Source organism: Vicia villosa, linkage group LG6 (genome assembly GCF_029867415.1).
Source record: "Vicia villosa cultivar HV-30 ecotype Madison, WI linkage group LG6, Vvil1.0, whole genome shotgun sequence".
Taxonomy (NCBI): domain Eukaryota; kingdom Viridiplantae; phylum Streptophyta; class Magnoliopsida; order Fabales; family Fabaceae; genus Vicia; species Vicia villosa.
Window position 1 is genome coordinate 18,362,777 of NC_081185.1, and position 60,114 is coordinate 18,422,890.

The 60,114-nt window shown below is 33.9% G+C and overlaps 3 protein-coding genes across 3 annotated transcripts; 2 read left to right on the top strand and 1 right to left on the bottom strand.

Moving 5' to 3' along the window:
* Positions 1 to 17,520: 17,520 nt before the first annotated feature.
* Positions 17,521 to 18,462, top strand: LOC131613283 (uncharacterized). The gene has a single exon (XM_058884966.1). It carries the CDS (start codon positions 17,521 to 17,523, stop codon positions 18,460 to 18,462), a length of 942 nt encoding a protein of 313 aa, XP_058740949.1.
* Positions 18,463 to 25,268: 6,806 nt separating this feature from the next.
* On the top strand, positions 25,269 to 26,744 carry LOC131608946 (S-adenosylmethionine decarboxylase proenzyme-like). The gene has a single exon (XM_058880540.1). It carries the CDS (start codon positions 25,426 to 25,428, stop codon positions 26,512 to 26,514), a length of 1,089 nt encoding a protein of 362 aa, XP_058736523.1. The 5' UTR covers positions 25,269 to 25,425; the 3' UTR covers positions 26,515 to 26,744.
* Positions 26,745 to 34,568: 7,824 nt separating this feature from the next.
* On the bottom strand, positions 34,569 to 35,916 carry LOC131608947 (S-adenosylmethionine decarboxylase proenzyme-like). The gene has a single exon (XM_058880541.1). It carries the CDS (start codon positions 35,776 to 35,778, stop codon positions 34,690 to 34,692), a length of 1,089 nt encoding a protein of 362 aa, XP_058736524.1. The 5' UTR covers positions 35,779 to 35,916; the 3' UTR covers positions 34,569 to 34,689.
* Between the last annotated feature and the right edge of the window lie 24,198 nt (positions 35,917 to 60,114).

Sequence of the window (60,114 nt, forward strand, 5' to 3'; positions counted from 1 at the left end):
AATAGAGTGGGGGGATGAGAAAAGAAGGTTTTGAAAGTGAGCTTGATAAGATATCGCATCTTAGGCCTACATACCCCTTAAGTGAAATAGGGAAGTCAGAGCTTTTGTAGTTCCTCTTAAAAGGAAAATAAAATAGCCAAGATGGTAAAAATATTTTTGGGTGTTGATCTTTAACAATACTCAACAGGTTTTTAAAATGTTAAGTTTTAACAATACTTAACAAGTTTAAAATGAGCCAAGCTTTAACAATATAAGGCCCAATGGTCTAAGAGCAGTTTCACTGGGAATAATGCTCCTCTTAGTACCAAGGTTTGAAAAGGGTTGGTTGAGCTTTAACAATACAAAACCAAGGGTTGATTTTAAAAAGGTTGAGCTTTAACAATACAACACCATTTTCAAAACAAGTGGGGTGGAAAGCTTTAACAATACTAAGCACAAAAATAAAAAGAGATTGGAAAAGAGATTTAGCGCCTTAACAGTTTTAGTCAATACCATTCTTATTCCCTTGGATATTTAGACAACAACTTAAGCAATCAATCATGGTGAACAAATCAAGTGTGGATGTGTGCATCATGGACACAAGCGAGAGTGAGTTTCAATAATACAACAAGATAGGAACTCAAAAGTCTTGGTAAACAAAAGGATGACATAGCTCAACATCATTTCATGTATGAATGAATATGATGTTATGATGGATGAATAAATATCTCACGCCTGTGGGTTAGTTCACGATGTATGTATACAATAAATAATAACATAACCAAAGCACAAATATATAAATCAACAAGTATGTACAAGTATATAAACAAGAGGAGATTATATCAACATGGCATTGCTAAAATCAAAGGATCAAGATATCACAAGATTAGGGTTTTAGGTTTTTTTTTATGTACACCTAAATCTAATGGATTAAAATTGATTAAAACAAAACCATAAGTGAATTGACTAAGGGAACATGTTAATATTTTCAAGGGGAGCTTATTCTAACCCTAATTGATTCTTAAAAATATATACAATTTACTTGGTGAAAATATAAAAAAAGAGTTAATTTGAAAGCCTTTAAAAGAAAATGTTTTTTTAATTAATTTTAAAATAATTAAATAATAAATATTTTTGAGTTTTTTAATTGAAAATATTTTAAAGATGGAAGTAAAAATCTAAATGAAATTCTAAAGAAAATATTTTAATTTTTTACATTTTTATGAAGAAAAAAAATGATTAACATAACAATCAAAAGAGAAATTAATTAAAATTTAACAATCAATTAAAGACACAACATATGAGAAAACTCCATTCAATGCCTAAATTGCATGTTGTAAACATAAGAAGATTTTTTTTTTTTGAATAACCAATTTTTTTTAAAAATTCCAAAAATAACAAGTATTTCAAATTAATTACCAAAATAGCAACTTTTTTTTAAAAAAAACACGTTGTCGCCAGGGGGGTGGCGACAACATCTAAAGCCCAATGATGTCGCCAGGCCCAGTGACGACTATGTACAAATACTTAGTGTTGTCGCCACCCCCTGGCGACAACACCTCCCCTTTATTTTTTTTCAATTATTTTTTTTACCTGCATCCAGTGGTCCCGGTCGCCTTCTTGGGTGGCGACTGTAACACCCCCAATTCTATACTAAACAAATAAGGCATACATTTGCATAAATCAGAGTAAAGAAGCATGCATCTCACGAGGGCGTTACACATATTTCAAAATAGAACAAATAATTTATCTTTAAACATGCAATGGTCATTTCCAAATAACACGGGAATTTAAAACAACATGCAAACCACAGCGGAATAATCATCTCATCAAATAAATGGTAAAATAGGATGATTCCCATACATCATCCACCATGTCTCAACATCTTGGCTCAAGGCCACACATTAACCAGAATAACATATTCAAATACGAATACAATATGAGTAAACAAATATCTCATAACATCGAGTCATAAAAACATAAAACCCAACTCCCATGTGTTACATATGACCAGAGCACAAGTGACTACTTAGTCACGACACCCTACTAGAGATCTAAATCTCGACGCTAAGCCTCCTTCGAAGCATCACTATCCATGAAACCTGCACGTTACCAACAAAGGATAACATTCAAACAGAAGGGTGAGAATTCAACTTCTTATAGAAAACATGATAATGGGAAATGTAAAACACAATAAGAATACATTTCAAGAATTCATCACTCTTCACATAAACATGCATCATATGCCATTAATCAAGATTCACATGTTCATGTCATACAACATAGCTCATTCAATTCTAAGTGATCAAACATGATTCACATATTCACATATATATACATATATCATTAATACATATAAATTCACATCTATATCACATATGTTTCAATCACATATATCCCAATTATAACACAACAATCATTCATATCAAATGAATCACCAAATTCACTTATCACATCTCATACACACATAACAATCACATAATTGCATACATTCAAACATCACATAACACCAATGTGACTCAATGCAAGACATGTGACTCTATGCATGTGGTACCCAATGTGAATCCAATGTTTCACCGCTTTCCGATTCAATGTTTAGAATCCAAGCCACGCTCCCGATCCGGACAAGATCAAAGCCAACACGCCTATTTCCAATTAAGGATCACGTCTGCTACGCCTGTTTCCATTCAAGGATCAACGTCTCTTACCATGAGAACCCCAGTTTCACCGCTTCCACCATAAAGCCGACCATGCTATGAATGTATGTACAATTACCAACAATTTATGCAATTAAGATTATCTCATCAATCTTAACTTACCGCATACCACAATAATCCAACTCTATGAATTATCCGCCAATTGTACACAACATTCACAACACAATTAACAATTACAACAAGGCATAACAACCATCATATATCCAATCACAATCATCATGCATATATTACCACACATCTTACCAATAGTTGTTATTCATTACATACCAAAACGTAACACACATAAAAGCATTTACAAGTATACAATCCATATCTCAATACATACACCTTTAAATGCTCATTATCAACAAGACACATTCAAATAGTACATATAAATGTATATTTATATTCATTATCACATATCATGGATATCACATCACTTAACACATATATGAATATTAACCACAAGTCTTATTTCATAATACACACATAAGTAATCACATGTTATCCATATATTAACATCCAATTTAAACTATTCCACATCAACTAGCATTTGGAATTCAATCACATAAATCGCGGTTATCATATCACATAATACATCCATGAACATTGATCATGCACAATTCATCCATAACATACACATATAGGTAAATGTTATTCTCAATTATCATCATAATTTATAAAACAAGTATCAATCCATTCTATCCTATCATATAGACAATCTCATTATCTTCCCAACGCTTCGAACGGCGCATAAAACGGAGTTACGGATCAAAAGTTATGGCCTGTCAAAGTTTGGAAGAAGTTCTGTAAAACAGGGTTCGCGGCGCGAACTGAGCGAATTCAAAAATTCCAAACTTTCTGCCAAGCAGTTCGCGGCGCCAACAAGGGGTCGCGGCGCGAACTGAGCAGATCCAGTTTTTCCCAAGTTTCTGCCAACAGGTTCGCGGCGCCAACAGTGGTTCGCGGCGCGAACTGGCGATTTTCAGAAAACCCCGAACACAGAAAACAGCATACGAAACCCATTCAAAAACCCCTAAACTCAACCCAATCAAGTTGGAAAATACCAAGCATCACGAATATCAGTAGAATACATGTTATAGACTCAATTATAACACCTATTATGGGTCTTCTAACATCATAACATCTTCAATCATCAATTAAAACACATTCCAAATCATCAATTCATGCATTTGTTCATAAACCCTAACTTTTCTATGTTTCCATGAAATTGCAAAGATGAAGAGATAATCACAACAACACACATTACCCAATCATATAGTCTATAAGAACTTGTATTCAAACCCTTACCTCTTGAATTTCTCCTTCTAACTTCAAGAAATCTACAATCCTCTTCTCTTCTCTCTTCTACTCTTTTGCCTCTTTTCTCTTCTCTACTTTCTCTCTAGCCTCTTTCTCCAAAATGAATGTTATAAGAACTAACCTAATTTCTCTCTTACTATCTTTCTCACATAAATGGGCTTAACCCACAATCTATTCTTTCTAACTAAATTAGGCCCATCAACTAATATCTCATAATATTACTAATAATTCAATTAATCCAATTAGCACAAATCTCAAATTAAATAATATCATACTAAATAATTGAATAACATGAATAATTAGTAAAACACCAAATAAAATTAATTAAATAAATAGCTAATAAAATCGGGATGTTACAACTCTCCCCCACTTAAAAGATTTTCGTCCTCGAAAATTCTCTTCAAGCAACTAACCCCAAGTACAAATCCTTTATTCCACCTTCAAGTACTCTCTCTTCTAATCTCAAATCACTCCGCAAACTTCTTCAAAATCCAAAAGAAAACCTCGGAGTTTATCCAAAACAATACTTGACGGAATACCATGCAAACACACAATTCTCTCGATGTACAACTTAGCAAGTCTTTCCATCAAATAATCCATCCTTATCGGAATAAAATGAGCACATTTGTTCGTCTATCCATAATAATCCAAATCGCTTCACAATTACTCGACGTTCTCGGCAAACCTGAAACAAAATCCGTAGAAATACGATCCCACTTCCACTCGGGAATAGATAACTGTTGTACCAACTAAACGGTTTTTGATGCTCAATCTTTGACTTTTGACAAGTCAAACATGAATAAACAAATTCCGCTATATCTTTCTTCATACTTTACCACTAAACAGTTCCTCAAATCTTGTTACATTTTAGTAGCATTATGATGTATGCTCAAACCATTACGATGTCCTTCATTTCAAAATTCTCTTATCCAACTTTGAAGTATCAGAAATGCAAACTCGATCACGACCTTTCATGACTCTAATCTCGTCAATCCGAAAGTGATTACCTTTACCTTGATTAATCAATGTCATCTCGTTAACCAATTGCAATCCAATTTCAGACTCTCCCTAATCTCGTCAAGAACACCAGACGTAGGGTTCAACATACTAAGCTTAACACAAGAAGACGTCGCTTCACAACCAAACTCCAATCTCGAAAACTGTTCCAACCATTTTCAACTCTTGAATCCTCAACATAGAAATATGCAATGATTCCCTACTCAATGCATCGGCTACAATGTTTTCTTTTCCAAGATGGTAATTCAAACCAAAATCCTAATCTCTCAAGAATCTAACCATCTTCTTTACCTCATTCTCGACTCTTGTAGTCACTATGCGCCTCAATTTTGATCCAAACAATAATGCCTCCAAAGTTTTAACACAAACACAACGGCGGCCAACTCTAAATCATGTGTCGGATAAATCCTCTCATGAACTTTAAGTTGCCTTGGAGCATAAGCTACCACTTGCCCTTTTTGCATCAAAACGCCTCCCAAACCCAACAATGAAGCATCATAATACACAACAAACGGTTCAAATGGATCTGGTAAAATCAAAATAGGAGCAGAAGTCAACCTTCTCTTAAGCTCTTGAAAATTCGATTCACATTGCGAAGTCCATATAAAAGCTTGTCCTTTCCTAGTCAACAATGTCAACGGAAAAGATGACTTAGAAAATCCTTCAATGAACTTTCTGTAATAACCAGCCAAACCAAGAAAACTTCTAATCTCAGAAACAGACTTAGGAGCTTCTCATTGAGATATAGCTTCAATCTTCGACGGTCAACATAAATACCTCCACTAGAGATCACATGGCTAAGAAAACTCACCTCCTTTAACCAAAATTCACACTTCGAAAGCTTAGCAAACAACCTCTTCTCTTTCAACACTGACAACACAATTCTCGAGTGCTCAGCATGATCATCTTCACTCTTAGGATCAAAACATCCTTAAAACATTACCTCATTAGGATATTCCTTCTTCTTACTCGACAAAACAAGTGCAACTCTATGACCATACACTTAGACAAATGAACCTCTTCTCAACAACTCCTCAATTCGACTCTTCAACTTCTCCTTAGTCGCTTTACACAATACTAAGTTAGTAAGAGAAGTTTATCTCGTCCAATACGATCTCGTTTTCTATCAACACTAGATTAAGGGTGATCAAGTCCTCAATTTGTCAATAGACAGTCGAAAATCATAATGAAACATAAACCATCGTTACTAAACCATAATAGTGTTCCTTCAGAACTCACACTCGAAATTACTTAACACACTAAGATCCAAAATCCTCTTAAGATTACAATTACTTTCTTCAACTCCAAACAATTTATACCAAAATTCTCATCAACTTGCTCTAACAAAATGAACTAAATCAATTCTCAAAATCTCTACCAAAGATACTCAACAGTCAATTCAAACACACATAAGAAGTAGAAACAAAACTCTTAGTAGGCGTATCAATAACAATACTTCCACGCATATCAGATAACACAAGATTCAACCTCTTAGCACAATCCAAAGAAATAAATGAATACGTTGCACCATTATCAATAATAAAGCATGTACCTCAGATTAGCTTATCCTTAGTACTGGTCTTAGCACCAGAAAACGCAAGTACTCTCCCACTCACTTGTTCCTTCTTCGGTTTGTCACACTTGGTACTAATGTGACCTATCTCTCCACAATTAGCAGCTATATGGCCTGGCCTGCCACACTTGAAACAAGTAGTAACCTCTTTCTTACACTCAGCAGCACGGTGACCTTTAACACCATATCTGAAACACTTAAGTGGAGTAGGAGTCCCTCCCCCACTTAGCTTCTTGCCAAAACCACCTTGTTCCCTCTTGACATCATAAGGTCTCCCACTGGATTGTTCTCTTTCTCGTTTCAACTCTAGAAACTCCACTTCTTTCTTCCCACGCACATCTTCTGGAAAATAGTTTTCCAAAAATGTATCACGAAAAAGATTCCAAGTGACTTCAATACCTTCTCTTTCAAATCTCCGCACAGTATTACTCCACCAATCGTCAGCTCCTTTCGTCAACATGTGAGTACCCAACTGCACCTTCTGTACATCCGTACAAATCATGATTTGAAAAATCCTTTCCATTTCTCTCATCCATGCATGTGCTTTGTCTGGTCCATACTTTCCTTCAAAAGTCGGCGGATTGCACCTTAGGAAGTCTCCAAAAGCACAGAGCTCATCCTTTCCTCCATAACCGGAATTCTCTTGCGGTACTTGTCCAATCGTACCAGTCCACCTCATCACCGCCTCAACATTAATGTCAACATTCCTTCTTGCAGCCATTGTCCTAGGACATCCAGCGACCGACAAACAAGCAGTATCGATCGTGTCAGATACACAAATCCAATACAAAAAGGGATAGAAAAACATAAATGACCTGGTCAACTGACCGACCGTGCTCTGATACCACTATGTAACACCCCCAATTCTATACTAAACAAATAAGGCATACATTTGCATAAATCAGAGTAAAGAAGCATGCATCTCACGAGGGCGTTACACATATTTCAAAATAGAACAAATAATTTATCTTTAAACATGCAATGGTCATTTCCAAATAACACGGGAATTTAAAACAACATGCAAACCACAGCGGAATAATCATCTCATCAAATAAATGGTAAAATAGGATGATTCCCATACATCATCCACCATGTCTCAACATCTTAGCTCAAGGCCACACATTAACCAGAATAACATATTCAAATACGAATACAATATGAGTAAACAAATATCTCATAACATCGAGTCATAAAAACATAAAACCCAACTCCCATGTGTTACATATGACCAGAGCACAAGTGACTACTTAGTCACGACACCCTACTAGAGATCTAAATCTCGACGCTAAGCCTCCTTCGAAGCATCACTATCCATGAAACCTGCACGTTACCAACAAAGGATAACATTCAAACAGAAGGGTGAGAATTCAACTTCTTATAGAAAACATGATAATGGGAAATGTAAAACACAATAAGAATACATTTCAAGAATTCATCACTCTTCACATAAACATGCATCATATGCCATTAATCAAGATTCACATGTTCATGTCATACAACATAGCTCATTCAATTCTAAGTGATCAAACATGATTCACATATTCACATATATATACATATATCATTAATACATATAAATTCACATCTATATCACATATGTTTCAATCACATATATCCCAATTATAACACAACAATCATTCATATCAAATGAATCACCAAATTCACTTATCACATCTCATACACACATAACAATCACATAATTGCATACATTCAAACATCACATAACACCAATGTGACTCAATGCAAGACATGTGACTCTATGCATGTGGTACCCAATGTGAATCCAATGTTTCACCGCTTTCCGATTCAATGTTTAGAATCCAAGCCACGCTCCCGATCCGGACAAGATCAAAGCCAACACGCCTATTTCCAATTAAGGATCACGTCTGCTACGCCTGTTTCCATTCAAGGATCAACGTCTCTTACCATGTGAACCCGAGTTTCACCGCTTCCACCATAAAGCCGACCATGCTATGAATGTATGTACAATTACCAACAATTTATGCAATTAAGATTATCTCATCAATCTTAACTTACCGCATACCACAATAATCCAACTCTATGAATTATCCGCCAATTGTACACAACATTCACAACACAATTAACAATTACAACAAGGCATAACAACCATCATATATCCAATCACAATCATCATGCATATATTACCACACATCTTACCAATAGTTGTTATTCATTACATACCAAAACGTAACACACATAAAAGCATTTACAAGTATACAATCCATATCTCAATACATACACCTTTAAATGCTCATTATCAACAAGACACATTCAAATAGTACATATAAATGTATATTTATATTCATTATCACATATCATGGATATCACATCACTTAACACATATATGAATATTAACCACAAGTCTTATTTCATAATACACACATAAGTAATCACATGTTATCCATATATTAACATCCAATTTAAACTATTCCACATCAACTAGCATTTGGAATTCAATCACATAAATCGCGGTTATCATATCACATAATACATCCATGAACATTGATCATGCACAATTCATCCATAACATACACATATAGGTAAATGTTATTCTCAATTATCATCATAATTTATAAAACAAGTATCAATCCATTCTATCCTATCATATAGACAATCTCATTAGCTTCCCAACGCTTCGAACGGCGCATAAAACGGAGTTACGGATCAAAAGTTATGGCCTGTCAAAGTTTGGAAGAAGTTCTGTAAAACAGGGTTCGCGGCGCGAACTGAGCGAATTCAAAAATTCCAAACTTTCTGCCAAGCAGTTCGCGGCGCCAACAAGGGGTCGCGGCGCGAACTGAGCAGATCCAGTTTTTCCCAAGTTTCTGCCAACAGGTTCGCGGCGCCAACAGTGGTTCGCGGCGCGAACTGGCGATTTTCAGAAAACCCCAAACACAGAAAACAGCATACGAAACCCATTCAAAAACCCCTAAACTCAACCCAATCAAGTTGGAAAATACCAAGCATCACGAATATCAGTAGAATACATGTTATAGACTCAATTATAACACCTATTATGGGTCTTCTAACATCATAACATCTTCAATCATCAATTAAAACACATTCCAAATCATCAATTCATGCATTTGTTCATAAACCCTAACTTTTCTATGTTTCCATGAAATTGCAAAGATGAAGAGATAATCACAACAACACACATTACCCAATCATATAGTCTATAAGAACTTGTATTCAAACCCTTACCTCTTGAATTTCTCCTTCTAACTTCAAGAAATCTACAATCCTCTTCTCTTCTCTCTTCTACTCTTTTGCCTCTTTTCTCTTCTCTACTTTCTCTCTAGCCTCTTTCTCCAAAATGAATGTTATGAGAACTAACCTAATTTCTCTCTTACTATCTTTCTCACATAAATGGGCTTAACCCACAATCTATTCTTTCTAACTAAATTAGGCCCATCAACTAATATCTCATAATATTACTAATAATTCAATTAATCCAATTAGAACAAATCTCAAATTAAATAATATCATACTAAATAATTGAATAACATGAATAATTAGTAAAACACCAAATAAAATTAATTAAATAAATAGCTAATAAAATCGGGATGTTACAGCGACAACACCTAATTTTTTGCCTATATATAGCAGCCCATCATATAATCAAGAATCATTATTTTCTCCTCCAATTTTTCCATTTTTACTTCACATTATTGATCATGTCTCGCATAAGGCCGAATCCATGGCAACGGACATCATCCAGCCGTCCGGTTCCGACACCGGAATATAAAAGATGTTATGGGCATGTTATTTTTTCTTCGGTCAAACCCCCTATGGCGGTTATATTTTGGAACATCCGCGACTTCAACAACCTGAAACGGACTCTAATGTCACAATTAGAAGGGGAGTACAGTCCCGGGGAAGAAATAAAAAGGATCTAGAGGCTTAGAACAAGGGTTTCGCTTATGACCGGAGAGACGATCCGTTGGTGGGTTGATGTGAAAACCGACCTTGATACTGAACAAATAATGGATGGAACAGATGACATTGTTTTAACCGCTAAAATTTCCTAGATTTTAATTGTTTGTTGTGTTGTTTGTTGTGTTGTTGTGTTTGTTGTGTTGTCTTTTCAAATGTTGCCTTTAGGTAAAAATTTATTTCTAGTCCTAGTTATGCTTGTTTGTCATGTGTGTTGTAACTCATCTAATTAATGAAAAAAAAAAGTCCATTTCATTGATAAAATAAATTACAAATATCCTACCTCATCTAATTAACTATGTTGTGGAGCTAGATCCACGATTGGGACATTTGTTCCTAATATGTCCTACCTCACGACATATACTACACTTCCTCTGCATTTTTCAGTGGCGTCCATTTCGGTTCTAATACGCTTATTGTTTAGTCGACTGATTTTATTCCGACGCATTAAATCATTATGCCAAACTGTTTCCCCCTCGTACACAGGCCAATATGCCTCCATCGCTACCACCAGAAAGTAATTGTTGTATACGTTGAGCAACGTTAATACCTTATAAATTTCTGATACCAATGATAATGCATCAAAGTGAGTATGTGAACATGCAGCAATGACATGGGAGCAAGGCATGCAATAGGCTTGAAATTGGCCACAGTCGCACCAACGATTTGGGATTGAGACGCGATACTGTTGTCGTGGCAGCCCCTGGTTGTGGTCAATTATTTCTTTGACACTGAAGGTGTGGCCATGACGGTCGAACTTTGTCACTCAATGAGTGTTCCCCTTGGTAGATTCTTGTTGTATATATTTCATGCAGACATCGTTGTATACCTGTTGTGTTTGTAACACTGAATTCCACCGCTTATCTCTTGTGGCGAATAAAGTTGCCATCCGAAAATACGTTGCACTAACCAAAGCAGCTACAGAGAGTTTTCGTATGCCTTTAAAAACCCCGTTCATTGATTCCACAATATTTGTAGTCACGTGGCCCTACCTAGCCCCATCGTCGTATGACCTAATCCATCAATTTGAATAATCGGCTTGCAAAAACCAAATCCGATGATGCATGGTCGAAACGCCCAGAAAAGTCTATGGAAGATTCCATTACCTTCGAGAGGGGTTCCGTCTTGGGATTGTGCCGGCAGTGTCTCCAATATAGTAACAGTCCCCGGTGAATACAATTGAAGTGCAGCCAGGTAGCGAGGAAGTTGTTGGTAGGATTCCTCCCAGTTGCCGTAGACTTTTTCAATTGCTTTCTACTTCGCTAACCAAGCCTTTCTGTATGAAGGTCTGTATTTGAACACAGAAACGCAATGGGAAATAATCGTCTTCACCTTCAGTGATGGGTCAGCTTCGACGAGAGGTATGATGGTATGACATATCATGTCATGACTTAGTTTCCGATGATCTTGCGCCCTATTTGTGTTGACGCAAGTGTGGCCTTGAGAAATCGAACGTATCACCCACGCATTAAATTTCTTCCTAAATGATGCCTTCAACATGTATCCACACTCCGGGTTTCTGCACAAAATAGTGACTCTTTCTGGATTTGAGCGATCAGCTTTGAAATCAACACAGTTTGCTAAGTGCCAGTTTTTTATAGCTAGCATACAATCATCCTTCGAACGAAACGTGTCACCCTCTTTTAACTCCTCGTCTGACCTTATATATGGATTGTAGAACATATCAGACGATGGCTCATCCCCCCCCCCCAAATTAAGTGTTGTGAAGTGAGCTGGAGGTGAATATGCATGCGCATCAGGTACTGGAACTTGTTCTTCATCTTCAGAATCACGGTTCACCAACTCATCAACGAGATCTTCTACTTCAGTTTCTTCGTCGACGATATCTTCGGGTTGTTGTTCGTCATCAACAACAGGATCAATAACCTGTGACTGCATATTTTGCGACGCAACAATTTGTTCAACCACTATGTACAACTCCAGATAATCATAACCATAATACTCATGGTTAAGGAACATGTTTTGAACCTCTATGTCAGTTTGTATCTGTGATTGATAAAACTTGACCGAGTTGTTAGGTTCGACTAAGGGTTGTTGGTAAAATATTTGAGAGACTGGTTCTCTAATTTTGGATTCGATTTTCTTTTTTAGATACGAGAAATCCGCTTTTCTATTTAGAGCAAAACGTGTGGAGTTAGTGTTTCTAAATAGAAAATCGTTTGTGTCGCAGTGGTAAGTCTCACCATTCATGTGAACACGAACTTAATTTTGATAGGTATTTGTGATAACTATTTGTGAGAAATGTTTGTGAAGTGTATTTGTGAACGAAGAAATAGTTGTGTCAAAATATTTGTTAAGTGGTTCATATATTTGTAATACATGCAAGGCCTTCTTTTTAGTTGCAATAATACATGCAAGAATCAAACATGACAAGACTAATGTATGCCAATATGGAATCTCGTGCTCACCTCTTACACAAGCATGCATGCAGACTAGGGAATCTCTTACACACCTATGCATGGAGAAAGTCGTCAATAAGGGTGACGACAACATTGATTTTTAGGAGTTGTCGCCATCATTGATTTTTAAGAAAAGGTATCTCATTAACATAAAATAAATGTGATAGAAATAGAATAGTAAAAGAAACCTTTTCAAATGCAAAAAAAAACAACACAGTGGGAACTCAAATTTCAAATTCATTAAACTCTCTTTTTTTGTTTAAAAAAAACTAAATCAAATATTAATTACTAAAAAAAAACTAAATAAAATGCTGCATAAAATAATAATAACAAAGTTGAATTTCCTACATCAGTGAAAAGAAGCTTCTCTCAATTTTTTTTCTCTTTCTCACTAACGAGCAATTGTTGCACGGACACGACCTTAAATCCACATTCTTAAGAACAACTAATAAGAAAGAATATTTTTTAAATTTATTTTAATTTTAATTTTGTTTTTAATTGGATTCATGGGGTGGTTGAGATTATGAAAGAGAGAAAAGAAATCAATATTTATTTTTTAGTTAATTAAAATTTTATGATTGGTTGTATGTAAAACAATTTCTTAAATATGTGTCCACCTAAAAATTTTCCTCATACTTCTAATAAAAATAAAAAAGAAGATAGTACCAAAAACTTTCATGAAAACCAAACTCCTCTCCTTTTTTCCAAATTTAGACAAATATTTTCTCATGGTTACACAAAGATATGATTGAAAAGCAAAACAACAAACCCAAAACAACAATCACAGTGGAGGTCACGATATGGCTATTATAGTGATGTAAACCGGAAAGTGGGAGTTGTCACGGTGTCGATGCTATAGCTTGTCACAGTTGTGCAAAGGTGATGATGTTGTTGCGAAGGTTTTATGAAGATGATGAAAGGGTACTTCGGTTTGTATGTGAGTTATGAAGGTGGTGGTGTTAAAGTGGTTGACTTGTAGTGTAGTTTGTGTAGAACAGTGGCAAGAGGAAGAAGAAGGGCGGACTTGGTTTTTGTACGTGGAGGAAGAGATTTTTCTTTGAAATTTTTCTGAGAGTGATTATTGGATGATTTGAGAGAAAGATATGTGTGGGTGGAGTGTTTTTGGTGTGTTTGTTTGTGAAAAATGGTATGAAATAAGGCTCTATTTATAGTGAAATGGTTGGAGAAGAAATGAAGAATGCAATGGATAAAAGCTTTGCTTGATGAATTTTGGAGGAAAACTATAAAAATGGTTAAGACAAAAGTTTGTACACTTTAGTAGCTTCTAAAGTGCTATTGTCTCACAAAGTTTCTTAGCAAATCCAAATTAGTTTGCTTCTTTGAATCATGGAAAAAGTTTTGGTAATCTTAAATAATTTTTCTTGCAATACACAAAAGAGTCTTGAATGGCATGTTAGACCAAAGTTTTACATGGTGAATGAAGATCAATTCTTGCATGATTTGAGATCAATGTGAAGATCTTGTGGCATGGAACAAGTTTCTAGTTGATAATAAGTTAAGAAAATGCTTGGACAAAGCTTTGATCACTTGAATAATGCATGGAATGTTGGAGTAAATCACTCAATCACTCATTTTGTTGAGATTTAGAAGCAAACAAGGACATTTAGAGACTTGTAACAAGGATTTGCATATTTTTTGTTTATCATGAAGCATAAAAAGCTCAGGTGAAAACTTAAGAAAAACAAAGCAACATGAATTCATGGAATAGTATATATATATATATATATATATATATATATATATATATATATATATATATATATATATATATATATATATATATATATATATATATATATATATATATATATATATATATATATATATATATATATATATATATATATATATATATATAATAGAGACCGAAACGAATAACAGTCGAACGCGCGCTTGATTAGAAAAATAAAATAAACATATCATAGTGATCTATGCAAGACCAAGTTTAATAAAAACATCCGGAAAAATTTAAAATCATAAATAAAAATACTCGGTTAAACAGGGTATGACAAGTAAAAATGCGACCGTAAACATTGTCGAAAAAATAAAACGAGCACACCAACACAACCTACGCGCAACGTAGATTCACAAAATAGTTAGTTGAAGATCAACACTCAAAATAACTCGCCCACCAATTTTCCATACTTTGTCGGATCACTTTTACCGATCTTCCTATAGAACCAAAATTTAATTCTAAAGACAGTAGAATGATTCAAAAAGACGCCCGAGACGCTGAAAATGCATGAAATACAATTTTCAATTATTTTTTACTTTAAAATGACACAAAGGCAAATTTGTAAATGAGGTGGGATCTTAGGGTCAAAAATTGGGGTACAACACTCATCACCCGGGGACACGTCACCAATTGAACCCGCACACCTCGCGTGACTATAGGAACCGTTTTTCCCTTCGTAACAAGTAAACTCATCCACTATCCGTGGAGTGTGGATCGGTTGGCCCAGAGCGATGAGCACGAGCTGGTCATCCCTTCTTTCACGTGGAAATCCTGACAATCACCCGTTGTGTTCCTGAACACTCAGCCAACAAGGGAGACCATTGGCCAAGCTTTGAGGCTCTCTATAAAAACCCTCATTTGCAGGAGGGTTAGGTATTATATTCTTTACCCTTTCTTACTTACCTCTTCATTCAAATTGACTTAAGCATCAGATCGCCTGCAGGTACAACCTTATTTTTCATTGATCGTTCAGAGCTACGGACGTCTTGCTAGCCACTCATATATTCTGATCAACAGGTAAGATCACCAACCATCCAAAGTATATGACTATGTCATCAAAAGGAATTGTTTCAGGTAAGATCAACCGTTATGTAATTTAATGAAAATGACACACAAGCACAAAAGACCAAGAAATCTTACTGTTAAAAGTGTGATTCTGCATGTCACCTGCTTCGTCTTCCACATACAACCTTCAGGTAATTTAGAGTACAAGTAGACCAAACATGCAGGCCCCCATTTGTACTCATGGATCCAATCGAAGTCCTTAAAGTACCGCAGATAGATGAGATCCACATAAGTGGCACTCTTGTTCACAAAAATGGTAGTGCCAACCAAATACAACAGGTATACTCTCATAGCATACCCTATATGTTGTCGTACTTACTCTTTATCATCAACATCTTGTTGTGATTCTCAATATATCATCTGTAAACATCTCCTGCAAAAAGTTAAACCTAGCATAAGCCCCACGGATGAAATAAAGCTCCTTCATGGAATTTTATGGGTTAACTCTTAGAAATTCTACCATCAGCACTAGTGCCTTGTCTTTGGTAATATTCCCATGATCCAAAATTCTCCCCATATCCGAAAGATGCAGCAAACACGAGACATCATCTAGTATGATAGACATCTCACCGTCTGGTATATGAAATGATGACGTCTCTATGATCCATCTCTTTCCAAACACATTAAGTTTACCATGGTTAACTGTAACATAACCAATCTTGCACAAGTCTCGCATCCCTCACAGTTGCAAAACATCATGAAACCACGACTCGTTAAGCATAACCAGGCGAGTACTCTTCCGCATATGGTTGATGAATTTTAGCGGATCACGTTTCTGCATACATGGTTTAATAAGAATGATTCAAAAAAACAAAGTTTAATAATAAAACAAAAACAACTTCAAATGAATAATTCTTATTAATTTGAAGTTGTTTTTCTGTTTCATAGCCTAAACATCAACTTGTACACATTTATACATAAACTCAATAAAAAGGGAAAAAAAACTTACAAATAATGTCTTGAAGTTTCTTGTTGTTGCTTGAAGCTAGATGTTTGAAGTTGATTGATGTTGTTTGATGTTGCTTGAATGTGGTTTGACAGAGTTTGAGAAAATGGGGTTTGAGAGAGTTTTGATAAAATGGATTTTTGAGAGAGTTTGAGTAAGTGAAGAAGGTGAAGGGCTTCTGACGTGTATTTAACGAAGAACGTCCAAAGATGCATCTACCTAAGTTTTACAAAGATATCTCTCCGAAATATTTGCATGTGGTGCGTTTGGAGATGTATATCTAAAACTTAGACCAAGTGCAATGGTGTGTTTATTTAAAGTCAACATGGCAAAATCATGTGCAATGGTGTGTTTATTGTAGTGTTGAGTGTGTGTTGGAGGAGAGAGATGTTGAGAAAACTCAACACAATGTACACTGACGCAGGGAACGAGGTGGCAGCGGCTGATTGGTTGAAAACAGGCGCGTGACCCCCACGCGCTGACAGTGAGAGTGGGCAAAAACCCACGCGGAGAGAGAAAGAGAAAAGGGATAAGTGGAGCCACGTGGCTGTTTGTGATTGGCTGGCCAGATTTTTATCCATTTAATATTTTGAACTCAATTATTTCGTTGCAAATTATTTTTTTTTATTTTTTTTTACCAAAATTCATAATTTTTTTTCTCTATAAATAGAGACTTGGTTCATTTGATTTGGACACAGAAAAAAAAAACCAAGTTTTTCACTATCTTAATCTTATTATTATCTTTCTATTAGTGTTTATTTTGAAGTTAAGTGTCTTTTTTTAGTGAAATGGATCCCAATAATCATTTTAACACTCAAAATTCTGCTAATTTTCCATTTAACCAAAATCCCAACAATTTTCAAAATCCCAACAATTATCAAAATCCCAACTATTATCAAAATCCAAATCAATTTTCCAACCAACATCCTCAAAACATACCTAATTTTGGTTTTCCACCAAATTTCAACCAGTCATCCTCTGTTCCAAACTTTCAACCATATTATGGATCTTTGCCGAGAAATCCATCTCAAACACCCCCGTTTAATGGTTATGTGACAATGGCGAATGCAAATTTTCCAAGTGGTGGTGTACCTGAATTTCCCGAATTTTCAACACAACTAACTATTGGTGGCATGATAGTTTCTAATGAAGTCGCTCCAAATTCAGAGGATTCAACTCCTAAGAGCAGGAAAACTCAACAACCAACATGGAACACTGAACAAAATTTGGTGCTAATTAGTGGGTGGATTAAATTTGGAACAAGCAGTGTTGTCGGGAGAAACCAGAAAGGTGAAACATATTGGGATAAAATTGCTGAGTATTGTAATGAGCATTGCTCATTCGATCCTCCGCGTGATGGACCTGCATGCCGAAACCGTTTTAATTATATGAACAAAATGTTGGGTAAATGGATTGGCGCTTATGATTGCGCTAAGCGTATGCAAGGAAGTGGTTGGTTGGAGAATGATGTTTTGGCAAAAGCGCAGGAATTATATGCATGTGGGAAGAATGTTAGATTCACTTTAATGGAAGAATGGCACGCTCTCCGTGATCAACCACGTTATGGTAGTCAAGTAGGAGGAAATATTGGCTCAGGAAGGACATCGAACGTGCATTTGGAGTGCTCCAAGCTCGATTTAAAATCATCCGTGAACCAGCTCGCTTGTAAAGAAAATCAATTATATATGTACTTTTTTTTCCACATTATAAAGATATGTGGCTGGCTGTGACTGTGATGTACCCAAAAGAAAATGTGTGTGGCTGCTGTAGGATAGTACGAGAAAGAGGGTGTAGACTTGTGGTTAGAAATGGTTTTGGTTCATTGAAAATCTCGTAGAACCATGTGATTCATTTAACATGCTAAGCAATTCTAGTACGTGACGGCATTTAACTTGGAGGCTTTTTGTGGAATCGTTGTTTTTTTTACCCAAATTTTAAAATGTAATAATTTTGACATAAGACATTGCATTTTATTAAATTAATTTTATATATGTGTTAAAAGTAGTGTAAAAAATTTATTAAAAACTATAATTAAAAAAATAATAATTATTTTTTACATTAAAAAATAACAACGATATTTATTTTAAAACAAATTTTTTATTTGGTAAAACGCCAATAATTTTAAAATAGAGGGAGTAATTTTTAAACCATAACTACAATTACGTAGACAAATTTGAATTGCCACTTTTAAATTGATTGATCAATATTCTTTTTATATAAATTAGATCAGTCGAATATTGACTGAACCGTATAATCTAATTCAGATATCAGTTCTGATATTAAGTAATATCAACTATCTCTGAGATCTAATTGCGAGAGATCAAACTATAATATCATAAGAGATAAGGGATGATGCATTGATAGTGTAAATTATTTTTACACTGTCAACCAATGACAATCATGTAAAGTGTCAAGTCACACTGTAGATTTTAAAATATTTTTATGATTTGACACTTTAAACTATTCTAGTTGGATGTATGTGTAATTTTTTTATACAAAGACACTGTACTATCATTAAATGCATATCATAAATGGTTTGGATATTCAAATGTATTATTTTCCATGTCACAATTTAGACTGTGATTAACATTAATATCTTTTGTTTATCAATTATATCAATACATTTGCTATTTTTATTTATTTACTAGTAGGAAACCCGTGCTGTCGCACGGGTCTGGTCAGGATTTCACATTACTTCTATCTAGTTTTGACTTGTAAAGTTCGTTTATATATATCAAAAATTTATGCAATAGCTGATATTTCATTGATACGTTCACTTCTACCCGTTAATCCAGATGAGTTAATTCTAAAAATTTATTAAACCTATTTTAAATATTATTCAATTTTCTCAAGTTCTTTTATATATACCATACATTTATTCAATAAATGATATCTCATATATACCTTCACATCTACCCGTTAAAAAACTCAATTGAATCCAAATAAGTTAACTCTAAAAATTTATTAAACATATTTTAAATATTATTTCATTTTTTCAAACCAAAAATATACGACAGTTTTCGTCAAACTTACGAATTTTACAAATCTAAAATGTAATTATTGTAGTTATCATATTTAATTGCATTTAAGATCTATGATAATAAAAAATTGAATTGAAAACTCGAAAAATTGGATTCTCCGTATTTGCGTTAAAATACTTTTCATCTCCATGTTTGACCTTTCAAATTAATTGCATTGAGTAGGAAAAAATTGAATTTGCATTGAAAAGTTAAAAAGGCGATTTTTAATGTTTCAAAAATGCCATATTATTCATATAGGACAAAAAATAAAAAAGTCACCCGTATTTTTTATGTTAGATGAAAGCAAAAGTCATTTAAAAAAAAACTCTTTTTGACTTTTAAAATTATGAAATTAAAAAATAAATAATAATTATGAGGAATTTAGTTTTCAATTCAATAATAATTATTTCATTCAATAATGAAATTTCGCAAATCTATATTAAATGATAATTTGACAATTATTCTTGTAATTATCATTTAATTGTCTTTAATACCTATGTGAATAAAAAAATTTGAATTGAAAGCGCAAAAAATTGGATTCTCCGTATATGTATTAGAAGACTTTTCATCTCCCCGTACGACCTTTCAGAGTTTAGTTGCATTGATCAAAAAAGAATTGAATTTGCATTTAAAAGTTAAAAAATATGAGTTTTAATAGATATGGTCATTTTGTATTTTTATTGTTTCAATGCTATATTATTAATATAGGACAACTAAAAGTTAGGAAAAACAAATAAAAACAGTCATCCGTATTTTTTATATTAGATGAAAGCAAAAGTATCACCGTTAAATTAGTAAAATAAATTTGAGATCAGACTTAATTGTTTTGTCAGAGGGCTTGGAATGTAATTTCTAAGTACTTTAGTTTTTATATAATATAAATTAAGATAAATTCTTAGAAGAAATAAATTTTCTCCCATTAAAAATATTCCTTTTATTCTTTAATACTTAAAAAATCATTTTCACATATTTTCTAACAAATATATTATATTGAATAGGATTAAAATTATAATAAATAATATAATTAATATATTTTTTATTATTTTAATGATTTTAAAATAGTTATAAAAGCAATGTTTATTCTGATTATGTAAAAATTAGTACACAAATGATTAAGGAAATACTATATTTTTAAATAATTAAGACATATTTATCAGATTGTGTACATTCTCCAATAATTAAAGTATATATGGAATAATACATCGAAATGCACAATGAATAAAAAAATATATCATTTAATAGAATCTCATATTTTTATTTACACTTCCATTATTTCCATATGATTTTTTTTTCACAGCATTTATAATAAACTTCCTTAAAAATCACCTGCATCTTCTTCATTTCCACCGAGAATACAGTTTATTTTTTATAAATCAATTGTATAAACAATATACTTATTTCCGTTTATAAAAATATTGATAACTTATTTCCGTTTATAAAAATATATACACTTTTCTGGATGTCCTTTCATCTCCTATATATGCACTTTCCTGGATGTCCTTTCATCTCCTTATGACTTTTTATGTCATGTGCATGCATTGACAAAAGTGAAAATTCAAATTTTATTGAAAAATGAAAGGTTCACTGAGCCACTAAAATTTCAATGATTCATTTAAACATAGTGAATATGGGTCCTTCCATATGCTACATATATAGTTTTACGTGAAAATAAAATTGCAAGAAAAAAATAATTGAGTTACACATCAGATTATTAAATGCCAAATGCATAATACGTTTCTCACACAATATTAAAGTGTAATAGTTATTTAAATTTTAAAAAATTAAATGTTTAATATAAAATTTCCGTAATAAATGAAAACGATATTTTAAAAAATAAAAATATAATATAATATTGAGTTATAAATGTCCGTAATAAATGCCAGATGAATAATAGTGAGTTATTTTGCAAAAAGACTAATTTATTCATGGAATAAGACCAAATTAAGTTATTTTGTAGGGCTTGTGATGTAATTTCCATATACTTTACTTTTTATATATTATAATAGATTTTATAGGTATTAAAAATGCAGGGTCGCATATTTATTTATAAGGACTAAAAACGTATTTAATCCTTTTTCACACTAAATTTTTAAGAGAGATAAAATTGACTCACAAAAAAATTAAATTTCTTTTTTTAACCTACACATTTAAGAGAGATAAAAAAAAAAAATTCTAAATGTGTTGGTAAATGAAAAGAGTATTTAATAACGTAAATGAAAAGACAAATTTCAATATTGCATTAAAATTGTGTGATTTTTCATTCTCCAAATAAAGCTAAATCATGTGATAATATTTTTCACATAAAGTGGCTTTATCAATTAAAAATAATAATATAAATAATTTAGAGAAATAAAATATTTTTTTAAATGTTTAAAATATATGTTATACTAAATTACAATAAAATTGATAATAAAATTGTAATTAAGAAAAAAATTAAAATAACCATTTAGCATTACACTGAAAGATAATTAAATAACATATTATAATACAATTCAACACAATTAAATCTCATTAATTAAATTTAATTATATAGTTAATTCGATTTACCAACGAAAAAAATTAAAACAAAAATTGACTCAATATCCATCAAAATTAAAGAAATACATTGAAAACACACTCTTTGACAGTGCCATTCAACACACTGTTTGACAGTGCCAAAGTTATCTTAATGTTTTTTCTCAATGTTGTTTTAAAACATTCAAAAATATCTTAATATAAGGGACTGTTTTTATAATTTAAATATATATATTAGAATAATAATGACATTTTTACAACTAAAAAAATGACTACAACATTATATCAGCATTTGAAATAATTTAGAAGTTAGTACATTACATCACTATTTCTTTCTTAAGTTTATAGTTTATAGGATAAACAATTAACATTATAGTTGATAACTATAAATATTAAACTGATGTTGCCTTTCATCTATGCGTCTTTACTTTGAAGTTATCCTCTAATTTTTTTAAAGGATTATCCTCATTTCTTACTATAGGCTCAACCATCTAATTAGCATCTGCTATAGGTATCAAATGAAATATTTATGCAGGTCAACATCTTAAATCATTATTCGTCAGTTTAACCTCTCCATTGAACACCAATTTTCCCTGCATAACTCAAACTAAATAAGTTCATAGCAGTTAACAGCAACAAATTTAAAATTAAATAAACAAATAAGACATAATAAAATAATTGAATCAAATTATCATATCATGAACAACAAAGAAAAACCAAAACACTTATATAAGTTGAAAACCCATATTAAGATGATGGAAGTTTTATCTGCGTAGTGGAATCTTGAAGTTTGGAGGATGAGATATTGTGAGTTTGAAATGGTTGGGTTGATACATATCTAACCCATATTAATTTCCCGCTTGAACTCTACACCTTTAGCATAATCTGCTATTTTATCTCAGCAAATTGAAAATGATATTCAAACACGAAGAAGTAACTCTGCTAAAACATCACTTAAACAACCCATATTCAGTATTCCAAAAAGACAAAGAAAATAGGGTAAAAAGCATGTTCCAGTTCGGTAACGTCCAAACCCAATCCTCCAACAAAGATTTGATTATCTCTTCTTTTTCAGACATCACTGACTCTCATTTTTCACAAACACTTTTAATCCTGAAATGAACAAATAGAAAATTATGAACGGATGAATCGAAAATGAATAGAAAGAGAAATGTTATAGAACATGAAGATTGGGATTTTTGGAAAAATAGGGTTTTGAAAGAAAAGTTGGATTGATACATGCATATGATGGAAGAATAGAATTTTCTAAATAATCGTACAACTTTAAAAACTGATATGAAGAAGAAAGGAGGATATGGAGAAATAGATATAATGAAAAGTAAAAATGGCATGGTTTAGTGGATATATAATAAGGAAATGGTTTAGAAATATGGAAGGCCAATAGATTGTTTCGGTAAGTGTGAATTTGATTTTCAAAAAACGCTTTCATGCAATGTACAATTCAAAATGACGGCTTCCAACTTTTGTATTCAACTTTCGCATTAAATAGTTATTAGGGTTTTACAATGTATTTTGGTAATAAAAATAAATATAAAATATCAACAAAAATTAAGAGGGTGACACATCACCTGTCATAAATGTCAAATCAATAATATTGAGTTATTTTACTAAAAGTCTTTTTTACCCATAGAATAAGAAAAGTTTTAGTATTTTTATCAGAGGGCTAATAATAGATTTTATAAAGTGGCTTTAAGAAAAGAATCTATACCAAATTTGAAGGATAACGGTACGTGGCGAAAAAAAGGGACGCGGCAAAGCATGCAAATAATGCAATAATAAAATAGAAAAAAGCGAGAAAGGGTATTCTTGTATTTCAACTTTCACCTCAGCCTCTATATAAACCTTACATCTCCTCATAACATCTCAAACCAGTTCTAATTCTAATCTCCATTTTCAAAAACCTAATTTCTTTTCCCCAATTTCGTCGCTCTGTTTCAATTTTTTCCATTCTCTGTAAGTGCATTACAATTAGCTTTTGTAGTCATCGCTTATTTGAATCACGATTTCACTATTTGATGATTTTTTTTCTTCTTCTGATTTTGATTTTGATTTTGTTTGATTTAGGTCATTTAATCTGAAATCTTGATTCACAGAAGGGAAATCCAAAAACAGATCGATCTCCAATTGTTATAACAACAGTGAGTTTCAAGCTTTTATTTTCATTTTCGTTTGATTATGTTTTTGGACGCGGAATTATTAATATTTTTTAATGAATTGAATGAGAGATCGATGATAAAGAAATTATTTTCTTTTCCGTTTTGTTGATTGATAGCGTTTGATGATTTTTTTTTAAAGTATTTGTGATGCTTGAATCAAATCTGTTTTTCTTTTTGTTTGTTTGAATAATTTCCCTTTTTCTTTATCTTATTGATTGTACATGTTTATTGTAATTTATAAATTCTCAATGTATCTTACATTTTCTGATCATCCTATGAAAAATTGTTACTGATGTTAAATTATTGTTTTAAAATTTCTATTTATTTTCATTATACATGACTCAGATTTGATTGCATAGTTGTGTTCATTCTCAATTGCATTTTTAATGATTGATGTAGAAATATGGATGCTTGTTTTCCAATATTGATGTATGTGTTGCTCCAGATATATTCTTTCATGTCACATATTGAATTTCTTATGATTTCCAAATTTTCCTTTGGTCTATTTTGTTGTTGATTTTTTTTTTGCTGTATGCGTTTTTCAGGAAGTTGTGAATGAAGTAATGGAGTCTAAAGGTGGTAAGAAGAAGTCTAGTAGTAGTAGTAAATCCTCTTTATACGAAGCTCCTCTCGATTACATCATTGAAGACGTTCGACCCCACGGTGGAGTAGAAAAATTCAAATCTCCTGATTACTCTAACGTAATTTCCCTTTTCAATTCCTTTCATTAATGTACTAGACATTAGGATGTGATTCTGTATTGATTGGTTTAGTTTCTAACATCATTTTTTTTTCTCTCTATTGTGCAGTGCACCCGCAAACCCTCCTGAGATTTTCTGGGTTCTCTGATAGATTTAGGTTCAGGTTCTTTATCTTTCATACTGCAAACTATTCTACTTTCCTCTTCTCCTTTTCCTCCTCCTCCTCCTCCTAGTTGCTTTTCTCTACAAACAACAAGAATTCTTTTCTAGTTTGAGTCAAGATGGCCATGACAAACTCAGCTATTGGTTTTGAAGGCTACGAAAAGAGGCTTGAGATAACTTTTTTTGAGGGTGGTGTTTTCTCTGATCCCACTGGATTAGGTCTCCGAGCATTGGCTAAAGACCAATTGGATGAAATTCTGAACCCAGCAGAGTGCACTATTGTTGACTCACTATCTAATGATTACGTTGATTCATATGTTCTTTCTGAGTCAAGCTTGTTTGTTTATGCTTACAAACTTATCATCAAAACCTGTGGGACTACAAAGTTGCTTCTGTCTATCCCTGCAATTCTTAAGCTTGCTGATGGGCTTAACATTGCTGTGAAATCAGTGAGATACACTCGTGGAAGCTTCATCTTTCCCGGAGCTCAATCCTTCCCTCATCGAAGCTTTTCTGAGGAAGTTGCTGTTCTTGACAGCTATTTCGGCAAACTTGGTTCTGGTAGCCAAGCTTATATGATGGGTGATGCTGACAACAAGTCACAAATTTGGCACATTTACTCTGCCAGTGCTAAACTAGAAGCTTCACCGGAAGCTGTCTATGGCCTTGAAATGTGCATGACTGGTTTAGATAAGGAAAAAGCATCCGTGTTTTTCAAGACAAGCACATCTTCAGCAGCTTTGATGACTAAGAATTCTGGAATCAGGAAGATCCTTCCAAAATCTGACATATGTGACTTTGAATTTGATCCATGTGGATACTCAATGAATGGAATAGAAGGGAATGCAATATCAACTATCCATGTCACCCCTGAAGATGGATTCAGTTATGCAAGCTTTGAAGCAGTGGGTTATGAGTATGAAGAGAAATCTCTGAATGAAGTTGTTGAAAGGGTTTTAGCATGTTTCTATCCAGCTGAGTTTTCTATTGCTTTGCACATTGATATGAATGGTGAAAAACTTGACAAATTTCCTCTAGATGTTAAAGGATACTACTGTGGAGAGAGGAGCAACGAAGTTGTTGGAGAAGGTGGTGCTGTTGTTTACCGTTCCTTTGTTCGAAATGATGGCTGCACATCTCCAAAGTCTACTCTGAAGTCTTGCTGGAGTGAGGATGAGAGCGAGGAGGAAGAAATGAAGGAGATATAGTGCTCTTGTCTTAGTTTCAATATTCTGTTCTTGTCTATCTTGGCTGTTTTCAGTGTTATTACCTAAATAAGTTTGTGCTTTTATTGTGAACGAGGAGGAAGAAGTGAAGGAGACTTAGTACTTTGGTCTTTATGTAATGTTCTTGTTTATCTTTACTGTTATCATTGTTACCCCAATAAATTTTGCTTGCTGGTAAAGCAAATCAATAAACGGATTATGTTGCTTGATCATGAGTTATATTTGGATCTGGACCTGGATTATATTTCTAAATAAATATATATTATATAATATAAATATATGTTACTATAATATAATGAACAAATTATAAATAGTTTTGTTTTTAACTTGCACAAGATAGAGAAATTGATTCAACTTGAATGAAGAAGGTATGCGGTCTGTTGCACCAGCATCTAATATCTAGAAATTCGAATCCTTACCTGCAGTGTTGAATAACACAACGATGGCCATATGGGAAATGATATTGGCCTGATGAATTAACCGGTTTATCTCTCTAGGTTTGTATTCTAATGGATAAATCTGCTTGAGAATGCGGGTGTTGTATTCCAAAGGATAAACTTGTGCGGGTGGTTCTTTTCTTTAGGTTTGTATTTCAAGGATAAACTTGTTTGAGAATTTGTTTGAGAATGTGGGTATCAATCGATTCTTCGCTTTACGTCCGAAAGTGGTGATTCTTCTGGTTTGTATTTCGAAGGATAAACCTGTTTGAGAATGTGAGTATCAATTGGTTCATCTCTTTAGGTGGTTATCCCCTTTCGGTTTGTATTCTAAAAGGATATATTCCGAAGGATAAACTTGTTTGAGAATGCGGATATCAATTGGTTCTTCTCTTTAGATTTGTATTCCTAAAGTGGTTCTTCTTTTTAGGTTTGTATTCTGAAAAATAAACCTGTTTGAAAATGCGGGCATCAATCAATTGTTCTCTTTAGATTTGTATTTCAAAGAATAAACTTGCTTGAGAATGCGGGTATCAATTATGTGATTTGTGCATTACAATGTTTGCTACCACTTAGCATAACTGACTTGCAAAGTATTATTTTGATTAATTCGATAATTAATTTGGGAGCTAAAGTTTGATCATCAATGTCAGATGCATAAATTCATCGTCAAGACCTTTTAAGCAAAAAATTTCATGTTAAGTTCGCACCTGCAAAAACTTGGGAAAAAGTGAGATAGAGATATTAGAAAGTACAGATTTAAAATCTTTAACTACCTCGGAGGAAAGTGTGGACAAATCAAATATGTCCAATTGGACTGTAATTACTGATTAACTGTCAAGTGATTAACTATCAAATTATCAACAAAAACTTTACTGTATTTATCTTGTTAAGAGAATCAATTACTCCTATTCATGTACTTTATCTTTTCTTTAATAAAAGAAAGTATGTGGCTGTGACTGATACTACAAGAAAATGTGTGTGGCTGCTGTGGTATAGTACCAGAAAGAGTAAACGATAGTTGTGGACTTGTGGCTATAAATGGTTTTAGTTAATCTAAACAATTTTAGTACGTTAAGGCCTTTTGTGGAAGGTATATATTCACAATAAGTGTGAGGAAGACGTTTAACATTAGTTACTTAGAAAAGAAAAGAATGAACATTTTAAAAGTGAGAGAACCCAAACATCTATTACCTTAAAGTTTTATTTTCCTTCCGTGTTGCCTTCAAAAGCTGTAATTTTGAAGGTGTTGGTAATAACTAATAACCCTCCAAAAACTGTAATTTAGAAGGTGTTGGTAGTTTTTATTAGATGCCTAGGATTAGTACAACTAAATATTAATTTAAAGGTTTAAAAATTATATTTTTTCTTCGCTAAAAGTGTTAATTTTTTACACAGATAAACTCTAGCATTTTTTAAATAATCCTTTTACTAATAATAATTTTAATTACTTGTTATTTTTTTCTCTATCAAATAATTTAACATTAAAAAATTATAATTAATATTATTTGAGTCTAATTTTTATGTACTGAGAATGTAAAATAGTTTTATATTGTAATTTAATAAAAATTTATTATTAAATTATGTCATATAATTAACTTAAAATATACATTTTAATATGACGAAATATATGTGGTGATTGGTTCACAGTATAAAATGTTATATTGTTTGTGTATATCTCATTTTTTAATATTATTTTAACATTTAAAAAGAAATAAGAATTTTTCAAATGAACGACACCGATAAAACAGAAGAAATATAAAATACGTGAATTTGTAGTTTTGAATTTTGATGCAAGAAATGAGGATAGAAAAAAAATATCAAACACAAAATTTATTATGGTTTGTTTTAAAAGTGGTAAAATAAATTTGATTTGTTGGACATGTTTGTTTTACCCATATTTTTTCGCAGTGTAGATTTAAGTTTCAGGTCTGCACTCTCTAATATGTTCGTTCGTCCTGTTTTGTTTTTTCTAGCGCGACATTAACACAAGTTTTAGTAATTTTTTTGGCTTAAAAAGTGAAATGTTCATGGGTCCGCCTTCCTGGCCCTCATTTTTGCTGGACGGGCTAGAGTTTATGTCTGCGTCCTACACAAAGCCTGCTCTGTCCCCCTTTTTTTTAGACTTTTGTGGGGCGGGGTTAAACGAGAGAGACATGCCCGTTTGTCACCCGTAATTTGTAACACTTTAGGCCGAATAGGACGATGAATGGTCGCCAAATTCACATCAAAATGAGATAGATTCCGAGGCTGTGCTGGGATGAGACTGCTTGGTTGAAAAAAGGCTTATAAAGATTGATTGGTACTAACTATACCAACAAGATGCATCTTTTTTTTGTAGCTTAACATTAAGAACTTCGCAATTAAGCGTGTTTGACTTGGAGTATTATTTAGATGAGTAGTCTTTTAGAAAGATTCTCGGAAAGCGTGTGAGTAAGAAAAAAACATACTAAAAAGACCCGTGTTGGTTTGTGAGGTCAGTTGGTAATCCTAAAAATAGTTTGGGGTGTTATATAATTTGCCCCCTTAACTCGGAGCTAGGGATGAAAATAAGACAGAATAACTAACAAGAATATACAAGCTACCCTACACTAAAATATTTGTTTCAAGTGCATTACCTTTTTATTGCATTAATTTTCTTTTATCTACTATTTCGCATAAAAAATATTTTTTATCCTTTAAAATTTTTGTTTTTGGGTTTTTTAATTCGAATCATAGAGAACTTTGATTCTAATCACTTAAGGATTTGAACATTTGATTCGAATCACCGCTTTGCCTGATATAATAAATTTGGCAATTTTAAACATTTTGCCTTTGTAAACCTTATTTGAATCATACTCATCATTGATTCGAATAAAAAGAGGTTTTACATAAAATATACTTTTTGATTGGACTCACACAGAAGCCTGATTTGAATCAAACAAATATTGTTATTTTTTATTCGAATCACATCTCTCCCTTATTTAAATCAAATCCATTTAATTTCAAATTATTAAAAGCGAACTTTTGACATTTTTCGTTAACCTTTTTCATTACATTTCACTTAAATGAATCATTACATCTTTTCACGATTCACTTGATCTCATTTTTTTCATTATATTTCACTTAATAAATCAGTACATCTTTTCACGATTCAGTTAACCTCATTTTCTAAATTTCAAACACATTTGTCTCAAACCATATTCATCTCACTCATTCTTCATCATTCATCTCATTTATCATCTCTTCACCTTCAACCTTCTCCATCACCATTCATCACTCAAAATAGAAAGTTAAAAGAATTTATCTGAAAATAGTCCATGCTATCATCCATGGAGAATGAAAAATGTTTCGATTACTTGATTTCGAGTAATGGAACATGGTCAATCAACAATGATAACCTTGTATTCGACAAAATACAAATCTGAAAAATATTTCGATTACTTGATTTCGAATAATGGAACATGGTCAATTAACAATGATAACCTTGTATTCGACAAAATACAAATCTGAAATCTTAATTGTGCAACGAAGATGACACAAGATTTTTTTGAGTATATGATAAAGAAGAGAGAATACAATGGATATTTAATTTTCTTAAATAACCTAATAACTAAATTTAAATTTAACTAATATAATCAATAATAGAATAAAAAGGATTTTCAAAATTTTTAAATGACAAATCAAAATATTTAATTACGTGGCTTCACATACTTATATCCGAAACAACAAAGAAAAAAAATCAAGAAATATAATATAAGGAAATAAACTATTTTTTTTTATCACAAATAAACTATTTTTTTTAAAGTGAATAAAAAATTAAAAAAAATGAAATTAGAGAACTAAAAATAGATTTATGTTTTAACCCAATAGTACTCCCTCTGTCTCAAAATAAAAGTCGGTTAAGGTTGTTACACACAGATTAAGAAAAGTAATGATTGAGTGAATAAAGGTATACTACCATTTTAACAAAATTATCCTTAATTATTACTCCCTCCGTTCCACAATGAATGACTCAAATGGAATAAAATGATGTCCCAAAATGAATGAACCATTTCAATTTCCAATACACTTTTTCCAATTTTACCCTTTAACTAATAAAAAGTTCATAATTCCCAATACATAATAAGGGTACTATAGTAAAAATGATATTCTCTCTCTTACTTTTTTACACTTTTTTTAATTTTTAATCTTTGTGAAATGGTGTGCTGGGTCACTCATTATTGGACGGAGGGAGTATTGATTTATATACATTGTCATATCTTGAAAAGAGTGTAGATAAAGGGTAATATTGGTAAAAATTAATCAATGTTGTATTTGAAAAATAACTTTTTAAAGTTAGAAAAACACTAATTTTGAGATAGAGAGAGTATTAAATTAAAGTTGTGCTGATAGTGATTAGAAAATCGATGACAACAACTATAATCTCATGGGAATTTTGTTTTGTCATGTATTGTAAAATAAGACATGTGTAAGTGCAACTATGACTCAGCTTACATGCAGCGTATGTGGTGTACTACTTGATTGGTAAGTGATTGCAGTATCAAGTCTTAACTTTAAAAATCAATTATTTGTGCACTTTTTTGTTTTGTGGTTGTCATGTACCCAAAAAATTAGTATGTGGCTGTAGGCGTAGTAGTAAGTACGTAAAAGATTGTTGTGGTTATGAACTTGTGGCTAGAAATGGTTTTGGTTCATTGAAAATCTCACAAACTGGTACGAATGGGACAGAAGAACCACGTGAAGATCCATTTAAGGCACTTGGAGGAGTTTCATGGAAGGCCACATAGGTGCAAGCCAGCCAGCATTGAGCTATGTGTAACAGTGTAAATGTGTGTTACCGAATAATTTATCAAATTTTGTATTAAATTTTAGATTAATTGAGTAATATATATATAGATATATATATATATATATATATATATATATATATATATATATATATATATATATATATATTCAATTAATCAAAATTAAAATTTTTTTTATAACAAGAATTAGAAGGAATAAAAAAGATGTTCAGAGATTCGGTAAAACAATTAAACTCTAGTTGAAAACAACTACGTTTTTAATCTCAAAATATTAAAAAAAAACTTAATTATTCATGAGTTTGTTAGATTTTGATACTTCTAGCCAACATTTATTTAAATATTTAATTTTAAAAATATATATAAAAAATGACATAAAAATTGATGAATGGATTCGGTTCAACTTTTTAGAATCATGATCTAAATTTTTATATTTACTTTTGATTTAAATCAAGCTTGAAAAGATTTATTTAAATTTAATTTAAATCAAAAGTGAATATGAAAATTTGGATCACATATGTTAATGTAGTTTTGTGAGAAAAAATTCATTGGAAAGTAAAATTCACTAGATAAGCTGCAAAACGATGGGAAAAGAAAAATTTACTAGATAGGCTGGAAAAAATGACGTGCTCAAAAGGTGATGGAGGGATGGGGTTTCATGGGTTTAGAGACTTCAACATCAGTATGCTTAGTAAGCAGTTATGTAGACTTTTAAAAGGGGGTGATTCCTTTCTGGTGAGGTTTTTCAAACGCATATACTACCCTAGATATCACATTTCTGAGGCTGTTTTAGGTTTTAAGCCAAGTTATGCTTGGAGGAGTATTCTTAGCTCTAAAGAGATTGTTTTGAAAGGGTCAAGGTGGAGGATTGGCAACAGGGAAATGATAAAGATTTGGACTGACAATTGGATCCCTTCTTTGTCAGGTTTCAAACCTCTGAGCCTAAATATGTCGTTGAATCTGGAGGCTAAGGTCAGCTCCCTCATTGATGTTGATTTAGGGTGTTGGAAGCTAGATATTCTCAAGGAGTTCTTTGGGGAAAGTGAATGTGCTCACATTGCCTGCATCCCTCTCTCGAAAGACTTGGTGGATGATAAATTAATTTGGAGAGATGAGAAAGACGGTGAGTTTTCGGTCAAGTCAGCAAGGCGATGCAGATTGTCAGACCCTTCTTTCTGTGTTGATGAGGTTTTCTGGAAATTGTTGTGGAAGGCTCCTATTCTTAGTAGAATCATAGACTTTTTGTGGAGGCTTGTGAAAATATATTGCCTACCAGGAGCAATGTTTGCAAGAAAGCTATATCCATTGATCTGGCGTGTCCTCTATGCCATTGTTTTTCTGAATTCCCCTCCCATCTTTTTCTGCAATATGACTTTATTAAGAGAATGTTCTTTCCGCCACCTCTGGGTGTGAGGATTCTGGTAGTTGGCGAGGTTATTGATTGGATGTTACCGGTTTCTAAGAGCAAGGATGTTAAGTTGTCTCAGGTGGTTTGTGTTGGTTTCTGGAAGGTGTGTCAAGTTAGGAATGCTCTGGTGTTTAACAATTTTGTCCCATGCCCCATGGTGGTAGCTCAATATATTTGGGACTCTTCTTCTGAATTCAAAAGTTATTAGCTAGTGGATTCAGGGCGTCAGATGCCTTTGCAGGTGGAAGCGCTTTGTGGAAACTCTTGGATCATTCAAACGATCACGAGTTTTGTTGTACCGGGACGGTGAAAGCTCTTGGGATCTGTTGGGGTCTTCAGATTTCTAGGGACCTTAAACTTGTTAATGTGATTCTCCAGTCAGACACTCTAGGCGCAGTCGATTGTGTTAATGACAATTGTTGTATGTCGGATCTTGATCCTATTGTTAAAGATTATCAAACTTTGCTTAGTAGTTTTCTTTCGTCTACTGTTATGTTTTTGGGGCGTGATGAAAACATTGATGCCCATCGGTTAGTGGGTATTGCGAAATCTGTTGGTTCCTATAATTAGTTAGGCTTTGTCTCTCGTGCCGAGGAGTATCCTATGTGTTTGGCTAGTTTGGCCCTTAATATTCCATTCATTAAAAATATTACCCACGTTGACATGAATTTAAAATCTTATTGAATGTAATGGTAACTGAATGCAGAGATCTAACCAAAATATACTAATGATCCAAATTACACATAAATTGAAATAACAAAAATGAATAATAGAGTGGGATCATGTTATGTTCTATTGTTTGGTTTTATAAAAAATTGAATGGAATGGAATGAAATAATGAATAATAGAGCGGGATCATGTAATGTTCTATTATTTGGTTTTATAAAAAATGAATGGAATGAAATGAAATATGATAGAACTCATTCCATCCAATACCACTAGTTTAGTTCATTTTTCATTCCATTCAAATTGGAGTGTATGTATCCAATAAAATAAAATAAATTAATAACACTTCCTTCATAAAACAACCAAATAATAGAATGAAATTTAAACTAGAGTGTATGTATCGAATAGAATAAAATAAATTAATAACATTTCCTTATAAAATATCCAAATAAAATAATAGAATTTATGTTCCTCTCCATTCTAGTTCGTTAGTTACATTTTACCATTGACAAAGCAAAATTCACATGAGATTATTATTCATTGATTCTCTAATCACTATTAATTTATTATTTTTCTACACAGGTCATCATCATAAGAAAATTTATGTCAAAAGAACATATATTTATATGATGACTTATTTAAATAAAGGATTTATTATAAGTAACATAGTTTTTTATTTAGAAATATAATCCAGGTACAAAACCCACATGACAATTATAAATAAACTAAGAAACTACATGATGAAGTAACATAACACGTTTATTGAATCGCTTTCATCACAAAAGCACAAATTTATTTAAGTAAACACTGAACACAGACAAGATAGAAAAGAACAGAACATAAAATCTAGACAAGAGTACTAAATCTCCTTCATTTCTTCCTCCTCGCTCTCATCCTCACTCCAGCAACATTTCAGAGTAGACTTTGGAGATGCACAGCCATCATTTCTAACAAAGGAACGGTAAACAACAGCACCACCTTCTCCAACAACTTCATTGCTCCTCTCTCCACAGTAGTATCCTTTCACTTCTAAAGGAAATTGGTCTAGTTTTTCACCATTCATATCAATGTGCAAAGCAATAGAAAACTCAGCTGGATAGAAACATGCTAAAACCCTTTCAACAACTTCATTCAGAGACTTCTCTTCATACTCATAGCCCACCGCTTCAAAGCTTGCATAACTGAATCCATCTTCAGGGGTGACATGGATAGTTGATATCGCATTCCCTTCTATTCCATTCATTGAGTAACCACATGGATCAAATTCAAAGTCACATATGTCAGATTCTGGAAGGATCTTCCTGATTCCAGAGTTCTTAGTCATTAAAGCTGCTGAAGATGTGCTTGTCTTGAAAAACACAGATGCTTTTTCCTTATCTAAACCAGTCATGCACATTTCAAGGCCATATACAGCTTCCGGTGAAGCTTTTGCCTTAGCACTGGCAGAGTAAATGTGCCAAATTTGTGACTTGTTGTTAGCATCACCCATCATATAAGCATGGCTACCAGAACCAAGTTTGCCAAAATAGCTGTCAAGAACATCAACTTCCTCAGAAAAGCTTCGATGAGGGAATGATTGAGCTCCGGGAAAGATAAAGCTTCCGCGAGTGTATCTAACCGATTTCACAGCAATGTTAAGACCATCAGCAAGCTTAAGAATTGCAGGGATAGACAGAAGCAACTTTGTAGTCCCACAGGTTTTGATGATAAGTTTGTAAGCATAAACAAACAAGCTTGACTCAGAAAGAACATATGAATCAACATAATCATTAGATAGTGAGTCAACAATAGTACATTCCGCTGGGTTCAGAATTTCATCCAATTGGATTTTAGACAATGATCGGAGACCTAATCCAGCAGGATCAGAAAAAACACCACCCTCAAAAAAAGTTATCTCAAGCCTCTTTTCGTAGCCTTCAAATCCAATAGCTGAGTTTGTCATAGCCATCTTGACTCAAACTAGTAAACAATTCTTGTTGTTTGTAGAGAAAAGCAACTAGGAGGAGGAGGAGGAAAAAGAGAAGAGGAAAGTAGAATAGTTTGCAGTATGAAAGATAAAGAACCTAAATCTATCAAAGAACCCAGAAAATCTCAGGAGGGTTTGCGGGTGCACTGCACAATAGAAGAAAAAAAATGTTAGAAACAAAACCAATCAATACAGAATCACATCATAATGTATACATTAATTAATGAAAGGAATTGAAATGGGAAAAAATTACGTTAGAGTAATCAGGAGATTTGAATTTTTCTACTCCACCGTGTGGTCGAACGTCTTCAATGATGTAATCGAGAGGAGCTTCGTATAAAAAGCATTTACTACTACTACTAGACTTCTCACCACCTTCAGACTCCATTACTTCATTCACACCTTCCTGAAAAAGGCATACAACAACAAAAAAATCAACAACAAAAAATAGGCCAATAATTGCAAACAAACTAAAATATTCATAGATCTGCGTCCAAAATTATAATCAATAACCTAAAAAAACACAAAAAAAAGCTTGAAACTCACTGTTGTTCAACAATTAAAGATCGATCTGTTTTGCGATTTCCCTTTTGTGGATCAATAATTCGGATAAAATGACCTAAATTGAACAAAATCAAAATCAGATAAAAATCACCAAAAATTGAAATAGTTAATAAAAAAAGAGATGAATACAGAAGATAATTGTAATGCACTTACAGAAAATGGAAAAAATTGAGGAGAAGAAGAGAATGCAGAAAAAAATTGAAACAGAGGAACGGCGAGATCGAGAGAGGAAGTTAGGTTTAGAAAATAGAAATTAGAATTGGAATTGGTTTGAGATGTTATGAGGAGAGGTGACGTTAATATAGAGGATGGGGTGAAATGAAACTACAATAATACCCTTACTGGCTTTTTCTATTTTCTTATTTCATGTTTTGCCGTGTCCCTTTTCTTCGCCACGTACCGTTGTTATCTTTCAAATTTGGTATAGAACTTTTTTATGGAATAGAATCCTTTTTATATAATAATCTATCTTTCATTAAAAGAATGTGATACTAAAATATTATAAAAGTTTAGAAATTTTATTCAATGAAATAGGCATATTTAATATTTAATTAATTTTAATTATAAAAAATATAATTTATTTATCAAAACTATTTTCATTGAAACTTGAATATTATCATCACCCTATTTATTATATTAATTCTAAATATTAAAAAAAAAGTTTGGCTTGTCTCTTAAAAAAAATGCATAAGGTAAGTAAAGAAATATTTATTATTAATTTTCACTTTAATAAATATTGTATTTCAAGTCATTATTAATAATTAATATTATAAGATACTATAGAATAAAATAATCATAATGATTAAATCATTTTTTTAGAATATGATTTTACTTTTAAAATACTAAAGTGTTTTTAAATGAAAATCAAATTGGATTTTTTAATGTAGTATTTTTAAAATAATTTATTATATTCAAAGTGAATTTGACATTGTTGGGTATATTTTAAACACTTGTCAAATATCAAAGATATTTCGACCACATGTAAGGAGCAGCCTCGCCTTCAACGTCATTCACTCACTCCATTTTAAAAAACGTGGAAAGTCATGTTTAGATTAAAGTCATGTTTAGATTAAGAGAATTCAAAATCAACATTTAAAGTGTGTCTACCTCACTATTTTAAAAATCGAACCCGATCGGCCTATGGACATGAAATGAGAATCCAAGCGTCACCGGTTTAATTTAGTAGTTGGATCGGATAAAATTGATAAAAACCCAGGAAACACTAAATTTAAAAAATCAGCAAATTAAATACTTGTATTTTTTTTCCTCATACAAAACTACCTTGTTTTTTTTTTTCCTTTATGCATTGGATTTTTCTTTATGAATGTGTTCTCTAATTTATTTAGTCTTTAGGAAATTGACGTTAATTAGGGAAAAAATATCAAGCACCTAAGAATTTACTGCTATGAATGTAGTGTTATCTAGTTTTTAGTAAACAGGTGCGTCTATACTGGTGCATTAAGAAACAAAGGCAGTGTGCATAATCATAAAAAACATAGTAAAACACATGAAGGAAATGGTCTCAAATAAAACAAAATATACTATTTCAATCAACAATGTGATCCAAAGGTGACATATATGTATAAGATATCGAGCACATTATATAGTATAGACATAATTTAAGTTGATTTAAAGTTTTTCTTTGGAAAAGACCCTTAAATAATGGTGCTACTTGTGATGAAGTAAGAATTAATTTTTTTTGCTACAACTACTTTGGTTAAATGAAATATTTTAAAACACCACCATCACTCACAGCCACTATCTTTTAAGTCATCCGTTTTGATCAGTTTAATAACTATATAATTTTGTTTTAGATATAATTTTATTCAACTGAGTTATCCGATTATATCCAATTTAGTCATGTGGTTCGACTGGTGACTCAGTGGTTCGACCAATGAACTAGTGATCCAGTACCATCATTGATTCGATGACTGATCCAATTTTTAAAACATTGCCTAGACAATACAAAGTGTCTCACCTCACGTGAATTTGCTTTCTCCATAGCTTAAAACACCAGCGAATAGGATTTCTCGCCACTTTGAGCAAGCCTTAAACCAAAGAAAATCATTAAGGTTTATGGTCACCCCTACCAACATAAGAGGGCTACACATTATGTACTTTTTGACAAGTACATTGGCGCCCATCGTGGGGCCCGATAAAGCTAACCTAACCCTCATTCATCGTTGCCATTTTCACTGTCTTCCCTTGAAATGACCAAGAAATGTCCATACTTCATTGTTAGCACCATAGCCGGAGGTTTTGCTGGTGGAGGAGGTTCCAACTCCTCCCAGAGGGAGTATATCAAGTAGGTTCTGACTGCGTACGTAATATCCTGAGAACTCCCCAAAGCCAAACCGAGAAATCCAAGGGTTGGCATCATATTTTCTAGCAGTGACACCATCGAGGGTCCTCATTCATGACAACGACCCTATGGTCATCATATTAAGTGAGTCTTGATAGACCCGACAAGCTCAGTTGACAACCTATTCAGGGACACCTTCAAAAGATTACAACTCGATCTTGATAACATTAAGGTGTTTCAAGGCTCGCTAGTAAGTTTGTTAGGAGGTCAAGTGCAAGTAAGGGGACGTGTAACCTTAGACACAACCTGCAGTGTGGGATTAGATTCCAAGGCGATTGAAGTCAACTATCTCATAGAAGACGCTTTATCTCACTACAAAGTTATCCTTGACAAGCCAACCATTAACTCGTTAGGGGCGGTTATTTCCACCCAGTATATGGTCCTAAAATACCCGCTACCTGGCGGGCGAGTCGGGACGGTTCGAAGAGACCAACAAAACGCCCAAAAATGTTACCAGAGTAGCCTGGCGATGGGAAAGGAAGAGCTCTCCTTTGTGGTTTTCCCATTTCCTAAAGCACGAAACATAAACACTACTAGTTGAGACCCCAGACTAGGCGTGGAAAATGAGAGCCTCACACCCACAGAAGATCTAAAAGAGGTTTAAATAGGACCTTCGGCTCAACATGTTACCAAGATAGGAACCTCACTTTCTAAATGAGAGGAGCGCGAACTAGTCGACCAACTCATTATAAACGTCGACTTTTTTTCCTAGGCCCCCTTTGACATGCTAGGTATAGATGCCAGAGTGGGGTGTCATGGCCACGCTGGCAACCCCTCCGCAAAACCATTGTCACAAAGAAAGCGAAAAGTTGGCAAGGAAAAGAGAGATTCCATCGACAAGGAGGTAAACAATTTAGCCAATGTTGGTTTCATCACCAAAAAAAATACCCAACCTGGCTGGCTAATGTAGCGTTGGTGAAGAAAGCATCAAACAAATGGCACATGTGTGTGGACTTCACTAACCTCAGTATGGCCTGTCCCAAAGACCCTTATCCATTATCAAATATTGGTTGCTTGAATGATGTGTCTTTGGTCTATCACATGTTGAGCTTTATGGATGCCTATTCAGAGTCTAATCATATTAAGATGGTTTCATCGACGCGCCCAAGATGGCGTTTATGTCACATTGAAGCTAGATTGGCAGCTAAGGGATTTTTACAAAAGGATGGAATATACTTTGAGGAAGTATTCTCACCGGTAGAAAGAATTTAGACCATCTAATTGGTTGTTGGGATTGTAAACAACAACATGTCTATTTATCAAATAGATGTCAAGTCTTCATTTTTTAACAGACCACTTGAAGAGGAGGTTTATGGGGAACTTCCCATAGTTTTGTTGTGAAAAACCATGAATCAAAGTTCTATAGACTGAAGAAGGCTTTAAACATATTGAAACAATCTCTAAGAGGTTGGAACATGAGAATAAATAGTTTCGTAAAAGCGACAAGCTTAAACAAATGTGTATCCGAACATGGTGTGTATGTGAAGAAGGATGCAAATGAAGGGTTGATAATTCTTTGTCTCTACATTGATGATTTGTTGACTACGAACAACAATGAAGGTTGCATTTATGATTTCAAGGCTGAGCTTATGAAGGAATTTGATATGGCCGACCTTGGCATCATGACATAATTCCTTGGCATTGAGTTTTTACAAGTCTAAGAAGGAACTTCTCATGCACCAAAGAAGGTATGCTCTTTAAATTTTAAATAAATGACATTACTCATGTTGAACCAAGGCTACAACTATAAAAGAATGAGCATGAGTAGGAATTTAATCCAACTTAGTATCTGAAGCTGATTGGATATTTACGGTACTTGTGTAATACGAGACCGACTTTGAAATTTAGTGTTGGAATTATGAGTAGATTCATGGAGAGCCCAAAGATGTCTCACTTATAAGCAGTCAAGAAGATCCTAAGATATGTCTAAGGTTCTATTGGATACGACATTTCTTTTACTGCAACGGACAAGGGAAGAAAATGCAATTTAATCAGATATACATATTCTAACTACTGTGAAGATAAAGATGTCATGAAATTCATAATTCGATACATATTTATGTTTGAAGAAACACCAACCTCATGGTGTTCGAATAAGGAACCGATTATATTGTAGCTTTGTTGTATGCGTGCCAAGCCATATGATTGATGAATCTGTTGAAGTAGTTGTGTAGTGAAGAGGATGAGGTTGTAACAGTCATGGTTGACCATGTTTCCACTCTAAACCTTGCTAAGAATTATATTGCACATGAAAGAAGCAAACATATTGAGGTGATATTTCACTACTTGAGAGAGCTTTTTAGTGAAGGAAGATTGAGGTTGGAGTATTGTAAAAGTGAATATCAGGTGGCCGATTTGCTGACCAAAAGAGTGTCAATTGAAGTATTTAAGATATTGAAGAAGCATATGGCATGGAAGATTTAGAGCACATGAATTAAGGTTGTCTGCTGAGTGAAAAGAGTAATTCATGTGCTTATAACTGGTTACTTCGAGGTTGTAACTGGTTACATCTGAAAGAGAATGCTTTGGTAACCAGTTACACATAAAACATAATGTTTTTGTAACCAATTACTTCAGGCTTGTAACCGATGAGAGCTACAATGTTTATGTTTTTTCAATATGTTACTTGTACCTCACTCTATGTAAATGTATATATACCCCTTGGGTATCTCAATAATAAATTTTCACCCATTTTCACCCTTAATAATTAATCTCTCTCATTCTTTCCCTCTCTTCCTCTCCATGTTGAAAATCATCATTGTTGTGTTCCTTGTTCTAACAAAGACTTGTGCACAACAATTACTACCGGTTACATATTCATATTTGACGGTAGAAAGAGCAATGTTATGCAACTTCTTATTGTGCCAAGAAACCAAACAGTTTCCAAACAAATGAGAAGCACCACTAGTGCTTTTCCTATCCGAATTACAACAAAAAAAAATTGGAAAAACCTACCATGTTATATTCGCTACCTTCGGAAAACCAAAGACTGTGATGTGAGGTTCCGTAAGTTACCTCAAAAATATTTTTACAATCTTAAAGTAGGATTTCCTAGGAGACGCCTGAAATCTAACACACATACACACACGAAAAATAATATATGGTCTGGTTGCGATAAAATAATGTAAAGATCCTATTATACCTCTATATTTTGTAATGTCGATGTCCACTCTATTCTCATCTTTGTCAATCAGCACATTCAAAGCAATAGAAGTTGAGACACTCTTTGAATTTTTCATATCAAACTTCGTAAGAAGTTCCAAGAAATATTTTATTTGGCTTATGAATATTCCTTCTCCATCTTGCTTTATTTTTCAATCCTATGAAGTATGTAAGCAATCCCATTAGAGACATTTCAAATTCACCCTGCATCCAACTAGTAAAATCCTTACAAAGGGATTCATCTGTAGACCTAAATATAATATCATCAATATAAATTTGAACTAAAAGAAGATGTTTTTATTTACGTCTTATAGTCAAATTTATGTCTTCTTTTCCATGTTTAAATTCTTGTTTGATTAAAAATATATTAAGGCGCTCATACCAAGCTCTAGGCGTTTGTTTAAGACCATAAAGAGCTCTTTTCAGTTTAAAAACACAATCCGGCTTTTTGTGATCCTCAAAACTAGGAGGTTGAGAGTCATACACTTTTTCTTTATATAGTCGTTAAGAAAAACTGATTTAACCTCCATTTGATACAATTTAAAATCTACTGAGCTAGTGTGATACCCCAATTGTATCTGAGCATTTTACTACCTTATGTTTTCTAGTGCCACTTTATTTCGAATAAATGATATGATACACTTGATAGTAGAGCTTATGTAAAGAATATGAGGGTGTGGTATTGAGTTTGATTTTATTATTAATACTTTTTAAAATTTTATTTTTTATTACTAATATTATTTTCTTATTATTATAGTTTTTAGAATTAGAGTATTAGACTTTATATTTTAATTTTAATTTTAATTATTATAGTTATTAGGATTAATTTTAATTATATATTATTATTATTATTATTATTATTATTATTAACATTTGATTTTATTTAGTTATTAGGATTATAATTTTTAGAAATTTATTATTATTAATAGTACTAAAATTTTGGTTATTATTACATTGTCATTCTTATTATTAGATTTATTTTTCATTATTATTAGCATTTTATTTTAGCATCATTGTTATTTTATTTTCAGGTTTAGATCATATTTTTAATTTTACCATTATTATTTGTTTTAATACTATTTTATTTAGTTTTTATATTTAATAGATTTCATTTTTAGATTAGAATAGAATTATGTTATTAATAGGTTTCAGATTTATACTATTAATTTTAGTTAAATTTAGATTTATATTATTATTATTATTTTATTATTGGTTAATTTATCTAAAAATAAATTAAAAAAAGGGTCAAAAAGTAAAATATTAACTTATCTTTTTAGCATTTTAATATTTTTGTTGTTTTTTATTTTATGCTTTTTTTTAAAAATTTTATTTTTTATTTTAAATCTTTGATTTTATGCACAACCTAAAAATCCAAAAAAAAAAAAAAAAAAACTTTCTAAATCAGATCTAATCTTTTTATTCATCACCAAATCAATCAAAATAAACAAGTCCAACAATCTTTTCTTTCTTTCACAAACTTGGACCTCAAAACATGAAACAAATCTCAATCTACAAATCATGCTAAAAAGTGTTGAATCACATTTAATTTCAAACCCTATAATTCTTCTATAAAAGACCTCTTTTCTACAATTTTTTTCATCATCCACAATTCATAAATTCAGTCCATAAATTTGTTGCTCTTCACACTAAAGAACAACAACAAAACCATAAACCCTCCATCAATCTAAGCAGAAAATCCCACACCAAAGGAGAAAAGGAAGAGCACAAAGAAGAGAAGATACAGAAAAGAAGGGAGGAAGTAGTTTATTGTGTCACGACACTCCAGGTTGGTAACTTCATCTTCTTTGATGTGAATTTGAGTTTTGTAATTCAAATTTTAGTATGTTTGCATACTCAAATTTTTGTTTGAACTTTGACTATGATACTTGTTGTCATGATTCATGACCACCTTGCTTGTTAGTCTTTATTGTTTTATGAGTCTTTTTAATCCGAATAATTTGTTTTTAACTAATATAATGTGATTTTTTTTCTTTCTTGTTTTTTTAGTTTTTTTAATTTTATCTAGTTCTAATTTTTAGTTATAAAAAATTAAAATCCAAAAAAGACATATTGAAAAGCAACACCATAACAACCAAACCGATTCCTTTCAGCACCTCATGTCTATTTTCATGATTTATTAATTCTTTTATCATGTGTTTTAATTTGTTTTATTTTAATTTATATTTTAGTTAATTATTTTTTTAAGTTCCATAATCCTAATTAGTTCTTAGTTTTTTTATTTAGTTTAATTAGGCTTTAAGTTATTTAGGTTTAATTTAGCTTAGCTTTAATTTTTTTAATTAAATCATAAAATCAAAAAAAAAAAAATCTTTTACTTTCAAATATTAAAAAAAAATAAAAATAAAAAACATGTCACTTTCTTTAATCAAATTTATTTTCTCAATTAACCATTAAACTCAAAAGAATAAAAAATATTTACCCAATCAAATTCTCTTTTTCATCTAACTTAACAAAAACCAAGATCTCCTAATTCAAAAGGAATAATTTGATCCCGTAAATGCGAACTAAACAATGCTTAGGTCTCCACTGTGCGAGCAAGTTACAAGCATATGTTTAATCCTCGAAGGTGACCTCACATTGTTCCATAAAAATAACCAACCAATAAAACTTCGAACTACGTAGACTCTGATTTTCTCATCACTCGATGAGAATACGTTGACACAAGGTTGCGAAACCAATACGATTCAACTAAATTTAACTAACTTCTTTTCCATTTTAACCTTGTGTAAATACCCTTTTTCATTTTATATAATTAAAAGCAAGAAATATATAATTAGGCAAACATCCCTTAGACAAACACACTTACCCTAGGCTAGAGAAGGTTCTCGTTGAGTACAACGGATGTGCGGGGGTGCCTAACACCTTCACTTTACTTAACAAACTCCCGAACCCATATTCATTTGTGATGACCGTTTTATCCTCCCTCGTTAGAGTTTTATCGTTATTTCCCCATTTTTTAGGAATAAATTAAATACAGTGACGACTCTGTAATTTTTCCGACCGCGACAGTTGACGACTCTCTTGGGGACTTTTCCTAAAGAGAGTCCACCCTACCATATTATTTTAGGGTTTTTGTGTTTTTGTTTATATGTTTCTTTTTATTTCTTGCCTTTATTTACCTTTTTTGCTTTTATTATTTATATTTATCCTTGGTTGGGAATCATTTTCTATGTGAGAATTATTTTCTATGTGAAGCTCTAACGGTAGTCATGTCATATTAATTGGGGGGTATCCACCTCATTGATTGGTATGAAGACTCCACTCATAGTATATCATTTCAGACTAGTCTTCACAGTGGGGCCCCGGCCCTTGCTGTGTTAATAATCTAGATATGGTCCATGACTTTGGGAACCTTTATCTAGAACCCGTTTCACCTATGGTGACCTTATGTTATCAATCCGCAAGGGTCGGTACTAAGGTCCCACGAAGATGAGACTTATCCCGAAGGGTAACCATGGTAGGGCCAACCCCTAACCGTGGTTAGAATTTGGGTAAAGTATATGACTCTATGATCCCTTATCCAAAAATCCTATAACCTACATGTGAGGGGAATTGGGTAGTAGAAAATTTAGAATCAGCCTGTCATGGGGAAACTCCCTTATTTAGGTCTTGTTTTCATGTTACCCTACCTATCTATCTTTGACCTTAAACACTTGCATCATCATATCATTAAAATATTTATCCATCCATTCATTTCAAGGAATCTTGACAAAATCAGTTATTGCTAGGCATTCAAAAAGAAAATAAATGGAATCCAACAAGAGAAAGACATTTCTAATGAAGATAAGAGAGTTAAACATGGAAAACCTGAAGGCCTACAGCGAAAGGTTGACTAAACACCAAAGGGATGCTATTACCTGCAAGTATGGAAAAATCCTAGACCTTTTGGCCATCCCAGTACAAAAGGAAGCTATAAAAATCTTGGCACAATTCTATAATCCTACACTGAGGTGCTTCCAGTTCCAAGACTATTAGCTAGTCCCTACCATTGAAGAATTCTACAAGATCATAAAGTATCCTATATCCACAAGTGATCCTTACAGAAAGGTAGGACAAATTTCTAAACTAAAGTAAATGGCCAAAGCTTTAGACATCAACATCTCTGACCTAGAAGCTAATCTCAAGACTCAAGGTAACTTCCAAGGGTTTCCTAAAAGATACCGAGAGAAAATGGTCATTGGCTTTACAACTGCTAGGAAATGGGATTCTTTGGATACTATCATGGTTCTCCTCATCTTTGGTTTGGTACTCTTCCCTAGTTAAGAGAATTTTGTTGACTTAATGGCCGTAAGTGTGTTCTTAGTAGTAAAAGTTGAAGATGAAGATCTTACAACAGCCCTCCTTGCTGATGGATATTATACCTTTCACCTACGTCATAAAAAGGAGGGGGTATAATGTTGTTTTGTACATCGTTTCTCTACAAGTAGTTTATTTCCCATATCTCCAAGAGCATGCCTGCGGTTTATGTTATGAGTAGGGATGTCTGGTCTCAGTATTTGGTCTCGCTCACCGAGAATTCCATCATATGGTACCCTAATACCCTCAATCGAGAAGGTATGATCATCAGTTGTGGAGGTTTTTCTAATGTGCCACTCATAGGCTCCAGGGGGTGTTTAAATTACAACCCAACTATAGCCATCAGGAAACTTGGCTATCCTTTGGCATTCAAACCCAAGGACATATCATTAAAAGCCTTTGTTCTATATGACATAACTGTTGAAGATCCAAAACTTGCAAGGGTTATTCGCGGCTGAGAAGGGATCAATCAAAGTACGAACACTCTAAAAAGTCCAAAAAATGAAGTTGCAATACCCTATGCTCAGTGGATTAAAGAAAGGGTCTGAGAAGTGAAGCTGTCTTTTACCCTCAATCGTCCAGTCGTACTAAGGGCGCTTGTGCCAGTTCTTATCTCTATGGAAGAAGCGGATACACTCAATGCAACTATCCTTCAACTCAAGAAAGAAAAAGAAGACTTAGAGAAAAAATTTAATCAAGTCTCATGTGAGAAGAACCGTCTGAAGAGGAATCTTGATCAAGCAGTAGAGCAACTCAAGAAAAGTGGAAAAGTGGATAGGATAGAAGAAGACAAGAAGGAGCGGACATATGTTGATCTTAAGGTTTTCAGTTCAAGTCTCAGACTACACCAAGGGAAACTACACTTTGATGCTCTCGAGATGTTCTTGGTTCCATATGTGACTCTCCCTCCTAAATTCGAAGTACCTAACTTTGAGAAATTTAAGGGTCTCACCTGTTCTACATGCCTCCATCATCATGACTACCAAAATTCTCTTGTAGACTGAATGCGTTTGTTGAGTTAATTGGATTTAGGAGTGGAGAACGTCAAAGGAGAATGGGTGGGTTAAAATTAAAATTTAAGCCTTATATACTTTGTTTCTTAAACTGTGAACCAAGTCACATTACAACCCTTAAAAAACCAGTTGAAGCTAGGTTTACTATGAAATCACACTCAGCAAAATTGTTATTAAATTGCCTTTGAATATTTGTTAAATCATTGCCAACCACATTGCTCCATCACATCTTCATCCTACTCATCCACCGTACACACCATATATGTTTTCAATAACAATTTTTGATTTCAAAACTTGCATGAGCATCGCGTTAGAATTACTTTTAAAAAATGGAAATCTCAAGAATGGTCTGATCAAAGACGAACAATTTCAAGATGCTCCTAACTAGGGACAAATCACCTAGGGATCTTTCCAATTAGGGGAAAATCCTAATGATCATAGACATATCACCTAAAGATCTTGTTCATTAGGGGAAATCATTCCAAGAATTGGACCACCTATGTCAAATCACCTCCATGGACCCGATGATTAGGGGTAGACCTTCCAAGATTCAAACTTAAGAGTAGTACATATTGTAACGCCCCAGAATGCTTTCAGGATGATTGACTGACCCCACAAACCAACACGGGTCTTTTCAGCATGCTTTGACCTCACTCGCACGCTTTCTGGGAAACTTCCCAGAAGGTCACCCATCTCAATACTACTCCAAGTCAAGCACGCTTAACTGTGGAGTTCTTACGGAACGGGCTCTCGAAAAGAAGATGCATCTTGTTGATATAGGTAGTACCCATAAATCCTTATAAGCTTTCCTTCGACCATGCAGTCCCTTACCTGCACAGCCTTAGGATCCCTCTCATTCCGATGTGGCGACCACCCTTGCCATCTTAGGCCTCAGGTGTTCCATGCGGTGCAACCAACCCTCGCCTTCTTCGGCCTCGGGTGTTACATGCCCACCAGCTTCCGCATGGTTCATCCTCGAACCACATCGTACTGGGAGAGGTCTGGCTCTGATACCATTTGTAACGCCCCAGAATGCTTTCAGGATGATAGACTGACCCCACAAACCAACACGGGTCTTTTCAGCATGCTTTGACCTCACTCGCATGCTTTTCGGGAAACTTCCCAGAAGGTCACCCATCCCAATACTACTCCAAGTCAAGCACGCTTAACTGTGGAGTTCTTACGGAACGGGATCCCGAAAAGAAGATGCATCTTGTTGATATAGGTAGTACCCATCAATCCTTATAAGCTTTCCTTCAACCATGCAGTCCCTTACCTGCACAGCCTTAGAATCCCTCTCATTCCGATGTGGCGACCACCCTTGCCATCTTAGGCCTCAGGTGTTCCATGCGGTGCAACCAACCCTCGCCTTCTTCGGCCTCGGGTGTTACATGCCCACCAGCTTCCGCATGGTTCGTCCTCGAACCACATCGTACTGGGAGAGGTATGGCTCTGATACCATTTGTAACGCCCCAGAATGCTTTCAGGATGATAGACTGACCCCACAAACCAACACGGGTCTTTTCAGCATGCTTTGACCTCACTCGCATGCTTTCCGGGAAACTTCCCAGAAGGTCACCCATCCCAATACTACTACAAGTCAAGCACGCTTAACTGTGGAGTTCTTATGGAACGGGATCCCGAAAACAAGATGCATCTTCTTTTCGGGAGCCCGTTCAATAAGAACTCCACAGTTAAGCGTGCTTGACTTGGAGTAGTATTGGGATGGGTGACCTTCTGGGAAGTTTCCCGGAAAGCATGCGAGTGAGGTCAAAGCATGCTGAAAAGACCAGTGTTGGTTTGTGGGGTCAGTCGATGGGGGGGTTTGGTTCAGGTTCGATTTATAGAAAAGTTCTTAAAATAAGTGATTCTGGAAATAAGCTGTTTATGAAAATAAGTGATTAATAATTAAGCTAAAACGAATCAACCTACTGTTTCGACTCCCAACTTATCATCGATTTATAAAATCCCAATTCCCTAACGGGTTCGTTCGTTCCTATTCGATTATAACAACTACTGACAAGCGCAATAGAAATTATACGGCAGATGTTCCTGAATTCCGGATTAAGCAAACGAATTAAAACTGTTACGAATTAAGCAAACACGATATAGAAACGCAATTTAACGACGAAGCGACGTAAACAACGATTAACAGTTAGGAATACAATCATACGAAATTAATCAAAATATTCCACGAAATAACAGATTAAGCAAATGCAAATTCATAGAATATAATTGAAAGAGAAACGAAATTGAATTGATAAAATAAAAACCTCAAAGCATTTGGAATTCGATTACAGTAGATCGACTCTGGATGTTTAGTTCTCCATTCGAGCGTACAGAGCAAAAGTTTGGAAAAATCGTGAATAGTGATGGTGAATAGTGTTTGGTGGCTGCTAGACCTATTAGGAATCAGCCAAAAAAATGTTTATGACCCAACTGGGTCGAATTACAAAACCCGACCCACTTCTAGCGACCCGAAACTAAATTAAAAACTAGTGCTGCAACTTCAACGAGATTTCTGGCCCTGCTACAGTCCGATTCTGACTTCGACTCCAACATAAGAAATGTAGCCCTTTCTCTTAGCTTTCCGTCGATTATTAGAACGCCTCAATCGGACTCCCGGAACTCCAGTTATGATCGTTTCCGTGAAGACTGCTAAAGCTGAAAAATAAATACGAAAATCAAATAACAATAAAAATAAATTAAAATATAAAAACATAATAAAATAGAAAAATAAACAAACTAAACCATAGAAATGCCTAAGAACAAACATAAAGGAATGTGCATCAAAATGCACTGATCAAATTCCCCCACACTTGAACTTTTGCACTCCGAGCAAAATGAAAAACAAAACAACGAAAGCATAAATACATCAATAGTTACTCATCCTAGGCTACAAATCTTCTTCGGGTAAGTTCGCATCGCCATGTACTAATGTTGCACACTAAGGGCATCGTAAGAACACTAACCACATATATGCAGACATAAGCCTCCTAAATACACAAACCAATTCAAATCATATTATTATACCATAGCCTAACTTACTCATCCTTTTTGCTCTTTTTCATTCAGGCGCAATCACATTAAGCCCGTTATCTCCACACACTTATAGCAAGGCTACCGGTTAGTGACTCTGATCCCTTTTTTGCATGGGGTTCCGGTACTTCGGGTCGCTAGAAGTGGGTCGGGTTTTGTAATTCGACCCAGTTGGGTCATAAACATTTTTTTGGCTGATTCCTAATAGGTCTAGCAGCCACCAAACACTATTCACCATCACTATTCACGATTTTTCCAAACTTTTGCTCTGTACGCTCGAATGGAGAACTAAACATCCAGAGTCGATCTACTGTAATCGAATTCCAAATGCTTTGAGGTTTTTATTTTATCAATTCAATTTCGTTTCTCTTTCAATTATATTCTATGAATTTGCATTTGCTTAATCTGTTATTTCGTGGAATATTTTGATTAATTTCGTATGAGTACCCTCACTTTGGAAGAGCAGCATGCATTTTTCCTGCGAACAGCTCTCGGGTTCCCACTCAAATCCCCTCAAAATCTCATCTAAACATCACTATAATACAAATTAAATACATAGCAACCTATATCTATCATGTATCAACAACGTATTTTTCAAAAAGTCAGCATCAGACCCAAATATTACAACGTATTTTTCTCCCTCTTCACAAACCTCCTGAAGACAAATCTTATATGCAAACTGTATGGAATTTCGTAAGCTTTCCAAAAGGGATCAGATGCTGCACAAAAATGGCTAAAGTCTATTGAGAAGATCTTCAGAGTTATGGGATGCACTGAAGCTCAGAAGGTGCAGTTTGGTACTCATATGTTGGATGGTGAAGCTGAAGACTGGTGGGATAACAGTCGTCAGAGATTGGAAGCGGCAGGTAGTGCTATTACTTGGACGGTGTTCAGGGCTGAGTTTCTAGAGCGGTATTTTCCAGAAGATGTTCGTGGTAAAAAGGAGATTGAGTTTCTGGAATTGAAACAAGGAAACTTAACAGTTGCAGAGTATGCTGCTCGGTTTGAGGAATTGGTGAAGTACTGTCCTCATTACAATACTGATGCTGCTATGAGTTCTAAATGTATTAAGTTTGAGAACGGGCTGCGTCCCGAAATCAAACAGGGTATTGGCTATCAGAAGATTAGAAATTATCCAGAGCTGGTGAACAGGTGTAGAATTTATGATGAGGACAACAGGGCTCGAATTGCTCATTACAAGACATTGAGTGATAAAAGGGGTAAGCAGAGACATGGAGGTACACCTTATAGTGCTCCAGCTGATAAAGGGAAACAAAAAGCTGTTGTGGGTAAGAAGCCAAGTGGGGGAGGGATTACTCCCAATCCTATCAAGTGCTTCAAATGTGGTGGTGTGGGTCATCGTGCTAATGAATGTCATAATGATGTGAAGAAATGCTTCAAGTGTGGTCGACCAGGTCATCTTGTGGCAGATTGTAGGACCAATATACCTACCTGTTACAATTGTGGAGAACAGGGTCACATCAGCACTCATTGTCAGAAGCCGAAGAAGTCACAGACAAGTGGGAAAGTGTTTGCATTGGTGGGAGCTCATCCTACCAATGAGGATCGTTTGGTTAGAGGTACTTGTTTTATCCATGACACTCCTTTAATTGCTATTATTGATACGGGTGCAACCCACTCTTTCGTTTCTGTTGATTGTGTGAAGAAACTAGGACTCACGCCGTCTACTTTGAATCGGGGGATGGTGATTGATACTCCATCTATCGGTTTCGTGACTACGTCCTTAGTGTGTTTGAGTTGTCCATTGACCATCTTTGGTAAGGATTTCAGAGTGGACTTAATTTGTTTACCACTCAGTAATCTGGACATTATCTTAGGGATGAACTGGCTAGAATACAACCGTGTTTTTATTGACTGCTATAGGAAGACATTGTTGTTTCTGACTCTAGAGGAAAAAGAGTTGGCTAATTCTATATCTACCAAGGAATTGAGAATCTTGTTGGAAGATGAAGCTAAAATGTTTGCTGTGTTTGCCTCACTATCAATTGAAGGTAAAGCGTCAATTAATGAGTTACCGGTGGTGAGGGAATTTCCAGAAGTGTTTCCGGATGACATTACAGAGTTGCCTCCGAAGAGAGAAGTGGAATTTGCAATTGATCTTGTTCCTGGTACCAGACCCATATCTATGGCACCATACAGGATGTCCGCATCAGAGTTGGCAGAATTGAAATCTCAGATAGGGGAGTTACTTGATAAGAAGTTTATTAGACCCAGCGTGTCACCGTGGGGAGCCCCAGTGTTGTTGGTTAAAAAGAAGGATGGTAGTATGCGTTTGTGTATTGATTATCGTCAGCTGAATAAAGTAACCATTAAGAATAAGTATCCGCTTCCAAGGATTGATGATTTAATGGATCAACTTGTGGGAGCTCGTATTTTCAGTAAGATTGATTTGAGATCGGGTTATCATCAAATTCGAGTTAAAGATGATGATATTCAGAAAACGGCTTTCAGGACTCGTTATGGACATTACGAATATGCAGTGATGCCGTTTGGAGTGTCTAATGCTCCAGGTGTGTTCATGGAATACATGAATCATATATTTCATGCTTACTTAGATCATTTTGTGGTAGTTTTTATTGACGACATTCTGATTTATTCTAAGTCAGAAGAAGATCATGCAGAACATTTAAGGACTGCGTTACAGGTGTTGAAAGATAACAAGTTGTTTGCGAAGCTTTCGAAATGCGAGTTTTGGTTACAAACAGTGAGTTTCTTAGGACATGTGATTTCTGGTGATGGCATAGCAGTAGATCCATCAAAGGTAAGTGCGGTGCTTCAGTGGGAACCTCCAAGGTCAGTCACAGAGATTAGAAGCTTCTTGGGTTTAGCAGGTTATTACCGAAGATTCATTGAGGGGTTTTCTAATTTGGCTCTTCCGTTGACTCAATTGACTAGGAAAGGCCAAGCCTTTGTCTGGGATATTTTATGCGAGGAAAGCTTCAGAGAACTGAAGAAGAAACTGACTACGGCACCAGTATTGGTTCTACCAAGTCCACATGAACCTTTTGTTGTATATTGTGATGCGTCTAAGATGGGATTAGGCGGAGTATTGATGCAAGACGGGAAGGTCGTGGCTTATGCTTCACGGCAATTGAGGGTGCACGAAAGGAATTATCCTACTCATGATCTTGAGTTAGCTGCAGTGGTATTCGTGTTGAAAATTTGGAGATATTATTTGTATGGATCAAGATTTGAAGTGTTCAGTGATCACATGAGTCTGAAATACTTATTTGACCAGAAAGAATTGAATATGAGGCAGAGGAGGTGGTTAGAATTTCTGAAAGATTATGACTTTAGCTTGAGTTACCATCCAGGAAAAGCTAATGTGGTAGCAGATGCTCTAAGTCGGAAGACGATTCACATGTCGACGTTAATGATGAAGGAGATGGATTTAATCGAACAATTCAGAGACTTGAGTATGGTTTGTGAATTGACCCCTGAGAGTGTTATATTGGGTATGCTTAAGGTGAACAATGATTTCCTTAATGAGATTAGGGAGAATCAGAAACTTGATGTGAAACTAGTGGATTTGATGCCTGTAGGGGAAACTAATTCTGATAGTGACTTTAAAGTGGATAATTTTGGTGTGTTGAGATTCCAGGATAGAATTTGTGTGCCGGATAATACTGTATTAAGGAAGATGATCTTAGAGGAAAGTCACAGGAGTAACTTGAGCATTCACCCAGGAGCTACAAAAATGTATCAAGATCTGAAGAAACTGTTTTGGTGGTCAGGTATGAAGAGGGATATAGCACAATTTGTGTACGCCTGTTTGACATGTCAGAAGTCAAAGGTTGAGCACCAGAAACCTTCAGGGTTGATGCAACCATTAGAAATTCCAGAATGGAAGTGGGATAGTATCTCGATGGACTTTGTTACTGGGTTACCGAATACGGCGAGAGGCTTTGATGCTATTTGGGTAGTTGTGGATCGGTTGACGAAATCAGCACATTTTATACCAATTAACGTCAGTTTTCCTTTATCCAAGTTAGAAGAGATTTATATAAGAGTAATAGTGAAGTTGCATGGAGTTCCATCGAGCATAGTGTCAGATAGAGATCCGAGGTTTACTTCCAGATTTTGGAAAAGCTTGCAGGAAGCTTTGGGTTCTAGTTTGAAATTGAGTTCTGCTTATCATCCACAGACAGATGGACAGTCAGAGAGAACTATTCAGTCATTGGAAGATTTGTTGAGGGCTTGCATACTCGAGAAAGGAGGTGCTTGGGACACCCATTTACCATTGATTGAGTTTACGTATAATAACAGTTACCATTCTAGCATTGGAATGGCGCCTTTTGAAGCACTGTATGGCAGAAGGTGTAGGACACCTCTATGTTGGTATGAGTCGGGTGAAAATGTCGTGCTTGGACCCGAAATAGTGCAACAAACTACTGAGGTGATTAAGATGATCAGGGAGAAGATGAGAGCATCCCAGAGCAGACAGAAAAGTTATCATGATAATCGGAGGAAAGATTTGGAATTCAGTGAAGGTGACCATGTATTTTTGAGGGTCAATCCTGTGACAAGTGTTGGACGTGCATTAAAATCAAAGAAACTGAATCCTAAGTTCATTGGTCCGTATCAGATTTTGCAGAGAGTCGGAACAGTTGCGTATAGAGTGGCGCTGCCACCCGAACTTTCAAACTTGCATGACGTGTTTCACGTGTCGCAACTTCGAAAGTATATCTCTGATCCATCTCATGTTATCCAGAGGGATGAAGTACAAATTCGAGATAATCTTACTGTAGAGACAATGCCGATAAGGATCGAGGATCACAAGATGAAACAATTAAGAGGCAAGGATATTTCCTTGGTGAGAGTAGCTTGGGGAGGAGCTGCTGGAGGGAGTGTGACCTGGGAATTGGAGAGCAAGATGCGAGAGTCATATCCAGAATTGTTCTCCTCAGGTACATTTTCGAGGACGAAAATATTTTAAGTGGGGGAGAGTTGTAACACCCTATTTAAAATATTTAATCATTGTGTGTTGTTTGTGAATTTTGTTGGTTCGATTCCATTGTTTTATATACATATATTGTTTTGTTAGTATTGTCATTCATTTATATAAATAGGCATAATGATTATTATTATTATATATATTTATATATATATATATATATATATATATATATATATATATATATATATATATATATATATATATATATATATATATATATATATATATATAAATATAGATATGTAAGTTCTACTGTATCATCATATTATAATGCGTTGGATTATATATGCAAACCATAGAGCCTATTAATTAGTTTTGTAGTGTTAAAATTGATAGCCATAGAAATTGATTCAAGTTATTAATAAATTACTGATATATAACGTTCCGTTAGAATAATAATAGTAATAATAATAATAATGTTATTATTAATAATTTATTTTATTGCTAGTAATATTATTATTAGGAGTTAATTAAGGGGAATGAAAACAAAATTAGGGAGAGATTGGCAAAGTCTGGAAGAATAATTGCTAGAACGTGAAAAAGAAGGGGGCGAACAAGAGAGACCTAGGGCAAGAAATCTCCATCAATTTTTGTAGATTCAAGCTCAAAATTAAGGTAAGTGGGGAGATTGTTCATTTAAAGGTGTCTAAATCATGAAAGGATATAGAGGTTTCCCTTAACCTCCAATAGGGTTTGTGTTTTTTTTCAATGTGTTTGGTGATGAGTATGATGAATGAGTAATTATAATTATAATTCTGGTTTTACCATGAATAGATGTTGATAATTATTGTGTGGTTATGGTATTTTATAGTTTGTAAACTAATTGATTCAGAGATGAAGTTATGTTAAAATTGGGTGTTTTAGAATAAGAATATAATTTGCTAAATGTCTTAATTAGATTCCTGAAGCAACATCGTTGAAAGGCACTCATTAAAATTATGAAAATATTTGTTGTTTCTAAATGTTAATCTAATGAATCAAATGTGTCTTAGACATTTGATTTGGAATAGGCACTGTGTAGTATTGTTAATATTTAAGAGAGGGGATAATTGGTACTAACCAAAATACTCTTGTTTTCATAATAGTGAGCACATGGAAATTTTTCGGTGCAATAGCGATCTTTTTTTTACTGGCTTTGAATTATATACATGACAGTAGCTAGTTACTAATAGTTTCCATGCTTTAAGTACATGTGATTGTACAATGAGTGTAGTAAACAAATTGACATGAGATATGTTAGACTCTATTAGTCTATACTGCCATATAATTCATGTTTTAAAAAAAACTAGCCTATTACACCATATAATTAAAATTAACATCAAAAAAAAAAAAACTACTACACAGGAACTTATATAGCAGTATGTAATTGAGGTTGTGTGAGCAAGATACACAGTGTATTTATTGATTTGAGTAATGAATGGCTACATGGATAATTATCTTCACCGCTACTGTTGTTCGGTGGAAGCCGATTGCCTATACCTTATTAAACCGATTCTAGCCTTGTTAATATATTAAACCGATTCAGCCTTACTAATATTTAATATTAGATGACTAATTAAATTAGGTGCCTGTTTATAATTAAAGTGATTATATCATGTGATAAATTGTGGAGTTTGGTAGATAATTTTAGTGATTTTTGTGTGTGAACAGTATTGATACAGGTATGGTAAATTCCAGTGGGAATTATGGTGATTATATGACTCACGTGTGATCATGGAGGATCGTGTATTATGCACCAATGGTGATGTCTCGTGCATAATTGTATGTCATGCATTCATTTGTGTCATGTGGAGATGAGCTAGGTGGGAATCCATGATGGGTGCCTAGTCTTGTCCGGACTCCATGTGGGAGTCGTGATGGAGATAAGTTGTAGTTCAGAGGAACGTATACGACTTATCCGGATTCCGACGGGAATCGGGTTCAATGAATGAACCGTATGGATTGTGTTGGTACCGCATGCATGTATTTGTGTCAGTGAGTCACATTGCATATATAGATATATATTTATATTTGGTTGTGAATCGAGCATGGCTTGTGTGTGAGTTGTGAATATCTGTTTGGTGTGAATTATTACTCCTTAGCATGTGTTATTTTTTTCACCGTTTAATTATTGAATGTAATTCTCACCCCTTTTTTTGTTGTTGTGTCTGTGCTCCTTGGGGAGTACAGATAGCCAGGTACCTGAGTAGTGCTGGAAGTTCGTATTACTTGATCGAGTCTTAGGAGTCGCTCTGATACGTAACACGGGATGGGAAATTTTTTATGTTTTATTTGTTTTATTTCGTTACGTATCTCGTTTTCAGACGTGTATTGAACCACGTGCTTTGTGGAGATTATTGTTGTTAAGGCTTTAATGCCATGGAAGTGATTGAATTAAATATTCCGCTGTTTAATTTATTTCCTGAATAATAAAGTGACTGAAGTGACTTAAGACTTCATGGTGTTTTATGAAATGTGACATCCTACCTATGCACTCTGAAAATTTTCCGCGTTTATTTTATATATTTTATTAATGGGGATAGTAGGGTGTTACAATTGGTATCAGAGCCAGACCTCTCCCAATACGATGTGGTTCAAGGACGAACCATGCGGAAGCTGGTGGGTATGTAACACCCGAGGCCGAAGAAGGCGAGGGGTGGTTGCACCGCATGTAACACCTGAGGCCTATGAGGGCAAGGGTGGTCTCCACATCGGAATGAGAGGGCTCCTAAGGCCGTGCAGGTATGGGACTGCATGGTTGAAGGAAAGCTTATAAGGATTGATGGGTACTACCTATATCAACAAGATGCATCTTCTTTTCGGTAGCCTGTTCCATAAGAACTCCATAGTTAAGCGTGCTTGACTTGGAGTAGTATTGGGATGGGTGACCTTCTGGGAAGTTTCTCGGAAAGTGTGTGAGTGAGGTCAAAGCATGCTGAAAAGACTCGTGTTGGTTTGTGGGGTCAGTCGATCATCCCGAAAGCAGTCTGGGGCGTTACACACATATTTCTCAATAAACAAATGAGCCGTCACATAATAAAAACAAAACAAATCAACTCGTCGCATAAAGCGGATACATAGCACCTTTGAAACAGAATAACTTATTTTATTAAAACACAGCGGAATCACTTAAACGAGTATTCAATAAAATATCTTCAGTTAACTTATTATTTTGTTCAACCAAGATAACACAATTAAACAACAACATCATGAATGACATAAATCGTTCCCCCCAGAGTGCTACGTATCAGAGCGACAACCGACTCGAGTAACGGCAACTAAATCTTCATACTTGAATACCTGCACGTTACCAATATAAAGGCAACGGCGAAACAAGAGAAAAGGGTGAGATATCAAATCATATAAGTGGGCATATGATAAATTGCATGCTAGGATTCAGACATATAAAATCATCACATCACAAGTATCAATAGCTACTATACACATCATACTTCTACAGTTCATTAATCTCACATACTTTTCATCACACAACAAGTCATAATCATGTAAATAGTATCCTCTAATAAATTTCACATATTCAAGTAAGCACAAAATTCAATAGTATAATACTCAAAAGATTCAATACTATTATCCCAAATATATACACAATCCATCATTATCACATATTCACACGTTTAACCAATTATATATCAAAACATCACCAATTTCAATTATCGCATCTCATGTACACATGACAATCACATAAATGCATATATTCAAACATCACTTAACCTCAATGTGACTCAATGCAAGACATGTGACTCTATGCATGTGGTACCCAATGTGGACCCAAAGTTCCACCGCTTCCGATTCATATCGAATCTAGCCACGCTTCAGATCCGGACAAGACCAAAGCCACCAAATGTAAACATATAGTTTACCGCTTTCCGATTCACTCTAGAATCCAAGCCACGCTTATGTTTCAAAGCAAACCACCTTTGTTTCAAGGCATCCATGATATGAATGTATGTACAATGTTAATCAAACATATGCAATTAAGATCATCTCTACCATCTTAATATTTAGCATATCACAATAATTCAACTCGATGAATTATCCACCAATTGTACACAACATTCACAACACATACATATCATTCACATATAAAAGGTCAATTAATCAATTACGATTCACAAAATCCAATTAACACTAGTAACCATACTATCTCATGTTAATTCTCATTTTGCCCATTATATATGAACATACACATTTAAAATCAAGCAATTAATCATTAAAATTAATGCTATCCAACTACCCACAGAGAATCAATATCAAAACAACATCATTGACATAATAATATATATTTCTCAACATACATATTCAATCAAAACACAATTACGGATAAATTCTCAAAATATCGTAATTTATCGACAAACCAAATAGTTAATCTAATTCCAAATTATATTCTAATCAATTAAACACATTGAAATTGATTCAACTATTAATTTAATCAACCAATTAATAATCACACTATATTAATTTAATTAACTTCTATTTCTACTCCATTTCCAATTTCTAGCATTCTATTGCTCAAAACCTTTTTTATTGAAAAAAATATCACGCTAGCTTTCTAACGCCTCGAACGGAGACTCAAACGGAGTTACGGTTCAAAAGATATGAATTGTTAAGGTTCTAATGAAAAAAAAACAAACACCGACGTTATACACTGACAACTCTAAACATGTCAGAATTACTCAAAACAAATAAAAATATGACTCTTAATAATTCAAAACAACTTCAACAATTTATTGTCGACTCTAACAACTCTATTGACAACTCTAACAACTCTATTGACAATTCTATTAAATTATTATAATTTATTTATAAAGAATATTTAAACCAAACACAATTTCAGTCGATTCGTAAAATATCACAATTTCAACAAAATAACACCACCATGTTAA

Excerpts from the sequence above, each read along its gene's own strand:
- LOC131613283 (XM_058884966.1), top strand. The coding sequence starts at position 17,521 with ATGGATCCCAATAATCATTTTAACACTCAAAATTCTGCTAATTTTCCA.
- LOC131608946 (XM_058880540.1), top strand. The coding sequence starts at position 25,426 with ATGGCCATGACAAACTCAGCTATTGGTTTTGAAGGCTACGAAAAGAGG.
- LOC131608947 (XM_058880541.1), bottom strand. The coding sequence starts at position 35,778 with ATGGCTATGACAAACTCAGCTATTGGATTTGAAGGCTACGAAAAGAGG.